Below are 72,089 nucleotides of genomic sequence, written 5' to 3' on the forward strand. Positions count from 1 at the left end.
TTCTGTGCATTCTTAACTGTTCTTGTTTCGCTATGATAAAAGTATCATCTACAGTACTGTAGACTGACCATTAACTAAGAATCAAAGTATATGTTATTTTAACAGCATAAGGAAGCAGCTACCATTTTATCTATTGGTATGTTTGTTTACTTACTATTTGGAGTTTAAGTTTTTAAGTGTAAATACTGAGCAGGGGAGTGGTTGAGATAAAAACATCTCATTAAATTCTGAACCTGGCCAAGGTGGAAGGAAGGAAGGAAGGAAGGAAGGAAGGAAGGAAGGAAGGAAGGAAGGAAGGAAGGAAGGAAGGAAGGAAGGAAGGAAGGAGCTATGCTTTTTCACTGCTATAGTTAAAAACCTATGTCTTTTAAGAAGTGAATAGTTCAACCCTAAGTTTAAATATTAGTACCTGAGACAGAGGCACATTACTTTTCTATTCCCTTTTCTTCTGCATTCTTTGTTGTTTACCATTTTTCAGATTTTACACTGTAAAGATAACTTACCCTTCTTTTGATGGCTAAAAATCCAAGAAATCTCTGGTTCTGTCAACTAGATTTCTACAGAACAGGGCAAAAAGAAAACCTCCTTCAAAGTGAGCTTAACTCCTAGTGAAGTCACATTCATGTAATTTTCTTGGCAACAATGTGGAAATTGTTACATTCTTCTAGGATTTTTTTTTTTGTTAATGTCCCAGTTTAGTCTACAGATCTGATATTCTTTGGAGGTCTCCCATACAAATATGAATTATCATATCATGATCAGGTATAATTCTCTGTAAATCTAACGGGGTCTAGGTTGACGAGGTGCCTCAGCTGGCTTCATGGAGAGTTAAGAGAATTTAAGACCTTATTATAAGCCTTTAACTGTTTTGGGAAATATGAAAGGAAACAGTGGGGAATGGGGTGAATATTTACTGCTTCAGTTGTGTTTCCTAAGCCATGCAGTCCAACTACATTGTTGTTCTTACTATTTCCAACTTTGGAATTGCAGTCCTGATTAACAAGCAGGACATCTTAATTGCATGTTCTGTTTATTTCAGATTGAACTTGCAGCTATTTCAAAAATTCTGTTGACTTAAAAAATTGGAGTGTTTTGATATTCATAATTTGTGGTAGATCTAGGCCACTTAGGATCAGACCTAGGATTCCCCCTCCCTTCTTTGCAGTGTGTAATTTGGTGTCAGCCTTGCAACGTAGTCCAGACCCCCATGCGCAATCCATCTCAAATGTTGCTCTGTGAATCTTTTTGAAAAGTGCTTGGGGCACTTCCACGCCTTCAGTATTTTTATTCTGCAAATCCTAAGAAGCTGACTGAAAGTGATCTGTGAATACCTTTATTTCTACTGTCTTGAATTGCTGAGAACAGGGAGCCAAAATCAGGGCCACAACTGAATTGTGCAAGTTCTGAATCACAAAAATCCACTTAGGGTGTGGCTAGCCACTGGAGAAGATGGTGTGCTGAGCCCATTGCTCTCTTCCTAACCCAGATTTTGGGCTGATGTTTTCTGTTTACTTTTAACTAATATCCAGTTAACTGGAAAGATTAACAATAAAAAATGCAATCCTCGAAATGTGAGAGGAATTAAGGTTTATATGGATGATTCAAAGACTGCTGAGACAAGACCCTGCACCGGGAGCAAAGAGGAGATGGCAGATGAGGAGGAAAACACCCCATCAGGGTCCCAAAATCCAACTACCACCCCCCAAAAAAAGGCTCATGGTTGACTCAATAAGAAATCTGATTAAGCGGCTTAAAAGTTAAAGGAGAAGGGGATAAATTAGCCACTTTGATTTGAAAGACTTGGCAGGTATGTTTGAACAGGTTAATAAGCACCTAAAAGATTTGTCTTCTCAAGTTCCAGAGGTTGCCCAGACTGCTAGAAAAACATATGATGTTGCTATGAAAAATGAGTTTGACACTGGAAAACTTCAAAAGGTATTTCTGACTTTTGATTGGATTGGGCTGATATACAGGATAGAAACAGAAGAAATAATTTGAGAATTAGAGGAATCAAGGAAAAAGCAGAAAATACTAATTTAATGGGATATCTTATCTCAAAACTGAACAACAATCTACCAGATGTAAAGCTTTTGGATGATGATGTGGAATGTGCCTATAGTGTCTTCTCTCCAAAGGCCAATCAAATCCAAATATCAAGATACATACTAATAAGATTTGTAAACAGTCAGGTGAAAGAAAGAATTCTGCAACAAGCTTGTGAACTAAAAGAGATAAATTGGGATGATGATAAAGTATTATTTTTTTCAAGATATCAGTCCTGCCATACTACAAAGAAGAAAGGCCTTCCAACAGAAGAATTATTAAGAAGCAAAATAAGATATAAATGGGGGGGGTCCCTTTCAAGATAAATGTATTTCCATCACAAAGAAGAGAAATCATTTTGACAATCAGAGAAATGAACAAAACAAAGGTTTGAGGATTTTTAAAAAAACTGATACAACTTTAGGAGAAGAAAATATGTCAATGGGATTCTTCAGCTTATGAAATACATATGTTGGTTATTGTTTGATATTGTTTATATTAGTTGGAAAATAAGAGAAACATAGAGAATGGCAAAGTATTATTGGAAATTAATTCAAAGACAAGGTGAGCTAAGAGGGGGGAGCTAGAACTCAATGTAGCACTCCCCTAAACTAGACCGGTTAGAGGATTTTACCTATCCTCTGTGGATTCTGTTCACATCTGGTCTAAATGGGATGGGAGGGTAAGAGATGGGGGTAATAATTGGAGAAGAGATCTGGGGGAGGGCTGGAGGAAAAGGGAATGGGGTAAAAAAGAATACAGTAAGAAAGTTGGGATTTCACTATTGATAATTTCATTTTGTAGGAATGATAAGTAAGACAAGAATAGCAGAAATGTAATGTAGGATAGGTTCTTTAAATGTTAGGGGATTATGTGATCCAATAAAAGAAACCAGAATTAGCAGATACTTAAAATCCTTAATTTCATCTGAGGTTATGTCATAAGAACCATATAAATCAGAAAAAAATTAAGGATAAATATTTTGGAAGGCTTTTTTTTTTTTTTTTTGTAGAAGGAACCTGCAAGTTAAGAGGGGTAGGCATCTTCTCTAAAGTTAATATAGACTTTATGGTAGGAAAAAAGGCAGAGAGGGAAGATATATCTTTGTTAAAGGGAAGATTTAAGAATATACTATATTTGGGTCTCAAAAATATTTTTGAATCGATTAACACAAATAAGAGATTACATTCATCTATATTTTGGACCATGCTCCAGTGATTTTTGGCTTTAATTTTGATGACAAATCCCCATTTGCTCATTCTGATGTTTTAGCTCTAGACTGCTATTTAATTTGCAAATGAAAAACCATTTAGCTCAGAATTTGATTTTTTTTTTTCAAGAAAAGAGAGAACAAGCATCACAAGATGGGATGCCATGAAGGCAGTTATAAGAGGTGAATGCCTGAGTCAAATAAAGATTTAAAAGGGTTCTACCCAAATGATGAACACATTATCTTTAGAAATTAAGGATTTATGGATAAAATATAATAAAACAGGCTCAATATATATAAGCAATGAAAAGAAAAGAGCTCAACCCAGATTTTATTATTAAAGCAAATATACTGTGAATTTGACAATAAAAATACTAAAAATATTAGTAAACTTTTTGTAGATTTCTTTGGTGGGGGGGAACTGTGCACTACTAAAAACTTTGCAATAGTAAAAAATCAATAAGTACCTAGATGAACTGAACTTCCCAGAATTATCATTAATGGTTGCTCAATACTTGGATACTCCATTTTCACATTCAGAAGTTGAAGAGATTTTTTAAAACATTAAACATGGAAAATCTCCAGGTTTGGATGGGCTAACAGGAGAGTTTTACAAGGCATTTAAAGATATTCTTATACCAGAATTTTTGTCGTTAAGCAATGCACTGCATCAGGGACATTTTATTCCCTTATCTTGGCACAAATCAAAAATAACTTTAATTCCTAAACAGAAGTATCTTCTTACAGACTTATCTCTCTTCTCACCCAGAGTTGCTGGGATTTGGGCAGCATATACATTTAATAAATGATATTATTATTATTATTATTATTATTATTATTATTATTGATATAAATCATCAATAATAAATTTTAGCCAATCATATATTAAATATATAATATTACCAGTGCTTGGATTAGAATTAATAATTATAATTCTGGGCAATTCCCAATCTCAAGAGGTACCAAGCAGGGCTGTCCATTACTCCCCCCCCCCCCCCCATTATTTAGCCTTGCTATAGAATCATTAGCAATAGGTCTTTAGAGCAATAAAGAAATTAAAGGAATACAAATAAGTGATAAAATGCATTAATTTTATTTGCCGATGATATATTAACTTTTGTAAATTCTAGTAATACAGCTAAGTACATTAAGATGGATTTGGAAGAGTTTTCAGAAGTATCAGAGTTAACAGTAAACTTTCCAAAATCACAACTGATGTTCTTGAATACCCTTCTTAAAGTACAAAGTGAGATTGCTAACATTTTAAATACACCCATGGAAAGGAACTGTTCAAATATCAAGGGATTAATATCACTAAAAACATTAACAAACCATTTAGAATAATTTCACCCCAATGTGAAAAAATAAAAAAGAAGTGAAAAACTGCGGTAAAAAATATTTAAATATTCTGGGTTGAATTGCAGCAGTTGAAATGCTGGCTCTTTCAATCTTTTTGAAAAATTAATTATTAATTACCTTTCCCAACCCAACAAAACAATCTCAAAATTTTATAGATTTTCATTAGAATTGGAGGTGAGTGACCCCCTTATAGATTTAAAGGAAGCTTGGGAACAGACTTAGGAAAACAAATAGTAAATGGAGACGAAGTGGTTCAGCTTCCATACAAGAGATGCAGTGGAAGATATTGCATTGCTGGCATTTCACTCCAATTGAACTCACACAAATAGCCCATAGTTATTCATCAGAATGTTGGGTGGGGTTGCGATCAGATGGGAACCTTTTTTTCATGTGGTGGACTTGTTAAAAGGTGGTGCCTTACGGGAAAACAAAATTCAAAGAAGTTAGAGTAATAAATAAACAAAAAAGGAGGATGTGTTCTACATATTTTTTAGGATGATATAAACAAAAAGGAGCTTACTCTTGGCTGCAAAAACAGAATTTCTCAAGAAATTTCCAGATAACCTATCACTGAATAATTGGCATGCAAAAGTATGGTCAATTACTCTTATGGAAAAAGTGACTGATAAAATTCGAATATTGACTTCTCAAAGGAATGAATCAGATTTTTATTGGATCTGGAAAGTTTATATAAGTTATGCTAATAATAATAACAACAACTCTTCTATCGATAAATTAAGTATTATATGTAACCTATGCTAGAAACCAGGAGATGGTGAGTACTAGTCCTACCTTAGACATGAAAGCCAGCTGGGTGACTCTGGGCCAGTCCCTCTCTCTCAGCCCAACTCACCTCACAGGGTTGTTGTTGTGGGGAAAATAGGAGGAGGAAGGAATATTAGATATGTTTGCCACCTTGAGTTATTTATAAAAATAAAAAAGGCAGGATAATTTTTTTTAAAAAAAAAATCTAATTGTTATATGTAACCTATGACTGAATTTTGAGATATTTTGTTCTGGGCTGTTATTTTGTATTCTTGTTTCTGCTTGCCTTACGGAATATTAAAAACAGGAAAGATTGGGGGGGAAATCCACTTGTACACACAAGAAGGAGAGAAATGGGGAAATGTAAGCCAAGGGAAAGGTCCTTTGTGTACCAGCTGGTTAGGTGCTGAAGAAAGGGGAAAACTGACGAAACACCTCTCAGGGTTATGTCTCTCTCTTCCTCTGGGTTGCTGTCATTTCCTTGACAGGCCCTGAAGCTCAGGAACCAGGAGGAAAGACGGGACGAGCAATCCCACTGATGGTAAAACAGAATCAGAACGTTTATCTAAAAAATGATCTCCCACAAGCCACATGGCTTCATGGGGATTTCAGCTATACTACAGCTGAGCTGGAAATAAATCAGCTCAGCTCCCCAAAATTACCATTGTCATGGGAACATAGAAGTCCGGAGCTGCTTTCAGACTGGCTAAGAAGTCCATATGGAAATGACCTCAGTGCCTTCCAGCTTTATAATTCTACAGTCATATCTTAAATTAGAGAAGAGAGACTCAAAGCAGGGGAAAAAATATGAATTCAATCTGCCAAATGGCCACTTTCATAAATTAGGAACATTTCTTATCCATAACAATTGGTATGTTATTTAAAAATGAAAAGAAGTCTCATAAAAAATGGTACTCCATTTCTATTTATTTTAAGGCCTCAAGAAGAAATTCAATAAGCATAGAAGAAATCAATCATCATGCATCATTATTTTTTTTAAAAACCTCCCTACAAGTGAGATGCTTCTGACAAAGAAGCATGTTTTACCCCCTCATATTATTACAGAAAAAGAGTTTAAATAACACAGCTGAATACAGAGGAAAAAGAACGGATGGAAGTTCTGTGAAAGCACCACTGCTTAGATCATGAAGATTGTGATGTTCTTCTACTCCAGTATGTTTATACAGCACAGCAGCTGGATTCATATCACTTAGTAACCCAGAACCAAACCAACCACATTAGGGGTTAACAATATTACAAACTAGGGCTTGGCATGGGCACTAAAGTCCTTCAGCAGCTGGTGGGTCACTGAAGAGTCATGAACTATCCAAGCCTATCTGACTCTTCCCTGTAACAGAGAGGAAAGAAAGGAGAAGGTTACGTTTACCCTCTTCTCTTAAAGCAATTGCCCTTATTACTCTTAAGAGTAGAGGAGGGAAACTATTTCCAGAGGGGGAGTAACTTATGGCTACTTCCTGTCTGCAAAGAACTGTGCTCATTCTGCTATTTAATTAATACTTAAATTTAATATTTGGACTGGAGGAAGCTAGCCAAGAATTTTTCATTGGGAAGCACTAATCTCCATCCGCCCGCCATGAAGTACTGAATGCCCTGGGACACTCATTGACAGTAAAGATGGTGGGTGCCTGAAGGTCAGCAGTTTGCTTCCAAACAATTCAGGCCACCTGCAAAAAGGGGACACAAGTGACAGAATCCAGAGCCACCACACTGCTCATTCCGAGTGATGATTCTTATTTTGGCTGCCTTTGTTAATGACTGTATATTGAATTGATTTTAATATTGATTTTGAAGTGCCAAATTGGTATAAGATCATTTTTATATGCACTACTAACCTAATGCTATTCTGAAAAATCTAATTCAAATTTAGGTAGGCTTTTTTTTTTTTTTAATGTCCTATATATTCAGAACAGCATGGAGCTCTCTGCAGGAGCTGCTCCTCCTTTTCAGCAATTCTTGAAATTACCATATGATCCATTCCTGCCTTAAATGGACCACACATAAAACTGTCAAAGATCAATTGCACCCTTCAAGTTGGATCTGACTGACATCAGTGTGCACCTCCCTGTTCAGAAACCAGACAGTTCCATCCAAAAAAATGTTTTATGTATAACTGCTATAGATGAGATTAAAATGTAAGAAAAGCATAGACACTATAAGGTACAACAGTACTCATTTAGTTCTCTAGATATATCTGAGGATCAGGCTGGCCTCACAGTTTGAAAGAAGGCATTTCCCCTTTATTTTTATGGCTAATATATGGTTACATATTCAGGAAAAACAGAAATACCCTTTCTCATCTTATGTCCCAATGAGAATTCAAATCCATATACTTCCGTCTAAGGGAATCTACCATCCCTTCGTACAGTGCATTGTGTTTGAACACATTGTGGCCTTTCATTGAATTTGCTTCAGGTTGTTTGCATTTGTTGTAGACTCCTGAATAGGAAGTAGGCTTTGGGTAATCGCCTGGATTCACAACTGATTAAAAGGATATTTCTGAAATGTCATCACACAGAAGGAAAAATTCTACAGTTAAATTACTTGCTTAAATTACTGTCACCATTTATGAGCATCAATAAGTGAGGATTAAATTGTTTTCTCTTTCCCCCTTATGTCATAAAATTATTTCTTTCAGCTTTATATACATCTATCCCATTGATTTCCTCTTCTCCTTGTACCTCTAAGTGGCTTCTGCTCTCAGGCCTGAAGAGCAAATGAATTGCTTTTCCATCCTAGTTTTTTTGCTTGTCGAAGAAGCAAATACCTCTGGTGACAGACTCCATTAGCCACCATAGCTGTTCAGCGCATCACCTTAGCGACCTGCTCCATTTCCACTGCTTGTGACTGAGAAATGCACGGGCCCTTTACCCAAATGTGGCTCAGCCACACAAATCTGACTATAATTTGCTTCCATAAAACTTTTGAACAGTAAGTTAATCAGCTTTTCCAGGAAAGGTCTGAAAAGGAATTAACTTGCCATTCAAAGTGCTTGTTAATTAAATCATGTGGTTGCTTTACTGTATGGAATTTTATGAGAGCCCCAGGTGGTTAACCAGAGCAAGGAGTCAATTCTTTTAAGAAGGAACAGAACAACCGTAAAGACAACCTGCTCATCAGGTTTGTGTATGAAATCAAATTCATAAATTGAAGCCTCATCAGGGTCTGCCCTGTCATGAAGCTTAAAGTGACACCATAAAAAAAGGAACAGAAAAAGGGACGGAGTAGAGATGCATGATTTATTACTGCACAGGAATGCAATCTTTTGGGGATGAAGATTTGAACCTGGTTTTCTGTTCTCACAAAATGACCTCATGTGTGCCTAGGCATCCTTTCCTGAACACAATGACACCAAAATGACAAAATGCGCTGCGTGGCACAATGATACTGGCTCCACCCTATCATATCTGTGCTGTGATGTTGCATGCATGTACCTAAGACACTGAGTTTGAATCATGATGTTGCAACACTCATTTAATAACTCCCCCCCCCCAGAAAGTAGGCTTTTGGTAATTGACTGGATTCATAACTGATTAAAAGGATATTAATTCCTTTTAATTCTGTGCTGTGCTGGGATTGAAATTGAAACACTCATTTCTCAGATGACAAACAACATTGCTCACCATCCTCTTCTGTAGCCTGCCCCACTCAGGATGCTCTGTATCACCCAGGCTTGTCTTTGGTTTTAATCTGAACAGTTGGCACACTCCCAGACAAAACCCAGGGCTATAGCCACTCATTTTTTTCAATTTTCTAAGCATACTTACGATGGGCCAGAGATGTTCTTGGAAACTAAAGCAGCCCTTCCCAACATGGGCACGCTCCAGATATATGGACATCGACTCCCAATGTTTTCAGCAACTGGACTACAGCTCTGAGAATTGAAATCAACTTAACTGGAGGGTACTCAGGGTGGGGTAAGACTGTGTTAGAGGCAGGTGCTTTGCTTTGTAACATGCCAGCTTCAGCTTCCCATTTATTTATTTTTTATTAGAATAATATCAGTTCTTTTAAACATGTTCAGGAAGGCAGGGATCCCAAGGACATCAAGGGAAATGATCATAGGTACAAGGGTGCCTTTTACAGTACTGACCACCGTGGGAGACAGGGGTTTTATTTCAGCTCTTACTTCCTGAATATCTTAGTTTAGTTCTTCAGAAGCCCACAGTAAATAAATAAGAGCCTCAACAATAGGACTAAAGGGGGGATGGAAAATCAGCTGAAAGCCAGGAGTTGTCAGGACAGAGATGTCAGTTAGGCCAACAACCAACAACCAGTCAACTTCAAGGGCATAAAATAGAGAGCAAAGAATCCCTTGAAATGTGGCAAAGATGAGAAGAAGAAGCAAAATACTGAAAATGTCACGGGTATAAGGGGGAACTGCACCTTCATGTTGTAGAGGGCATTCAACTGCTTAATATTATTTTATTCTAGTGTACAATAGATTCTTATCTAGCTGTATCCTGTCAAGGGTCTGAGAAGCTTCTGCTCAGTTCACCCCTAGCAGCCAAAAGTGAAAAGTCAGGAAGTTGAGATTTACTGCTAAGTTCGGCTCCAGAGAGCCAAAGAGAGGGCATCTCTGAAAGCTATTAAAACACATAACCCTCAGGGTTCTTAAATTCTTGTCAAAAGCTCAAGCACAGAAATTCTTAAACCATGTTCCTTTTAAAACATTTGATCCTTCCCAGCTGTAATCAGCATATAGCAGGAAGATACTTCATGGCATTCATTCCTGTCCAGATGATTAAAGTTTAATAACAGCATTAGCAGGCTGGGGTAGAGCATTCCATAAGTTCCAGGCAGCCCAACCAAAGTTGATTGAATTCCAACCCTTCACACATTAGATTGGAGATAGCTTCAGATACCCAGTGATTCAATGCATCAATCACCTTCACACAACAGCACTAGCTGTTTATTTGTCACAACTGATCTGACCAAATATAATTTGCACAATAAATAGATTAACTGGGTTCATAATAACTGTTGTTATGAAGTAGCTCAGATTCTTCCTGTCAAAATTCCGGTTTCCCGCTGTGAGAATCCTGGCTGCATTTTACCACAGTTCGGTACAGCTATTTGCCTATGCAATATCCATATAAGGCATTTCTGGCCAGTGATATTGATGTGAGATTTTATGCTTTGGAGAATTGAATTCTCAACATTATCATCAGGCTGAAACCTGATCCAAAAGACCACCACATGCTTAGTGCCTGCTTTAGATCTGAATGGTTTTTCAGCAGGTGGAGTGATTTTACAAGACTGTGTCGCCAATCTGAGTTGGCTGGCTCCCCCAAAAACCAAGAATCACATGACAAATGTGAAATCATAGCACAGTGACTAATTTGGTGAGAGGGAAGGAAAATGTAACCAAGGGGGAAAAAGTGACAGGGAAGCAATGACATCACATAGTGACTCAGCTATCCTTGAGACAACTCATCATATTTGGCAAAGTGATTATGTTGCTCCTGGAACAAACTATCCCAGTGAGAGATGTGTGCATGCACATGGACACAATAAAAGGAACTTTTTCTTTCATAAGAATAAAACTCCTAGTCATCACTGCCAAAAATCATTCTAAAAGAATATTTGTTTAAATAATGTTTGTTGTGCCCTAAAATTATATTAGCATCTTTAGGGTGTAGTTCTACTGTAAGGAGTATGCTAGAGATCCCAAGCTAATTCAGGTTACTCCTCTGAGCTTAGAAAAAGTTCTACCCCCCCACACACCATCATCTTGAATGTTTTTAGTCTTTTTACATATACAGTAGGATCTTTTTATATAGTCAGACATTTTAACTAATTAATGTGGATATTTATATTTTTAACTGTTTTGGGGGTTTTACTTTAATTGTGAGCCACCCAGAGTCACCCTCTGGGGGAGATGGGCAGCGTACAAATTTAATAAACAAACAAACAGTTCTGACTTCAAACTATCCCTTATTCTTCCCCACCATCTTGTCAGAAGAAAAACATGAAATATAAGAAGAGAGTGAGCTATAGGATGTTCTGAGAAGAGAAGTGGGTCTTCTAGATCTGAAAACTTCCCAGTCCTTCAGCGTGGGACTTTGCCATTTTTGCAGCTTCACAACACTATTAGCTCATGTTCAGCTTGTGTTCAACCAAGATATTTAGACTATATAAATACAGTCTCCCATCTGAATGGGAGGGAGAAGCAAATATTTTTATTTTTTTTATATAATTTTTATTAATAATTTTGATCACAGTAGTAAAAACTAATACAAACTAAACTTAGGAAGAGAGAATAGAAAAAAGAATAAAAAGTGCAGGAAAAAAGGTAAAGAGAGAAGAAAAAGAAAAGAAATATATAAAAAGTGACTTCCAACCGTCATCACAAGTATAAACAAATTTAATAATTCTTCACCCCCTGTAAGGTTGCAAACAGATATCTCTTCATCCCGTATCCCATCCCTTACCTATAAGAAAATCCATAAAACATCAACTTTTCAATCCTGGTGTCAGCAATAAGTCCATAAAGGGTTGCCAGAATTTTGCAAAAAAAAAAAAAAAGTCTTGTTTTAACCTTGATCAAATAAACCAAGTTTATATTCCTTCCTTTTACTTCTAATGGTCTTAATTATTAATTCATTCAAATATTGTTGTAGGATTTGATTTCTCTTGAATTCTTCTTTATCCCATCACACAGATTTCTTCAAGGGTTTAACAAGCCTTTTTTGTAAATCCAATAAGAAAACATTTTCCAGGTCATTCTCTTGGTTTATCATTTGTATTTCCCTTTTAATTTTTAAAACCTCAGCCAGTTTCTTTTGTATATCTAGTAAAATGTCCTTTTCCAAATCATCCTGTTGGCCTGCCATTTGTAGTTCCACTTTCAGTACTTTCTCTGTCTTGTCAGATAAAATTTCTTCCACATCTGTCATTCCTTCATTAACATCTTTAGGACATAATCTATCCATAGAAGCAGACATCATTACTGACAGTGTTGATGTTGTAGTTACTAATTTCTGGCTCTATTCTTCAAAGATCTCCTTTAATGTTTCCAATGTTATAACGTTTTGTGTCATTTTGTAAGTCCCAGTATTAACGGACATCAAGAACAGATGTATTGTCGAAGGCTTTCACGGCTGGCATACGATGGCTGGTGTGGGTCTTCCGGGCTGTGTGGCCGTGTTCTTGAAGTTTTGTTTCCTAATGTTTCGCCAGCACCTGTGACCGGCATCTTCAGAGTGCAGGAGCACAGACAGACACAGACTGAGCCCAGGGCACAGAGAGAACTGCTCCTGTCTGTGCTCCTGCACTCTGAAGATGCCGGTCACAGGTGCTGGCGAAACGTTAGGAAACAAAACTTCAAGAACACGGCCACACAGCCCGGAAGACCCACACCAGCCATCAAGAACAGACTTGTATTTTTTTCCCTTCTGCTTAGAATCTTTAGTTCCCTCTAGCGTCCAGTTTCTAAAATCATAAAGTAACTTATCTTTGTTATGACTTACAATAGCCAGGATAGCCAAAATAAGTCTGTTTCCCACAAGAAGCTATTTATTTTTTATACTTAATTCCAAAATCTTATAGTAAATGTCAATGTTCCAGATTTATCTGGACCCTTAATCAATTTATAACTTTCTTAGATCAAAATCATATTTAGCTTTTTGCTGTTTATTTCAAATTCTTTAAGTTCTTAAGCTTATAATTTTTCTTTTATTCAGAGTTGAAGGTAAAACTCACCTGATGACTTTTCTAATTTGTCATTCTGAAGGTCTCTAATAGCTTTAAGATGGTTAATAGGCAATTTTCAAAAGTGATTAGAAACTGAGGTTTGCTAACTTAGGGCCTTTTAAAAGGTTCCGCCATGGTTGCAAGCAAGATGGCTAATCCCTTCTTCTCCCAACTCTCAAACCCATGGAAAACTGCTGTCCTGTGGTCTCCTCATGAGGAGCAGCCATCTGGAGCACATGTGGGTAATCTCACATATTCTCCTTATCCAGAAAGATTCCAAGGACCTGGTCTACTCACCGGTTCCTTGGTCTTTGCCGCAGTCATCAGCTACATTTTGCAGAGATGTCTTCAGTTCACCATACCTGCCCCAGAAGTGCAGCAGGATGAGCAGGAGAAGCAAATATTTTTCTATCCTCACTTCCATCTCCCTACTGTGTGCTGGCAGAGGGTATGAAGTTGTTTCTTAAAAAAAATTGCAGTCATAAACTGTATTTGATAGTGTGATCATACATGAGAGACAGTTCTAAATAGAACCCAACTGTTCTGATTTATTTGTAAAGTTGATAAAGAGAAAGAGTTACTTTAAAAGTATATCAGGAAAGAACAAAGTATTTGTTATTTTTTTCTCTTCCTTTCTCAACTTATTTTTACTACTATAACCTTTCCAGAAGCCCAGGGCAAAATTAATTTTTAAATACCTTGGTTGAGACATATTGTGATAGTTTTCTCTGGAGACTTCCATGAAAATCTGTTGGTGAGTGAAATACACACACATTTATTTATTTAGGCTACATCACTATTCCCACTTACATGGGAGAAGCCCCCATTAAACTCTGTGAATAAATATCCATAGGTTTGGACTGCCATCACAGTTAGAAGAATGAGTAGCATAAAAATGAATGAATGAATGAATGAATGAATGAATGAATGAATGAATGAATAAATAAATAAATAAATAAATAAATAAATAAATAAATAACCTTTATGTATCATATTTCCATCCTTATGGCTTTGCAGGAAATGTAGAACAGGCCATCCTTTTAAAAAAACATTGTCCACTGTAATAAAAACAGCAAATAGGAACAGCAGCCAGACACCTGACAAATCAGTGATTTCCAAAAACGCGTCTAGTATTAAATGGTGCTTTAGAAATCACTTGGGCAAAGAAGAAAGATCTTAGGAAAAATGGTAATGATAACCCAGGAACCTGTCAGAAATGTCTGAGGAAGAGGGATGTAAAAGAATCCCACCACAGTTTTGATTGAGACTCCAGAGGAATCTTTGGACACCCAGTTGGAGTCTAGTATTACGTGAAGGCCAGTTAAGGGGCAAAGGGAGTTGATCTTCCTTTTTTCAGTGTGTCAGGGGTCAGGGAGTGGCTCTTCCATTTCTCATGTCTTCACTGTTAAATCCCCTGCGCATGCAAGGGTTCTTTGAATAAAGGATGCACTACCTCAACCTTTTTGGAACTCCCACATACACCTGCAATATCATGAAGTCACATAGGCAGTCAAGGAAGGAAACGCTGGATTGGAAATCTGTTCAATAACATTGAAAAGTGAAGCTGAATGGATCTTCGCTGATTTGTACATCCCTGTGGAGATCTTATTACATAAATTAGATGTCACCGTAAAACTGGCCAGCCTACAATACAAAATCACACAACTGAAAGTTAGGGAAATCATATCACACTTTAACACATGGGCAGACTATGAAGCCTATTTATTTATTGATTAGATTTATATGGTCTCCCATCTCATATTCATGATTCTGGGCAGCTAACAAGTTCAAAAACACCTTAAAACACATCATAGAAATAATACATACAGAATCGGCAGCTGAGTTAAGAAAACAAAACAAAACAACCCAAACCAAATTAACCCAGCCATTGCATGGCCTCTGCCACACAACCAGATCCCCAAGCTCTGTTAACAGACCCCCCAAAACATAGCATCAATGCCCAAATGTCCTCCAGAAAAATCTGGGCTTTAAAATCTTGAACAAGCATGTTAACTTGTACCTGGACTTGGTACAAATTCAGATCTTACAACACTAGTGAGAAATAATTGTGTCTACATGTTTTAGATAATAATCAGAATTCAGTAGAGATTTCTCAGTTTTTGTGATCACCTTTGTTTGAAGTGTTTTATATCTAAATACCAAAGCTTGGAAAGATAGAACAAGGTGCTGGTGTGGCCCATAAAAGTCAGGCACTTGAGCTGGCATGGAGCTGGAAAAAAACTAGTCCCTCAATTTGAAAGAGAAACAGCTTTGCAAAGTAGGTCTTTTACTTCCCAACAATATGAACCACAAGCACTTCAGGCAAAGCAAAAAGCATTTATTTCGGTGGGTCAAGTCTTTTTATAGGGTACAGAAATAAATGATTGCATACATTTGACATGTGATGTGTCAGAAAGCAACAAATCAAGCAATAAAAGACATTGATGTGCAATAAAGACTTGTTTTGTAAGACATGAGAAAAGACAAACACCCTTAAAATATGTTGCATCTCCTCCTTTCCCATCTGGGTTTGTTTCTGTCTTTACACTTTAATCAAGGACTTCAGAATACAGCCCTATTGTTTGAGTGCTCCTGAAAGTGCTAGTTTTTGCACATCAAAGGAAATGGCTTTGGCAGAAAGGAAAAAAACCCCATGAATTTCTAAACTTGAAAAGAGGCATGGATGCCATGCTAAAATGCCACCTTTAATAAAGGTGATACCTTTATTAAGGTATCTAATAATATGTGATACCTAATAATATGTGATACCTTTATTAAAATGCTAATAATAAAGTCTAAAATTCTACATAACATTGGCTGGTGTGATACATTGTACTAAACTAGGATTTGTTTAATTGTGGTTTATTGACTAAACCACAATAGGCTGGGTTCACACAACTATGTCATAAACCATAGTTTATAAACTACAGTGATTGAAACAGATGACATGAACCTAAAATTTTTTTAAAATAGCATAGTGGGATATATGAAGTAGCTGCTTTATTCAGTGGTGATGAACTTCCAGGCTAATAGGCCATGGGCTAATTATTTGGTGCCTTGACGTTTCACCATCAACTGTGGCTGGCATCTTCAGAAGTGAAAGTGATCTGCTCTGTAGCACATCTTTTGGCAACTCACAGGAAACTGAGCAGGAACTGACTGAGCTGTGGGGTCTACATCAGAACCAATCTCTGATTAGACCATGTCATCAGAATTCTGGAAAGCCAGTTTCTGATTGGTTCTTCATCCAGGTGAATTTGTAATTGGTCTGATTTGAAGAAGTGGCTGGCTCCATGCCAGCTCAAGTGCCTGACTTTTATGGGCCACACCAGCACCTTGTTCTATCTTTCCAAGCTTTGATATTTAGATATAAAACACTTCAAACAAAGGTGATCACAAAAACTGAGAAATCTCTACTGAATTCTGCTGATTTTTTATTGGTCTGTCTTTGAAACACGCTGCTGCTATTGTTTTTCAGGTGAGGCTGCTGTAAATTATATATGGTGTTGGTTAATTAAGGGCTGTTTTGTTTTGGTGTGACATAAAACAGGAAAGCTGGCTTTGTTAATCTTCAAACTCTCTTCCTTCTTGTTAAAGTTACTGGGATGTTTATAAATCTCAGTAGCTTCTCTGTGTAGTCATGAATGAAGATTTGACATGATTGCTAGTACTTGTGTGTTTTTAAACTGAATTGTGTGCCTATTAAGTAGCAGGGCATGCTCAGCTACCACTGAATTTTCAAGTTGTCCTAGCTAACAATATCATTCATGTCCTTTTAGTCAAGTGTTGATGTTCAAAGTGGACTTCTGCCATCCTAAGATGATCAAATAATTTCTTAGATATTTCTTGTTGGTTCATAAATAGTTTTTAAGTTGTGTTTCTCCAGTAATTTTCCAAGTTGGTCTGTAACTTTCTCAATATACAGTAGTTTTATTGAGCTTGGGAATTTCTGCTCACAAAGGATGAATTTTATTCTTGGTGATTTTAATAGTCACAGTATTATTTGGGGATATGGCAAAATGAACAGAGATGGGGAAGAGGTGGAGTTGTGGTCAGAGACTAATGCCTTTACTTTAATCCATGATGCCAAACTTCCAGCCTCCTTTAATAGTGGTAGGTGGAGAAGAGGATATAACCCTGTCTTGATTTTCGTGAGTAATAATCTTAGCAATCAATGTATCAAGATGGTTTGGGACCTGATCCCCCACTCGCAGCACAGACCATTAACATGCGAGGTGCATTCTGTTATTAGGCCAAGAAATATTCCATTTCAATGTCGCTTTAATTTTAAAAAAGTGAACTGGAGGGACTTTTCTGATGTACTTGATTCTGAATTGCAAAACATTAAACCAATACCAGAAAATTATGACCTTTTCATTAAAGCTGTAAGTTATGCGTCCAGAAAATCTATTCCGAGAGGGTGCCAAACTCACTTTGTACCAGGGCTCTCTCCAGATATTATGCCTCATCTTAATAACTATGTCAGAATGTTTGAAGAAAACCCATTCTCTGAAGAAACGATTGAAACTGGCGATAATATAATGTCACTCCTTGCAGAATCCCAGAGGGAGAAATGGAAGGCCACCCTGGAGTCAATTGATTTGACAAAGAACAACCAGAAGGGTTGGAAACTTTTAAAACATCTGAATAATGATCCAACAAACCCGTGCCAATATAAGAATGTCACAGCAAATCAAATAGCCCATCAGCTGTTGCTAAATGGCAGGGTTACGGAGAGACTTAGGAAATGCAGGCTCTCAAGGGCAATGGAAGGGAAGGCCAGTGTACTGACCTCACCCTTTGATAGAGAAGAACTGGAAACAGCAATTCATGATATGAAGAATGGTAAAGCCATGGGACTGGACGATATTCATGTTGAGCAAATAAAAAATTTTGGAGATTTTGCCAAGCAATGGTTATTATTACTTTTTAACGCACGCGTGGCCTCAAATTGTATTCTGAAAATTTGGAGGAAAGCCTGGGTTATTGCACTTTTGAAACCAGGAAAAGAACCAAATGACCCAAAGAATTTTCACCCAATTTCTCTCCTTTGCCATTCCTTTAAACTCTATGAGAGAGTTCTATTAAATAGAATGTTTCCTGTTATTGAACCAACTCTTATTCCCCAACAAGCTAGTTTCCAACCAGGGAAGTCCTGCACAGGCCAGTTACTTAAACTCGTTCAGCATATAGAGGATGGCTTTCAATTAGGTCTAATTACAGGAGCTGCTTTCGTGGATTTATCTGCGGCCTATGACACAGTTAATTACAGAAGTCTAGAACTAAAGACCGTATGGAAAAATGGGGGTTTCTCCCTGAGGACAAGGATATTTACTGCAAATGTGGCACTATTCAAACAACTATCCATCTTTTATAGTGTCCCTTGGGACTGAACACAAGTGCACACAAGTGCACACAAAATGACTTGCTGGTTGGAAATACTTTTGCCATCATTGTGGCCCGGCATTGGGCAAGATTTATATAAATCTATACTTTTATTATTATTTTTCAATTTTTAAAAATTTAGATCAATAATTTTCCCTTTTCTAATTCCTGCATTTCTGACCTGAGATGAGATGAGACCATAACTCTAGATCGTGAAGATGTTGTCCACATACCCAAACCAAATAGATTATTTTAAAGGTGTAGCGTCTAGTGCCTGTGTTCACATTTGTCCATGTAGGAATTGGCTGTAACTGGACTCAGTGGGCTGCCCGTGGCAACCCTTTCAATTTATTCATAGAATTAATTGTTCCATTGGAAATAACTGGTAGGGAGGCAATGATGGAGTAAGTTGGTAATGTCTTTGGAAAATATTTCCTTAATATATGACAGTATTTCCTTAATTAGCACTTTGGTAAAAAGGGGAATCACATAAAAACTAATAATCTATCACTCTAAGTTTGAGCCTGTGGAGTTTTTCAGTGAAGTAGACTGAATCCTTAATATAGGTTGGCAGAAGTCCAGTGTAAGATTGTGAAAGTACAGCTGGGTGTTTGGCAATATGATATGTAGGAGAACCAATGGCACTCATGATTGAACATAATGGAACAGACTCTTTTAGGATCTTTGGTAACCAACATAGACGTGTTGGCAAGGCTTCCATCTTGCAAAGACTTGTGTGCATCTCAGATGAAACTGATGATGTCTTGATGAGATGATTGGTTTTTTGTAAGACAGCAGTTGTTGGGTCATGTTTACGTTTCTTATAAGTTGGTTGTTATAAGCCAGTCTAAGAGGTCCTGGATCTTGTTCTGATAGTCTTTCCTATTCACTATAGCATTTCCCTTATCTTCTGGCAAATAATGATATTCTCTTCTGCATTACAATTCTTAAGTCCCGTGTTTCTCCCATTGTCAAACTACTGGCAGGGTGACGAGATCTTTTTAAAATTCTGGCCATCTCATGTCTAATTTCTTTGGCAGCGTCATTAGGAAGATTATGAATAGCTGCTTCAATATTTGAAATGATGTCCTCTGTAGGCACCACTGATGGCACAACTGCAAAATTCCCTCCTTTGGGTAAAAGTAATGTCTCATGACTGCTGAGTAAGCTGCTTTGTTGTCTGCTCTACAGACAGTAATGAGAGTATCTAGCCTGCAAGAACAATTTTCATTAATCTGGAAAGCAAAACAATTTTTTGGGAATCTGTTACTGAATCTGTTGTTTTGCCTTTTCTTCCCAAAGCATTAATGTAATGAGTCAAACAAGCAGAACTACAATGAGGTCTGTGAGTGGAAAAAACTCCCCAAATTCTGCTTGCTTCATTTCTCTTGGGAATTTAATTACATCAAAGAGACAACCACCTACTGTAAATAGAGGACATACTATACTCTAAAAGGCATATACAAAGAAGAATATGTCAACCTGGAGCAACATATGTTGGCCCCAGCAGCTGATGGGCCTGGCAATCAATTTTAGAAATGTGGAGAATGCGCAGCATGTCTCATCAAATTGCTCTCCTAGGAAACAGAGGACTAGTGGGAGACCAAACATCAGCAAACAAGGTGCTTGTTATCTAAGAGCTTAAAATAAAATTGTCCCTGGGAGGGATTAGAAAAATGGACTGGAATGTAAGCTTAATATTGAAAAGATCTAACAGGACTTGTAATATCTAATTAAACATACATTTAACATACTGTAGCTGGGTTTTCAATTAATTTTGTATTCCAGGAACACTGAAATTCTTAAAGAAAGGATCAATAACTTGTTGTAATAGTAAGAGTTTAGGGAAGAGGAAGAATCTAAACCAACATATCAACAACACAATAGGAGAAACTCCCTATTTTAAATGTTATTTTTAGGGTGTTATTTTATGGAGAAATTAAGATCAACTTCTTTTGCTCATTTTAAATATGTATGGGAATTGAATCATGGAGAACTATGAAACTTTGGTTTAAAAGATGCTAGGCTTCTTACCTTAAAAAAGAAGTTTAACTATAAACTATTTTACTCTGTTTTTACTTTCTAAGATTTCCCATCTCCCTCTTATTTCTTATAAGAACATAAGCATTGGATTGTGTGAAAAATGAGGTCTGGCATTTGGTTTCCAGGTAAATCCCATTAGCAAGCTACAAGTTAAGCTACAAAAATGACCTTGAGGTGGCTGTGTTTCATTACTGTTATCTAGTAGTCATCCCCATTTCTGTAGCCATAACACTCAAATAGTAATGGCTGTATAAACAGTACTTCTGGTTAGCTACTGTGGTTTAGTGTATTACCCAAATATTAGATTCTAATATTTGATTAAAGCTTCTAACCTAGGAACTACTTCTACTGCATATCATGGTGGTTTCTAAATGAATAATATGTGTTATATACAGAAACAATTTCTTTTGGTACTAGAAGAATTAGTGATGTTTTCCTTTGCTGTCCCCTAGAATAAAGATAAGGCTGAATTTGCACTAGATTAGATTATCATGGAGTTGGATGGCTTGTGGTGTTTCTTTAACTGTCCACTGTTTATAACTTTGTTGTTTTAACCAGAATTTGCTGTTAAGTGATGAAACGAGCCAAAATTAATAAAATCAGTACAGGAGGTTTTCAATTTACATTTCTTTACATTTCAATGTTAATTTTAAAAGTGTCCATAGTGCATTTGGTATAAGACAAACACCACTCCTACACTGGCCTTTACCCTGCTTCAGGATCAGCTCTTGACCTTTGTTTTTCCTTATGCTATCCTGTTGAGTGGCTGAGCTGATTTATTTCAAAATTATTTTTGAATTCCGATCTTTCTATATACAACCCAGCACAGAGCTTTTGCCTCACTACTCTTGAACTTCAGCCAATGTAGCATTCCATTCACTGGTCCTTAAAGGGGAAAGGTGGTTTGATGGCTTCACAGATCCCACTTCAAAGCAAATGCTTAGATTTCTTTGCACTGAAACAGACAAATATATACCACCCTGCAAATTCTGATTTAAAATATAGCCTGATTTAAAACGTAGCCAGAATTCATTTGGGCTGCTTTGAGTGCTTGTAAATTCTTGCAATTATTCCCATGACCTATTACCCCAGGCAAAGAGTTCTGTTTTGTCCTTCCACCCCACACCTGACCATTTTCTTTGGTAGTAGATTATTATTGTAATAGGTTGATTACATATACGAGATCCTTATGATCTCGTATTTTTACTCAGTTACCCCAGCCTGCCTGTATGTGTTATAATTCATGCAGACTCTCTGAAGAAGTTTCAGTAAACCAAGTACCAGAAAAATCTTCTAATGTTAGTGTCTTTTTTTGATTGGTAGAAAAGACACAACAAGGGATACCAAGCTGGGGGGGGGGGAGTTGCTAGCAAATTCTTTTATTTCTCCCTTGTGTGGAAGGGGGGATTTTATTGTTTCCAGGGACTTGGAGTTGAGCACTAGCTGAATTACATTTCTGTCTCCCCTACTGGTCAGCTAAAGGAAGATGAATAATTGGCTTGCAGGGTTCCCTCTCAATTTTTAGTGTCCTAAAAAGTGACAGAAGTGAAGACAATCTCAGGTTGGCTTCAGACTGGTTACTGAGCAAATGGAGAGTGAAAACAGCGTGGTGCAAAAATACCCACAATGTAAAGAAATAGATTCTATGATGAGGAATATCTGTGGCCAATTGAAGAGGTGGGGGTGGGGTTACAAAGAAAAAGGATAATTATATCTTTTCATGAATGGTTTGAGACTAGCATGGGGCAAAAAGAAATATAAGAGATCAGTTCACTCATAAAAGAAAATGTATTTCTTGAAACAGTCAGGGCAGCCCAAAAAAAATGGCAAAGACTGTTCTGAACTGAAGGCAGATCTTTCAGTCACAAAATCCAGTATTCTGATTCACTTTCTTCCCCACTAAGGCATTTCAGTACCAGCAAAATCCAAAATACAGGGTTTTTTTAAAATCAGTGTTGCTACCACATGTCCAACCTACTGAGCTCCTGAACTATGTAGTAAAAGCAGAATTCCATGGAAGATTTTGAATGGAGACCATGGTAGGTTAACCACCTCTCTTCCACCCTGAAAAAATTAAACCCCTCCCAAATTGCCCAAGTCCACTTTGAGTTTGGGGGTTGAATCAAATTTTCCTACGTCCCTTCAGACTGGCCAGCAAGGAAACCTTTTGTTGCATTAACAGAAAAGATATCAAAACAATACTTGCAGTGGGTTATCAAACATTGGTACATAGTTTAGCGTGCATGTATCAGCTCCCATTGCTTTACTTTAAAAGCAAAACAAATCATAAGGCACCAAGCATTGTTCTACTGTGCATTCCCACCCCACTGGTGTGATGGCAACACAACACTGATCATCATATTGTCCCTGCAAAACAGTTCAATTACTATGATGAAAACAGGCCTATCTTTTAACATATAGCAGAAATTATTTCAGAAGAAAAAAAAACCTGTCCTCCAAACAATTTTTTTTTTTTTTTTATCCGCACTCAGTCGTTACCGACTCTACGGTGAATGCTTGGACAAGTCCTTGCAGTTTTCAAGGCAAGGTGTTTTTTTGGAAGTGGTTTGCCATGGCCGCCTTCCTAGAGCAGAGCCCAGCTGGTGAGCGCAGGAGGCGGGGTTTCCATTGCTTTGCACCTTTTTCGGGCGTGCGCGGTTTCTGTGCTACCGGCAACTGCTCCCGACTCCTTTTGCAAGGAACTGACAGCATTTTTCCTCCCACTGGAGTGAGAGTCCCCATTTATCTACTCACATAAGTTTTCAATCTGTTGGGTTGACAGGAGCTGGGGAGGAAAACAGGAACTCACTCTGCTGCGCGAAAGCTGGGCTCGAACCGCTGAACCGCTCGAACCGTTGTTGACCATTTCTGGCTGGCAACTTTCAGCGTCATTAAGCTGCTGCGCCACCGCGTCCCTCCAAACAAATTACATGATCCAATAATTTTCATCACACTTTAGAAAGTCTGTTGAGTCCTAAAAATGCTGAATGACCGGGTTGGATCAGTTAATGTTAAGAAATTATTTAGAGCTGTTTTGAAAGAGTTAAAATCATATTTCTCAGAGATTTAAAATCTACCGCATTGTCATCATGGAGTGATCTCTTAACCTTCCATATTAATGGAAAAAATAATACACTACTAATCTTGGGAAGTGAATGAAGATATCTGACCTGATCAAAATGTGAAAGTACTGAACTTCAGTTTTCTGCATGTTTGTCCATAGCGCTTCTTGCTTTTGTTTACTAGTTTAATTATCTTTTTAAGGATGCATTTTTCATTATTAACTGAGTGCTCACTTGTGGAATGCCCTCTCTAGAGAGGTTTGCCTGGAAACTACACTGATGTATTTTCAGTGCCAGACTAAGACAATCTTCTTTTTGACAGTTTTCTAGTTCCCCAAGTAAGGTCCCTATCAGCTTCATTTCTAATTGTGTGTAATATGTAAACACTTTCACCAAGCCTGTGGCCAGGTTTCCTGTTCTCAACTTAGAAAGGGACTCTAAGTTTGCTCTCTAAGCTAACAACTTCCTTTCTTTTCCTTTCCTTTAACTGTTGCTTCCAGATTTGGTCTCTGGGTCAAATTTCTGATGTCAAGTGGAATGCCCAGGACTGCTTCTTGCCTCTACATTGGTTCTCCACACTTCCATTCCACACCTTTTCCCAAATTCTTTTCCTTCCTCTCAATTCTAGGAGACAACCTCCCCTTCCACAGTTGTGATTTTCCTTGTGGGATCCACCATTGTAATGCTAGCTAAGGGCTACATTCAGAATGCAATTACATATAACAAGGAATCAATCTAGGACTTCCTCTTCCAAGGCTGAAGACATGGCTCTGATCTCAGACATTTAGCATCAAATTCCTCCTCCTGCCTCTCCTGCCAGCCCCTGAGAATGTCTTTTTCCAACTCTAGGAAACACTCAGAGGGACACATACAGAGGGTGATCAGGGAGCTAATGGGAGATGCTTTGGATCAGAGGAATCCTTCACAGCCCCAGTCCAGGAGAACACTTAGAGCAATGCGAGGGTTTTAAAAAAAACAAACATGAAAACTGGCTTATATCCACCATGTTAATCTGATGTCAGAAAAGTATAAGATTTTTCAGAGTGCTTTGAGGATCAAAACTCAGTTATTATGACTTTTATCAGAGTTTTTATCAAGTTGTGGTTTCATAATAGTGATCTTTGAGAGAACAGATAGGGTTTAGCCCGGAATGGTAGCTTTTACAGAGTCACAATCCTATGAGAACCACATTGAAGGTACATTTTTTTATATGTGGACTAGGATATTTTTAGGAGCAATTTGTTTAATTTTTTTTTAAGAAATCCATATATTCAAAATCCAAAAAGTACTTATTTCTATTTTTTTTTTTAAATTATGTACCCTGGATATTTACACACTGTAAAGGTTATATCACACCATCTTCCAGAAGGCATTCTCTTTGATAGACAGGAGAAACTGGCCTATCACAGAAAAATCTCTTCATGAACATAACTACATTCCATTGCATGAATATATTCATGTGAATAGAGCAACCATCTGTGTACGATATCTCTGGTTTATATGTATGCTGAATATTTCATATGGGCAGACCTTTGTTCCCACATGGACCAATTCTGTGAGAACTGGATACAATTTTCTATTCTGTCACAATTGTCTTTCTCTGAGTATCTTTTGATGCAAGTTTTATACTATACCTCATTTTTTTACTGGGATTCTTAACAATGAATGCATGCTGTTATTAATATTGTACAGATGTTTCTTCTGTAAAACAGAATACATGTTTGAAGGAACATAAGTGGATCAGGATCTTGCCTATAGATTCCAAGCTGGCTACCTACATGCATTTTGCAAATCAAGAAAAGCTTATATGCACACAAACAATATGTGCACAGGCTTGGGTCCTGCTATTAAAAATCCTAATTAGGCAGTCTCCATGCACATACTTTTAGCACACATAGAATCCTTCAGACTTTCTGCAGAATAGCAAGCATCCTGTGTTATCCTATGTGGACTAAATTCAGACAAACATCAGGAGGACATTATCTCCATGACATAATGGTAACAGGAGAGTTCTGCTGATGATATTATTGTTTGCCCCATTATGAACAAATACGGTGTGTGTGGTGCCTGTGTTTATTTTCAAGTGCATTAAAAATGCTGTTTACTGTTCTACCTATATTTACCGTGACATGAGCAGCAAAAACTAAAAATAGGATTCATGTTGTCAGCTGTATTATATCTCCACATGTCCTCTCCTCAGCAAAATAAGTATTAGGGGTTTTGGCGTCCTTGTAGGTCTCTCTGATATCAGGATGTCAAGTTAAAACTCATGACTCATTCATATCTCTCACATAAAACAAGAACAAATTGTATTTTTGGGGTTCTGTTTTTATCTATCTATCTATCTATCTATCTATCTATCTATCTATCTATCTATCTATCTATCTATCTTCAAGATGCATTGCCCTTCACTCAGAAATGTAACTTCCAGGGAAGGAAAGGAATTGAATTTGTAGGCTATGTGGCATTTCCAGGAGAGTTGAGAACATTTGCCATTTGTATGCTATGTTTTGATTTATTTTTTGTCTGGTATGTTTTCCTCCGTCCTGCCACTCAAAATGAGCAGATTTAGCATGCAGCACTCTCTCTGCTGGCATACAATCCCAACTCCTGTTGTAATTAGGATATAGGATTGCTTTATGTGACAATAATATGAATGTACGCAGTGACCAAACTACCTAAACATTTTACTGTTTCTTCTGCTAATTAAAAAAAAAGGCCAGTAATACTTGAAGATATCGCTTCTGACAAGTACATTAGGTAACTATTAGTGATTTATTTAATTTACGAGGCCATTTGTTCTCTAGTAAATCCATCCCACTAGAAGTACAGCCCACTCTGTTGGATTTCCTATCCCTCTGCTGCATTTCATCCAAGGCTTTTCGATATTAGGTCATACAGATCTTTAAAAGTTGGCTTTGTCTCCCAGCAAACTAATTATCTCCAAGCAATAGCATGGATTTTGTCTTAAACCAGAAAAGTACCAAGGATGCATGCAGGCACTTGAAAGGAAATTGGTACTTCTGGATGTGTTGAATAGATGGAACATTTCTATGAATCACAGCACAGTTGGCTTTAAAAAGTCAGCCTGTATGCCATTTATATCAAAGACTTGGAAATGGACTAATTCACAGGTTTTACATTTTTCTGGTTTGGAATACTCCAGAGCAGGAGTGTCTGTGTGGGTGAATGGGGGGTGACAACAAGGTCAAGATGTTGGCCATGATCAAGCAATCAAAACATTGTCCCTTTTCTACATGTATCACATACAGTGGCACAAATGTTGTATATATCATGTTAATAAGAAATACAATATGCAATTCTGTAAAGTATATTGTAAACTAAATCCTCTTACCTGTAGTAATAGTTCTTCCTAGATATAGTATTTATATTGTTTTTTCTACGAAGATTCTTGCAAAGTCTTGTGTAGTCCACTTAGCACTTCATGTGCACATGGTGCCTTGGCACCAACTTTTCCGAGAATAGAGGATCATGTTCAGATCACAGATTCATTAGAATTAGCCAGCATTTGCTATTTTTTATTGTTAACCTACCCCTGCACAATCATAAGCTTTATCACTAAATATCTAAGGCTTCCATGGAATGAATGGCAATTGAACATAGTAAGTGTTACCTTCAAGTAGGAATCTTTGCTCTGTAACTGATCCATTTCAAGAGCACAAGCATAGGGGAATCACATCAAGCTTTTTCTAATCAAAGCCAATAGACATATAATGACAATTTTCTTAATGTCAAGTTCATATCATATAGCATGTTCATGTCTGGTCGCTGACAATGATAATAAAAATACAGTAAACTAGAATCAAACAAGCATAACATACAAAATAGAAAAAGGCATGCTAGCATCCATAAAATAATGAAAACAATGCAAAATTAATTGCACTGCATTTTATAAGGCAATCAAGGGCTTGCCTGGGGAAAGCGTTTAGAGATGAGCCAGTTGGCTTTCCCTGATAAAGTTGTTCCAGAAGCAAGCTGTTGTTTTGGCTCTGTGCTGTCCTAGCACTGTTCCTGCCTGTAATGGAGCTAATGCCATCAGAGGAAAACGCTCATCTTTTAGGTGTAGTGTTTTGGATACTGTTGTCCTAGTTCCCTCCTTTATGGGTGATGTCAGGATGCTCCAGACATTTGGTTCTTTGCAAACTTTCTTCCTTCCCTTTGAAGGATCCACATCTGCAACTAACTGAATGAATAAAAAATAGGTGATATCAGCTAACAATTTGCATAGTAAGTGATTGTGTGACTTTGTCCACATTTTTAGTATGTTAACAGATAAATTCTTCATTATAACATTTTTAAAAATGGCCATGGAAATCCTGTGTTCATATTATTTTTTCTTGTCTGTGTTGTGTGACCTTCATTTAGGAAAAATTCTCCTCACCATCATGGTATAACCTGCAGATGGTAGCTTCATAGATCCTCATATGATGGCTGGGGAAAAACTAGCCATATTTCAGCTTGGACCCTAATTATTGCAAGAGTTGGAGTACTCTTTAAAATAGGGATGGATAATTTCTAGTCCATAAATATAGTCCAGCCTCCACCCTGATCATCAAACATCATGCTGGGTGGCTTGTAGCTGAGATCATTGGTCCAGCCCCCATTTGAGAAAACAAACTACTGACAAAGCCCTGCAGTGGAATCTTCCAGCTCCAGGTTAAATCTTTGGCCAAATCTAATATCTCGGCTCTGCTTTAAAATTAACCAATCAATCAACCAGTAAATCAGCCAGTCATTCTTGAAATCCTTGACGAACGTTTGTGCACATATGATTCGTTATGTTTGTTGTGAAATGGAACACATGTCTAATGATACCCAGTTTTTCCTCTAAAACGAGGTGTATGAAAGCTGATAAAAATTAGCCCAGGAAATACTGGGAATGATGACAGTACAATGACTGATGATTCAGTTCAACAGTATTTTCTTCACATAGCCATTTTTAGCTACTAACTAATTGGCTTCTCTTCAAACACTGGTAAAAGACCATTTAGTATAAAGAAGGCCTTTTTCTCCTCCAAAATATTTTTAAAGGTTGAGTGAACAATGGCAAAAAAGTAAAGAAGATGAAGTAAGTTGGAGTGTGCAGAAAAAATGAGCAAATGTTAAAGAATAATGAAGGGTGGAGCAAAGAATTTACTACAAGTAAAAGCATACAGGTATCAATGGCTTGCATTTTAAATATAGTTAATAGAATTAAATTCACTAAATATTTGATTTGCTTTATTACTTTTAATTGATCAGCCTTCAACAAATATGCTTTAGAAATCAAGAAAAAGAATAGGAAATATTAAAATTGCAATATAGAATAATGAAACATGGCAACTTAAATGCAGCATGAAAATCCTTTCAGTGCAGTTCTTCCCAAGGGATTACCAACTTGACATGTTCAAAGACTAATAAAATTTAAAGTTCAAAATGTATCCTGCTGTGGTGGGAAAGTTCAGTAGCTTCAGTGACCTTGAGAGTCATATCAGTAGGAGCACCTCTTAGAGTCTTTCTTGCTGGTAATGTCAAAGGAGACAGTGATGAGCTAAAAGTAATTGTGGTGAGGATGAGGGTAGGTGGGGCTTTGCTGACATGCAGGAAGCCACCCCCACCTCCACCCCCCAGAATCCAACATCAAACCCAGAAGAAGGCAATGGAAAATCACTTCTATTTTGTTGCCAAAAAAACTGTAGAGATGGGACTGACACAAACCTGAGGGCCAGATGATCCCCCTGCCCAGGTCAAAAAGACACTACTCACATTACTGGAGAAGAACATCAGATTTTCAAGTGATGATGTAGCCAGACGAAACCCAAGAAAATCTGGCCACTCATAGTGCCAGTGCTGAAATAGGAGTTCCTTGATTGATAAAGAAATTTAACATGGAATATGAAAGGCATGACCCAAGGAAAACTTGAAAAAATCAAAGCAGAAATGAAGCACATTAAATAAGATGTTTTAGGAATAAGTGAACTAAGATGGACACATTTTAAAATTTATTATTACATACGAAGTGGGGGCAGTGATACTCAAAATGGACATCTTCAAGCAGCACAAATACCAGGATTTTATACATGCACACACTATTGAAGCTTACCAACTGCATTCCTAGGTGATATCCAAACTTCATTGTTTACTGAACCAAACTATAATTTTATGCTGGCTTCCTCAGGACTAAGCCCCATTGAAATCCATTCAATGAGCCAAAGAAAAATTCGCAGTCTGGCTGTATGTTTGGTCATGTTACCATACATCTAAGCCACAATCCTGCACTTTTTCAAACTGATTTTGCAACCCAAAACATAGAACAGGCTTACCTGGAGTTTCTGCTTCTCTCGTTGCCCACCCATCCATCCCCGTAAAAAGTTGTTCTTGGCACTTTCCTCTCCCCAAAGAACTGGAGTGGTCATTGCCATGTGTGTGAATGCAAATCTAAAGATTGTTCCAAGCTCCCTGGGGAAGTTTTGTTGCTTTCTAATTTCTCCTCCTTCTGAGGCTGCCTACAACTGGTTCAGAGCAAAGCAAGAGCACTGCCAGAAGAGATGAGTCTGCTGTGAGCAGAGAAGGGGGTTACTAGGGCAACTTTCAGGTGGGGGGATATGTATCAAACTATACTTGCTTGTCTTCAGTCCAAGAAGAGCAGCACCATTCTTATTCCAAACTGCTGGAATTTGGACCTCTAGATGGCAGCATGCATGAAATCATTTCATAGTATTATAGATCTCCTGAGAGACCAATAGTCTTGTCAAAAGAAGCATGCAGTAAATAATAAAAATCAAGGCTATGTAAATAATAAAAATTAATGCTTAAACCTCTGTTTAAGCAGATCCCACTGTTAAGTTCTGAAGGGAATTTCCTATATTTCATGTTCTGGAGTATATTCTTTGAATTCTACATTATAATTGTATGATTTGCACCATCAGTTAATTGAGTACTGTTTATTAATTTAGGAGTTGGGCTTGCTTAGTTGGGCCTGCTGTTTACTTGTTTGTAAATCTCTGTGTGGAATGCTGTTCATCATCTACAAATGGAGAACCAAGATATGGGGTTACTCAAATAAAAAACATTGATAATTAAGCATTGATGAGCCTTCAGTCAGCCTGAAAGCTTGTCCCTGTTTGATTGACACTAGCCATGCAAGCCTACACCAACATCTCAAAAAAATCTCTGAGATCTGGTTGCTAACAATATATGGTGAAATGAGGTGAGATGGGGCAGCACCATGAGGTAGACAGACTTCAAGGGCCTGATAAGCAGATGTTGAAGACTTCATCCAGAATTGGTTGTTACTTGGTTGCATAACTTGTCTGGGCCAATCCAGAGATGAGGGAATCAGCTGGCTGTGGCTGAGCATCAGTCAAAAGACCTGCAGCCTAGACCCCAAGATAATTATAAAAGTGTTTGATTTGGGTATACAATCCAGAAGACTGCATGATGTTGTTGCTCACTGATGTATATCCAGTCTTCTCAACTATCTGTTTCCCTGCCTCTTCCTCCACCTCCTATCTGTTGCTGGATCTTCAGTAGAGCTGGCCATTCTACTGAGATCTGCACCTTGATAATGTCCTTCTGGGTTTTAATGTTTACATAGAACAAATGCAAGAGCTCATGTTTTGTTTTTCTTACTCGCTTTATTATTGTTTGGAAGTTCATCCTAAATAAAGCATTCAGAACTGCATTTTACTTCTTTCTGATTCTTCCTGGTTTGTTGTTATTGCCTTTCTGCCATAAAAGAGGAACTTTGTTGGGGAATTCTTAGCATTTGTGTGAGAGAATGAAAGATGTATGTTTGCAGCTGATAACAGACTTCTTAGTTATTGCCATAGTAACTAACTGTGCTAAAGGCTGAGGTCAGAAATCGTGGCAACAGCTATTGCTCTGAGCTCCAGAACGTTGCTCAGGAGAAAGGACTACCACTCAGGCTGTAGTACAGAAGCTGGCTGCCCAATCCAGGCATAGGAGCTACAATCATAATAAGGTAAATAGATTCTTATCAGTCTATTAGGCTGCCCTGTATAAGCATGATTAAATGAACGAAAAGCTGAATATTGGGAAATGACTCCGGTACTTAACACATGTTCAGGAATTCACCAATTGATGAAAACACACAATTGTGTGAGGGCAGCAACATTACCTGGCTTTGTTGCTGAGGCACAGCAAAGGCAGGCTGGATGGGGAGGGCAATTCAGTTTATGTCAGTCTACTTTCCTCCTGACTCAAGAATAGCAGGAAAGCACATTAATGTCTTCCTGCCCATAAGGAAGAGCCCTCAGTATGCTTAATTCATGCAAAATAGAAGCTAAGGAGCTATGGAAGACATAAGAGAATTGTGGGGAAAAAGTGGAAAAAGATCTAAATGACTTTTAGAACTAGTTGTATGATATGCACAGAAAGACAGAGGATGAAAACCTGTCAGACACGGAAGTATCAGACACAGATGAAATGTCTACTGAACTGTTTAAAGCTGCTGGAGAAGATGCAGTGAAAGTGCAAACAGCTCTGTGTCAACAAATATGGAACAAAATTGTGTGGCCTAGAGATTACAAAAGATTAGTGGATCTATACCAAAGAATGGAAATGTGCAAATTGAAAAAAAAAAGCAGTGATTCCTCATACAAAGTTTTGCTTCGGTACTTATGAAGAAAAAAAGGTGCGTATGTGGAGAGAAAAATGCTAAATGAACAGAGAAGTTTCATAAAAGGTAGTGGAACATGAGAGAAAACAGATAATATGAGGTGGGTAATGAGTAGGGCAAGATAATATAATAAAGAGATTTACCTTCATTTTATTCACTACAGGAAGTGTGAGGGTTGCATATTATGTAGAATGTTCTGAAATGGGGAAAAGATTAAGATTTAATGGACATGCAGAACACTTGATTATTCTTCTGAATACTTCTAATGAATAAAAACATATTAAGAACTTAATTTAGAGAAACAGGGTGGTTCAAAATAGGAAGAGAACCAAGACAAAAATAAAGATTGCCCCTGTATCTGCTTAAGCAGTGAATATGTTTTTAAAATGGCAGGATTAGAGGAGTTGAAAGTTGGAATCAAACTAGGAAACTGAAACACTAATAATTTTAAATATTCAGATGACACTACTTTAGTAGCCAAAAGTAAGGAAGATGTATTTGGACTGCCACTCCCAAAATTTCTAGCTAACATGGTCTTTGCCATAGGGCTTGTAGCTGAAGGTGGGTTTCTTTTCTCTCTGTCTTTTAACCTCCTTGCAACACAGAAGCATTGCTGCCACCCACCTTGGGTGCTGGAAGCCTCTCTTCCAGAATATGAGATGAGTAAGGTGCCTGGAAGCAGGGATCAATCCAGCCTACTTCCACCCATCTCACTTTATGCAGTTATATGAACAAGCAGTCTAGGCACATAGATGGATTGAGCTCTTAAAGGTAAAGAATCCATCTCATTCCACAAGTCCAATTAGAAGTAAAGATTTATTTGGGGAAAGATTAAAGAGGACAGTGGAGGTATACAAGGATAAAGGTAAATGCAACCCAGATTATAAAGCTGATTTAGCTACATCCATATGCTGAGATAAAACACTTCTGACTAGCAAAGTTATTGAGATTCCTAATTCAACAGTATCTAGTGTATTGGTCTTAGATGGTCCACTGAAATAGTTAGAGACTCCAGAAACAAGCATCAAACGAACATACCTATCAGGAAAATGTAGGAAGCTAGGTTTTACAGTGTTGAAAGTAAGTGACTTTGACAGTTGTTTCTCTTCTGGCCAGTGAGCAACAATACATGCAGCACAAGAAGAATCATTGGTGTGTGTGTGGGGGGGGTCTCATTGCTAGTTGAGAATGAGCAAGGAATCAGTGGCCCTCCTGTCACACAAGCTGGTGTATTTGCAAAGAGATACTGGCTGGGTTGTGACTAGAAGTAGGTACAAAATGCAATAGCTATCTTAGCATCCAGTGATTTCAAACATGGCAAGTAGCCAGGGCTGGCCTTTTTCACAGAGCTATAATGGATCCCTGTAGCAGAGCATCATCCAAAGCAAAATTTATTAAACTGGTTGAGATTTTAAAATGATGAAATGATGTAGGGATGAGAAGTTTGTGGCCTTCCAGATATTACTGACCTACAACTCTCAGCAACTCTTGCGATTGGCCATGCAGCAATATCCTGAGGACACAGGTTCTGCACCCTGGTTTGAGGGTGTTAGACGGCCAAAGAATGTGAGTTACATTATTGACATTTCTTGATACAAACTTTTCTGTGCATTCATCATATTCAGTGGAATTATTCATAAAGCAAGGTATTGTCTTGGTGAATGAAGGGGAAAAATAAAGCTTAAGTGTGAACAATTGTCAATAAGATTTATAGAGGGGATAAAAAAATATCCTCCTCGCAGCAACATCATAATGGAATTTCTGTCTGATTTAAAATAGCATAGAGACTTATCTGAGGAGACAGGCTCTACTGATGGGAGGAATTCAGTCTGAGTGCATGAAAATTGTCTTTTAAAAAGTTCTAATTCCCCAAGGCCCTATCAAAAGACCATTGGCTTTATTGGAAATTGTTATTTTGAGTGCTGATGGTTTTGAATCTAGATCTGTGTTGTCAGCACCTCTATATACTACAGTGCCATCAAATTTATTGTATCATCTGATGCAGTGATGAAATAGCTCCATTGCTTTTCCTTTCTCCTGTCATATACAGTAGGACTGGGCTTCTCAAACTTACAATGCCATCCACTGTTAAAATGATAATGCATTTGTATGACCACTCCATGAATAAAATTAATGATCGGGGGATTAGGTTGGAGATTAAATGCATATACAATTTATATTTAATAACTGACTTTTAATCTTTATATCAAATAAAACAACCAACATCTTTTAATTGGAAATAAGCAATAGAATAATCACATTTAAGATCATATTTCTAAAGGGAAAAATGAGTTGTCTTAGTTTTGCATATATCCTGAACTCTAGATTTTAATTTTGGGACACCCAGTGTCATTCCTCATTCCATATTGATTTTTGCTGGATATTGCAGTAACTGTAGAAAATACTGACTTCGCTTTTGGCTTATCTAGGCAGAATAGGAGTGAATTCTGGTAGTGCTCCCACTGTGGGTGTGCAACCCCCCAAATTTGCAACCTTCCTCTATTTTGCACACCTTTTAACTCCCTTCACTTGAGGTCATGACCCACACTTTCAGAATGCCTGTTATAGGACAAAATAAACATATAAATAAATACATAAATATTTGTTTCTTATTCTGTGCCCAAGTAATGAATGAGCTTGGGTACTCTCATCCATTATTTGCACAAAGCAAATGGGGATATTATCTTTTTATTCATCTCTGCCAGCCAGAGGCAACTGCAGGGGAGTGTTAAAGCGATGGGTGGGCGTCAACTGAGGAAATCAGCATTGCACCATCATACTTGTAGGCAGTAAGAAAGATGACCTTGACAGAGATGCACGATCCATTGCCTAGGCGAAAGGGGCTAAAGTATTTTTTAAGCCCATAACAAGATAATGTTTGGAAGCAGCTCAGGCAGATGCTTCCCTAATTCACCAAACAACAAGGTGGAGGAGGAGGTGCAGCATGATCAGGCTTACATTCTGTTATTGTAGCCAATCTCAATAAAAGTAGTTTTAGTCCTGTGGAATAGATTTCAAGGTCTGGCCTACCTAGTGAGGCCGACAATAACGCATGATTCGGTTCCTTTTGTAAGTACATAATGTTGTCACATGCATCTACAAAAGGTGCAGAGTTTTAACAAAGGCAGTGGATCCTGTGGATATCTGTGATAGAGATTGCTATCAAAAGTTCTTTGTTTACATCTGAAGACACTGGAAGATATTTTTGCCTTATATTGAAATGTTCCAGGTTTTTTTCCTACACAGGACTCATGCACCTTTTCTATAACTTTAAGTTGTTCCTCGTATAGCTTTCTGTAGTCAAAATACTTTCAGAAGTATACTACATGCTTTTTTACATGCTCTTTTAAAAAAGATGCATTGGATGGTTTGTTCTAGTTTTCATCCAATGTCTTCTCTTTTGTTTTTGCCTGAGACTATTGTCTTGTTCTCTCTCAATTTCTTCCTTATTTCCAATAAACAATCTCATCAATTCATTTCAATCAGGGTTTCATGTAGATCATTCCTGAGTTGGCACCGGCTCAAGTTCTGAATGAATTGCTGATGGCAAGCCATCAATCATCAGTATTGATGCCGTTGGATTTGTCTGTGGCATCTGACACTGTTGATCATCAAATTGTACAAACTTCTGGGAGTTCCTTAGGTGCTGATGATTCAGCTTTTTGTTGGCTTCAGTCCTATATTTCCTCATCATACTTTTTCAGTTATGTGGAATGGTCTTTGCTCTCAGTTCTTCCCTTTATTTCAGGATATTCCTGAGAGTTCAGTTTTAGGTCCACTTTTGTTCCCTTTGCATACATTGTCTTTGAGTCCTCTGATCTCTTCTCCTCAATTAAACCATGACATCCAGGTGTCTTTCACTGCTCCTGTCTTGGGTGATGTGGTGTCTTATCGAGTTTTCCATTAGACGCATTTGTCATCTATTTATTTATTAGATTTATGCAGCACCTTTCATTTAGGACCATAAGGCAGCATATTTAACATTCCTTTTTCCTCTTTTTCCGCATAAGAACTATCCTATGAAGTACGTTAGGCTGAGATAGAGCAGATGGCCCAAAATCTCTAAGTAAGCCTCTGTGGCAGAGGGTGGACTAAACTTTGGATCTCTCTGTTCTTAGTCCAACACCTGCACCGTTATATTACACTGGTGCCCACCCAAATTTAAACTAAATTTGGACAAGACCAAGGTGATTAACATTTTAATATTAATATATTAACAGTGTTCACTGCTCTTGTTTTGCATTTATGAGAAGCAGTTTGGAGTAGTAGTTAAGGTGCTGGCCTATAAACCAGGAGACTGAGTTCTAGGACTCCCTTAAGCATGAAAGCCAGCTGGGTGACTTTGGGCCAGTCACTCTCTCTCAGCCCAACCCACCTCACAGGGTTATTGTTGTGGGGAAAATAGGAGGCAGGAGTATTAGATGTTTTCGCTGCCTTGAGTTGACCAAATTAAAAAAAAAAGGCAGGATAAAAATGTAATAATAATCATCATTATCATTATCATTATCATTATTATTATTTATCCTCATCATCCATCTTTCTTACTTCTTCCCATTACTTTTACTTTTTAGAGTAGCCAGTTGTCAAAGCTGCTGGTGATGCAAGGCTGAAGAGTTATTATTGATGAGAAACATTCTTGAAAGCCTTTCACTGATAAAATCACAAGAATGTACAACTTCTGTCTTCTGAATATCCAGAGAATTCAGCCACTTCTTACTGTTAAGATGGCCAAGCAGTTAGTTTATGCCTTGGTCATGTCTTGTTTAGATTATTGTAGTAGTTGTTGGCAGGTCTTCTTGCCCTTCTCATCCTTTCCTTGCCCTTTGCTTCAGGTGCTGAATAGCGCAGTCTGTGTGACCCTGGACCTCTGAATTTACTCCTGTGTCACTCAAGCTCTTGGCAGTCACTTCAACAGAAAGCAAGATTCTCCTTTGGTTTCTCTTAAGATTTTTTGAGGAGAAGATCAAGTTATGGAAAGTAACTGGATAGCTTTCACCTTTAGAATCCAATTTTCCTTCAGCTAGTTAAGGCAGAGGCTTTTTCGGTTTTTTATTCACAGCTTGGTGAGGAGGCTATTCTCCTAACAGATAAAAGAGGAACACTGAGTGGCCAAGATGTCTCTTAGGCTCTGAACTCACCATTACAATTTCTTCCTTCCACAGCCTTTACAATGGCTGGGTCTTTGTGAGTGTTACCAGTTCAAACTGTAGGTCCTAGCCTTCCAGACAATATGTACAGGAACAACCAATTATTAGCATAATTTGATTGAAATTCATGTTAATACATGTTCTGTTGGAGTTTGCAATTGGGGTCACTTAGTTTTCCCATATGTTGCAGTGGTTACCTCAAGTTTTAGAAATTTTTCCCATCTAGCTCCTACTCTTTGAAATCAGCTTCCCCTTTAATTGCATTTGGAGTCTGATCTTGGCAAGATTTCGGAAGTGGTGTGCCCTTTGCCTCCTTCCTAGGGCCCAAGGTCACCCAGCTGGCTTTGTGCCTAAGGCAGGACTAGAACTCACAATGTCCTGGTTTCTAGCCTGGTGCTTTAAAACACTTTTTTCAGGACTTTCAGAAAGTTGGAAGAACCTTGTGTTTCAGCTGCAATATCCAATAACCTTTAAATCATAGTAGGATTGGAGTTATATAAAGTTTGTAAAATGTATCTCTATGTTTCTATCTTCATTTGTTTTATATTATCTTGTGATTTTTATTGTTGTCTGCTTGTACTGCAGTTAGGAATACACACATATATCAGGCAATGCCTGACCAGGATTGGATCTGCCTGCCTGGTCCATTCATTCAGGGAAGGCCTGTTGAACCTCTCCACCCCACACCCCTTCAACAATTTTGTGAAGTGCATGGATCACGGACAAGACAACAAGCCTTCTCTGTAGCAGCTCCAATCTCTAGAATATTCTCTTCCCCCAAAAGAAACATGTGGCCCCAACTTTGCTGACATTTTGAAATTAGTGACATCTGTTTTATTTCAGTGAATTTTCAGCCCCAACGGATTAATTGATTGAGAGCATCCATCTTGGGTATCCGTTTTTATTTTTATGTTGTTTTTCCTTTTATTTTTTTTATTTTTTTTACATTGCCCAGAGGCCTTTCAGATTGGGATGGATTTATAAATACTGAAAAATAACTAAATACTACATTATATTAGTCTTAATATAAGATTAATAATAATCTTATATTATTAGAAAATACTTTAATCTTAATGGCTACAATCCAGTCAAAGAAACTACATCAAAAATAGATGGACAATATTTGATTTCTGACCTTTTGTTTACTTTTTGACCTTCAGAAAAATTCATCCCCAGTGAGCCAGCAAATAAAGATAAATTGCCCTTCTGCAGCTTTCTCCCTGACTGAGCTGCTGAAGAGACTAAATAAATTTGATAAGCCAAAAATTCACATTTGGGTGCTAAAATCATGTGTATTACTTTTTTAAAAAATGAAGACAGCAAAAAAATGAATAAGTTACATTGAAAGGACCTTAGTGTGAAAATAATTGTGTGTGTGTGTGTATATAGGAGTAAATGATGTGTTGGAGGCTGCATTTTCTATAAAGTGGGGCTGGATCTTAAATTAAATGATTATCAGTATCACAAATATTTTTTTTCTGTATGTGTTTGTGCCTTCAAGTCAGTGTTAACTCCTGGCAACTGCCAGGACAAGTCCCTGCAGTTTTCTTGGCAAGATTTTGGAAGTGGTTTGCCCTTGCCTCCTTCCTAGGGCTGAGAGAAAGTGACTTGCCCAAAAACACCCAGTTGTAAGGTGGGACTAGAACTTGCTGTCTCCCAGTTTCTAGCCTGGCGCCTTAACCACTGCTGTATCTGTTTCTCCCAATGTATTATTTCTTGTAACACACTAATCTTTGGTAGATAATATAATCTTGCTCATGCTGGCTGATTTCTAATTGTGTGGTTTTCTTTTTTGCTATTATGTATGGTGTGTATAATGATGTGGATTATAATTGTGTTTTTGATATGGGATTTCTATGTGTTTGTTCTTACAACACATGTTTTAATGTCGTGGCATTGATGTTGCTTTGATTGATGCGTGGTTTCTGATGCATGGTTTATTTTTTATATTTTTATTTATACCATGAATGTCTTAATTTTGTTATAACATTCATGAGTCTGTCTATAGCTGATGGCATATGCATTCAGTAAAAAGTCTGGAAGGGGGAGGAATCTAAATTTTCATATAAATCAAAAAAGATATTGCAGATAATTTCTAAAAGGAAGAAATGTTGGTTGCCTACATGTTAAGCTCATTGCCTAGAAGTTACCGTGCTGTTATACATGTAAGAGAAATGAAACAGCAAATAAATATTAATTTCATAATAAATTGCTTGCAAGAAAAGTCCAGGACGAAGATAGGGCAATGAAGGCCAAAGCAAGTGAGCTAATAAATGGCACCTAGTTTGATTTTGCTGCAACTTTTTATTTCATCAAAGAGAGATTCATTGAACTAAATGAATATTAACCTACCATTTACTTGGTGAAAGGACCAGAGGTCACATAAGCTGGGAGACACTTTGTAGGATTGTGTTGAGCATTAGGCAAAGGAATGGTGCTCATTGTAACAATTAAAATTGCCTTCTGTCTTCCAGTGAGCAACAAATTTGAAATAGAAGTAAATAAATAAATAAGGAATCAAGTCTGCTGTCAATAAAATATATCACAGAGAAAGAATGTGGCATAAGATTTAAAAGCCATCATTGCTATGTGACTGAGAATGGAGAACTGTTAATGAAAATGAAAAGCACCATCCAAAAAATGGGCCATATGAATTAGACTGTGCAGAAGAGAAAAGAAAGGCAGAATTGCAATCACAACATTTTGTAACTAAACAGCACTAGAGACACTGGGGACAGAGACCCAGATACTGTTTAGAAATTGGAAGGCTTAGCTAAAGGACTAAGTTTGCAGCCAGGTGTAAATCAGCCCAGGTGTGCACATTGTATAAAGATCGAAAACACTCAGCTAATAAGTGTGGAGAGAAAAGAAAAAGAAACAAAGAAACCACTAGAGCTTGTACACAATGACATTTATGGGCCCATGAGTGTCATCACATCAGCTGGAAGCAAATATATCCTCACATTTATAGGTGATTTTACCAGACTCACATTTCATTATTTACTTAGTGAAGAGTCAATGGGGATGAATATACAGCAGGCAGCATGCAAAGGTCGCTGAAAGAGCCAAGGGTGGAGCTTGAAGTCATAGTGGTCTACACTCAAGACCAGAGTGGTGTGGCAGAGAGGAAAGATCATGACGTGATCAGGCGTGTGCTGCGAGATGCAGGACTGGCAGATAAATACTGGGGAGAAGCAGCTAACCAAGCCAACCCCTTTGAGGACAGGCTCCCAATGAAAGCCACAGATGCAACACCACCGGAGCCATGGCACAGAAAGAAGCCCAGTCTGGGTCGCTGGTTTTAAAGTGTCTGCATACATGCGAAAAGGAAAGAGATCCCAGCTGAACTGTAGATGGGAGAAAGGAGTGGTGATTGGACATTCACAACACTAGAAGAGATACATGATTCCAAGAATCATTTTTTTTTTTTTTATCATGTCCAGGCCCACAGCAAGCAAGCAGCACAACCTTGACTACACGATGGCGTCAGAAGGGTAAGTGAGGCACTGCAACACAGATACTCCAAAGAGCTCCAACAAAGGGGCTCCACCAGGAAGGCTGTCTTACATTGTCAAGAGGGAACAAGTGAAAAACTCCACACAAAGAAGGACATCAAAGGAATGTCAGCCACTGAAGGATACCAGTGGAGAAAGGCTGCAGAAAAGGATTCTGAAGTGCATATGTGCAAGAAATTCAAAAAGAAGGACTCGTTGAACTGAAAATTGCCCATCAGAAGAGATGATGACAGATGCACTCGCTAAACCTTTGCCCAGAATCCTCTGAGAGATTATGGTGGTTATGAATCAATACACAAGCCAATAAGAAGGTATGTTGGAAGTCCAAATCCAGTTGCGCTGTTTACCATCTCAACACCTCATGAGCTGCTGACCTCAATGGAACAATAGAGAGTTGAAGATTTGCTCTGTGTCCGTTCTCTGTCTAGCAGGCTACCTAGTCTTTGTCTGTGAGGTTGCTAATCTGAGGTCACTTCTTCTGCCTCTCTCTCCAGGTACACATGCACAGAGTGCAAGCTCTTTGACTCTTCTGCTAGGTAGGATGTATTTAATTAGGTGCTAGGCTTTGCCTATCCCTATAATGTATTTCCTATAAATAAATCTCCTTTCTGTTATAGGCATGACACCTGCTTCACTAAACATTGCTCAAATCAGATTCCTGTCCTCAGGAAGACTTATACCAGTCCCTCCCCGAATGCTACAACCTCCAACAAGAAGGATGGGTTTCTTTGAATTAATAATGGGAGTTTATATAAAGCAGGGCATGGGGAAGGGAATATGCCTCACTTCCCCAAGCTAATGCCATTCAATTTGCTCTGTTGGACACCCCTCCCCCGTCTCCTCTGAAGCTTGCAAAAGCTTCTGGCTGCACTTCCAGGTGTTGCAAAGCTTTTATAAGTGATGGAAAAGGAGACTGTAAGAGGCAATAAGAAAGCTGCAGAATGTTCTTCAAGGGAAATCATGTTGACCCTTTGTAGTGATGAAAAGAATTGCATCTTTTCTACAGCATGAAGTCCTTCATTAAGGCAAAATAAATACAATATATAAAGGTAAGCTGCTTTGCTAAGTCCGGGTCCTACCATATTGACTTATGTACTTATTGACTTCAAGGGACCAAGAAGTTGCAAATGCAGCCAACCAATTTTAAAAGCTGCTGTCTTGTATCTTTCCGAAAGAAAAGTATCCACTGTTCCTTTTGGAAAAATATTGAACTATATTTTTATGAGCATTTTTCCCCAACAGAAGTCTCTAAGCAACTCATAGCAAAAGGGAGATTAGCATAACATCATTTTGAGGTGAACATACTGTAAACAGTTATTTCCTGCCTAAGATTATATGTATGGGGGTGTAGAAAGGGGAGCACATGTAAGCCACTGTTTCTCACACTCCGGGCTTCATTTCAGAAGCACAAGGAGCCCCATTTGTGGAATCTCCTCCGACATTCCTCCCATAGTTAGTATACAATATTAATGAAATCTCACAAGATCATTAGCTATAACTGAATGGTGACATCCTCGGCCTATTGTCAAGGGGAAAGGAACCGAATGACCTAATGAAATTATAGTAGCTGTTGATGCAGGCTTTCCTGTTTCTTCCAGAGACAGCAATTAATTTAGTCTTTGATTAACAGGCATACAATGAGTGGGAAGGGTTGGGTGTTTTTTGCTTTTGTTTTTGTTTGGATACATGGTATCCTGTCTTCCTCCTGTTCCTTTCCCCAGAGGCAGGAAATTCTTTTCTAGCACAGACCAGAGGTGGCATCAAGTGCCACTGCAGGTGTCTCACACATGAGGGATACCTCTGGCTTCATTTTCAGACAGCCATTTGACCAGAGTATGAGGCTGTCTAAAGCACATCCCAAATGGTGCTACTCTTGAGAGGACCAACGCTTGAGAAAAAAAGTCTTGTGACTCGTTCATATGCTATATCGCAATTCCTGACTTCATCATTTCTCCCCTCCCAACTTATGGTGCTTCCTAAAGAGCTGCTGCAATCTAAACTAAATTAGTCTCCTTGCTTGCAAATGACTCTTTTGAAACTAAAGAAGATTGCAGAGAGAGTATCCACTATGCCTCATGCTTTTCTTTCTTTCTTTCTTTCTTTCTTTCTTTCTTTCTTTCTTTCTTTCTTTCTTTCTTTCTTTCTTTCTTTCTTTCTTTTCTTTTCTTTTCTTTTCTTTTCTTTTCTTTTCTTTTCTTTTCTTTTCTTTTCTTTTCTTTTCTTTTCTTTTCTTTTCTTTTCTTTTCTTTTCTTTTCTTTTCTTTCTTTTCTTTTCTTTTCTTTTCTTTTCTTCCTTCCTTCCTTCCTTCCTTCCTTCCTTCCTTCCTTCCTTCCTTCCTTCCTTCCTTCCTTCCTTCCTTCCTTCCTTCCTTCCTTCCTTCCTTCCTTCCTTCCTTCCTTCCTTCCTTCCTTCCTTCTATATGCCCATCATTACAAAAAGCTAGCTCACAGTTTATGCAGTTTATAGTTAATCCTAATAAAGATATTATTATGGATTAGCACAGTGGCCTACATATTCACTGTGACATACATAATCTTGTAATTTTTGTGAACTTTTTAAAAAATTAATCTTTTAAAAATAGAGGATATCAAAAGTTTTCTGGGTCAGGGTCACATTCAAATGTCCATTACCTCTTGTCTCCTGAATATTGCCATATCTTTAATCTGATCAGAATACAGAACCTCACAATTCCAAAGTCAAAGAGACTGTAAGATTCAAGGTAAAGCACACAAAAGGCTTTAACGGTATTTCAAAAAGCATATTCCAAATTCATAAATAATTGGCTGTACATATACAGTGTAAATTAAAAACTCATATATCCAGTAGCTGGATTTTCACAATGTCTCATAAACTTTTATATTTATGTCCAATGGAATGTTCTAAAATAAAGGATCAAAATATCACTCAAATAAAAATGTAAGTTTGTTCCATCTTCTGTAAAGAAGATTTAGATGAAATGGGAGAGTTTGCAGTTTCCAAAGCAGAATAATGCTTTTTCCAACACAAGATAAAAATAAGCAGCAAAAATATACCATCTCCATCTGAAATGACCTTGAATTTAAAATACTCCCCAGAGAAGAACTAGGAAAATTAGACAGAAAAAAATTACGAACAAATACAAAAATTCTCTGTATTTCCAAGTTTCTTTACTTTGTCAGCTAGAGTTTTCTACTTCTATTGAAACCAGTTCTAGAGATTTATTTTCCCCAACAACTGTGATATATTGCACACACATCATGTATACACATTGACATTGGTCACATTTCAAAAAAGGGCAGATGCAGGAGAAAAAAAATTCAATTAAATACTTATTAAAATTAAGTACCTATAAAATGAGCTTACTGCACTTCTAAAATGAATGGATCCTCTATACACCAATAATTTTCTCATACATATATACTATACTCTTACACACATGCACACATTGGACTTGGATGGCTATAATAAATTTTAACGAATGAAGGAATGAATGAACCCAGAGAGAAGGAGAGATTGTTTGCAAGAATTTAAGCTCAACAAGCATGAACCTTTTTGCTTGGTTTCTCTGCAGTAAGTTCAAGGGCTCTTATTCCCAGCTACATATGGACAAGCTGTTGCTATGCAAACGATACTTCTTATAAACTGGTGTAGAAATTGGGGTCAAGTTCCCTGTCATATAGAACTGTTTTTTCTTCTGATTGCAATGAAGAAATGGCTTTTTGTGCTGGGATGCAAGTACAGGAAAGCTACACATCCTTACTTTGGTATAAGGGTAAGTTCCATCGAGTTCTTATTTTTAGATAAGCATGCTTACAATTTCTAGTCCTGTTAAATACTGCGCTGCATGGCCTTGATCAACCAGGATCAAAGACATCAGTGTCATGCTAAACATGCAATAATAGCAAAAAAAATCACTATGCAGATGAGATTTACCGTAGCTTTTGATGGACGCAATATGGCCAGCATAAAAGATCCTTGGTAGGTATCATAGTAAATGAAATAATAACATCCCACTCTTGCTTCCTATCAAGAGAAGAAGCAAACTAAGCTTTGTTGCACAGATGTGAAATTTTACTAGGCACACGCTGGCATAAAAAGTGTGCTTCTTTGCCCATATTTTGGTCACCAGGAGGCACTCTGTGTCTGGTTTTATCCTGTTTGAGGCTCATCAGATGCACACAGCACTGATCTTTCTATGGGGTTCAAACTCTCTACCAGGAACTGAATGTATGGGTCACTGTACTTTAAATGAATATATGCAGTGGATTAGCTTTAGGAATTATCCAGACCCTGGTCCTCAGTGGTGTTGCAGGAAGAGATATACAGAGTCTATCTTTAGAATGGTATATACAGTCCAGCTTGCTTTTCTTCAGCTTTCAGACCAGAGAGATATATGGATGTTACATTGTGTGATGCTTTCACCTATGAGGTTTTATGTGAAGAGGGGTGGAAGTCAGGTACATTTCTGGCAGATACCTGACTCACAGTTCTTCATGTTGCTTTTGCAGACAGGATGCTGATGTTCATTTATGCTCATTTCTATGATAAAAAGTTACCAATAGAAGAAAAGAACTCAGGGTTGAACTGTGGAGTTCCTCGGGGTTCTCTGAGCCTGGTTGTTTTCTTGCAGACGTTTTGTTATCTGTCTACTGTAGGTATCATCTTCAGTGCTAGAAGGGAATGGGGAACTTTGCTTTACCAAGTTACCAAGACTTAGGGTTAGGTAATCAACAATTCTGGTTTGAATTCAATGTCTTAACAAGATCTCTTTTATTATGCCATGTCGTGTTGTGATATACTGCAGTCTCCCCACCATATAAAAGTAAAGATGTTAGATGTTTTGCCACAGTAAATTATGAGCTGCAGGTTTTGGGATTTGGAGGCAATGAACTCACAAATGAGAAGAAAGGAAAACATGATTTATTGAGTAAGCTGAGGCAAATAACAAATATTTAAAGGGAAAGCGTTATAGGAAGCACACATACACACAGAGCAAAAGATGGAATCGTATGTCCTTTCAAATCCCCCTTTTCCTGCTCAGAGGAGGACAATTGATGAAGCCCCATAAGGCTAGCTGAGTACAATACTCTGCTAGGATCCAGTCTGCGCTGAGATTTGGCGTCTAAGAGAGTTCTCAAACTTTTTACAGTATATCATTTCATGGTTTTAATTAGGCATTTCTATTGCTTGCATTTACTTATTAGAGATCAGAAATTATTCTTTTTACAGTGCCAGCCTTGCACAGTCACACCTTCCCTCCTTCTTCCAGGTGGCTGGCTATGTAGCATGCCTGGCTGAATTTGTGCTAGGAAATGAAAACTAGATAGTCAGCTAATAAGAAAATGGAAAATATGTGCTTGCCTTAAGCAAATCTAGGGCCTTAAAGTTTTACACAAAAAGGCACAAAGGAAAATTGGTACACACCACTACACATCTTCACCATGACACATATTGTCCACAAAAGCAACATAATATCAGAATTTTAGTTCAGGTTCAATAATAATATGTTAGTATGCTGGCATGGAATATATCTAAAAGTTGCATGGTAATAAAGTCAAAGTTACTCAAGTTGCTGTATCCAAGGAGGTCCTTCTTTTCATTGCTAACAACTGTAACTGTGGCTGTAAAGCTGTCAGAAAGTACAGATGATGTATATAATATATATTATATACAACAGTGTGCAGTTTATGTATTGGTCCTTGTAGCTGGAACAGAACATATGTGGAAGAGATGTACAATGATACACTTAAAAAATAATTTATAATATAAACATCGCTTCCTGATGAAAAGCTTATAACTGACTTCTTAAAATGAAAATGCTTATAGCATTTATTCATTTGATGAAATAAGATGTTGATTTCCCATGAAGTTACTCATACAAACTGTAAAATTATTATAGTTCAAATATTACATGCAGATGTAGCCTGAACATGAAAAGCAGATTATATTTAGGATAAAATCTGAAAGATAAACTTGACTAGACAAGTTGAAACCGTAATACTTTACCAAAACACATTAAAATCGTGGTGTAAAACTTTCATTGAGACCTGTCCTTATTCTGGAAATCGAATATTAAATTTATATGCCTCCCAGAATCACTTACATTTAAGTCACTTATGTACATTTAATAAATTATTATTAGTTTTTTGTATCCTTGCGACTGGCAAACAAAAATAATTGGCATAGATCATAAATGGTAATTTTAAAAACTCCTGGTTGTAACTCTCAGCAGCATAGGACCCATGTCATCCTCATCTTCCAAATTCATATAGTAACTTTTCTTTTTCCCAGCAACTCAGTGGGTGAACAAGCAGGAAGGAGAAACAATGATATACTGTATCACCATCTAATCCTCTGGTATACTCGAGATGGGCTTCAAAGGTATTCTTCTAGCCTTGTGACCCACTTTTTAAATTAATGTCTATCTTCAGCCTTAATTATTCAGTAGCAGAGAGATTCTTCTGGATCAGTTCCCCAGAATCCAAGGCTTTATTGCTGACCTACCCTCAGAAAGATACAGCTCTTTAAAAAGTTGTAAATAGGTGCTTTCTTGCATATAGGTACTATGGAATTAAAGCAATTCCCTCCCTCCTGGGATTTAGAAAGACCATTAAGACTTAGAAAGCCTTGGGACTGCTGTGATTGCTCCCCATCAGAGTAAGTGATTAATTATATTGTTGGGAAACAGATTGTGTTGTTTTGTATTGTATTGTGTTATATTAGAAGCAGATTATATTATTATATTATACTATACTATACTATACTATACTATACTATACTATACTATACTATACAATATTATATTATATTATTATATTGCAGTAGAATTGATGATGTTATTACATATTTTGCTATGCATTGGTTTAATCCTTCTTGCCATCGTAGAGTGTATGTGGCTTAGAGTCAGTTGTAACTGAAGCAAGCGTATAAGCCTAAGCAAATAAATAAAAAAATGTCCTCCATGTGTTACAAAGTACCTTAGAATTAAATCCAGTCTGTTACAGATATCCATTTGATTATTTTTACTCTTTCCAAATATGATTCTTTTTCACAATGAAAAGGAGCTTATTTCCCAAGTCAAACGGGAAGGACAATTATATCATTTAGTCCAGGATCTTAGATAACCTAGATGGGCCTCTGGTCAAAAAGATTAAACAATACTTTTTGCTCAGGAAGTAGAAGCACTCTGATTCTGTGAAAACAGCAAGTTATCTGTACTCTAGTGAATCACTAATTAATTTCCTCAGTGAGAAATGTAATGAGTTTTAAGGGAATATGTTTGCTGAGCTATTTTAACCCTTATTATAAAGTTTTAATTCAGGTATCTACAGCAGCATAATTGTCATGGTCTTATTATGTTACTTCCCCTAAAAATATTTTATATTCATTATGACAAATCTGTGATATTGTCCATCAATCTCTAGATTAATCTGATGGGTGGAGTAGATACAGTATGTATAACTGTAAAACTTGGGAGTCAAAATTCAAGGACTATTCTTTTTAAAAGAAATGAGTGTACAAGATTTCTGTGCAAATATAAATTGCCTGAAACAAGAGTTTTAAGGAACAGATGGTTGCCAACTCCCATAAATATTCATGAATACATTTATTTCATTATGCCTCCCACTGGGGAATACCACGTTCCAGCTTTTATAAGTTTGTATGGCCATCAAATGGAGCAGTCAGGAGCCCTCTGTCAAAAGCTGTATTGCAGTAGAAATTGGAGGAAAATATTGAAAAAGCCTTTCCTACTTTTGTTTTGATATTTATTACCCAACACCTGTTCTTTAAAAATCTTGGGCACAAATTTTTCAGGCCTAATGGAGGCTGTGCTTTCAAAGAAAAGTAGAATTTTTCATTCTGATGGTCCTTATCAATTTTTCATTCATGCACTCCTGTAATTAAGCATAGTTAACAATTTTGGATTGAAGGCAAAAGGAGAAGAGGACGGCAGAGGATGAGATGGTTAAATAGCATCACTGAAGCAATGAGCATGAAACTGAGCAAACTCAGGGAGGCAGTGAAGGACAGGAAGGCCTGGCGCAATATGGTTCATGGGGTCACGAAGAGTCGGACACGACTTAACGACTAAACAACAACAACAACAATTTTGGGATGCATCAAACAATTTGCCTGCATCATATGATTTTAAATGTTCAGTTCTGCTATTCAAAATGGTCAAACATACGTTTTATATATAACAAGAAGATTTTTTTTATGATAGTGTTAATACATGTGTGTACTCCTCACAAATATATAGCTCTTCCTTGAGAGAATATAAGAAAACCTTTATAAAATATCAAATACAAAAACCATTCAAAGATAAGCATAAAAATATTCAAGGAAATAATTACAAATAAAATTGAAGGCAGACTTCCATAGCAAAAGATCAACACACACATGGGCTGCTAAGCAGGAACAACATTTTTAGCACCCATATGAAATTAAATAGTCAGAAAGATACACCTGCCTCCTCCCCCCCAAAAAAGAATAACTAGATTCAGGAATCACAGAGGTGGTGTTCCAATCACAGGATGTTCCCAAGGGAGGAAGAGAAAGAGTGCTGATTTTTCTTGATTTGTCCTTCCTATTGCATTTATACCATGAAATAACAATGGTCTACCACAGAGTAAGCATTGGTAAAAATGGCTGCCTTCCTTTCTTTTAGCAGAAACCTCCTTTGAATCTCACTTCCTTCACAAATACCTTTATCTCTTAGAACAGGAAATCAATTGTCTCTCTCTTTAATCCAACCATATGTTTGGGTATTGCTACTGTCTTTTTTTTAAAAAATTAATTGATTCGATGCCATCAAGTTATTTTGACTACTAGTGACCACATAGTTTTTCTCCATGACTTAACCTGGTCTTTCAGGTCTTCCAATGGTACACTCATCACCACTGTAACTGAGTCCATCCACCTTCCTGTGGGTTTTCCTCTTCTCTTTCCTTCCACTTTCCGAGCATTAAAACCTTTTCCAGAGAGCTGGGTCTTTGAATAATGTGTCTGAAATAGGATAATTTGAGCTGTCATTTGTGCCTCAAGTGAGAACTCTGGGTTGATTTGTTCAACAATCCACCGATTTGTTTTGTTGGCTGTTCATGGTATTCTCAGGAGTTTTCTCCAACATCAAACTTGAAATGCATCAATATTGTTCCTATTCTGCTTCTTCAAAGTCGAACTTTGCTTCCATAGAGCCTCACAGGGAATACCTTAGCTTGCTGCTATCTTACATAGCCCTAAATTGATTGAGGGTCAAGTACTGGTTGGAATATTTTTCCTGGTCTTTAACAGGTTGGGTCTTGAGATCCTGGTGGGAGGGGGATGCTTACTGAAGGACCCATCAGTCCAGCAAGGGCCTTGTCATTGGTAGTGCCTTCATTCAGCAACTGCTGAATGAAGCAGTAATGGAATTCTGGAGAGTTTTATGCCATAGAAAAACATATTAGTTACAGCTATAAAGATTTCTTATGGATGTAAAATAATAAAAATATTCCCCTTGTATTTTCCAATATGTTATTCCAATAGTTGCTCCTGTCCCTCTCATTCTGGCCATCCTTGTTCAAAACAGTATTTTTGTCCACTTTTCACCTATAAACTACCTAACTATAGCAGAAAACTCTCCCTAAACAACCTAAATATGGCACATTTATGAGTACAAAACAGAAGAGATTTATGCAAGGAGGTCTACCTACAATATTCCAATAATTCTATCATGTGTTTTAATAATTTTTATCATTCCTATTATCCTGGCTCTGCCAGAAGGCTTGGGGGCCAGAGGGGGGCCCGCACCTATGGAGATGGCTGGTGGGGTGAGGGGTTGTCCCCCCCCCAGCATCTTACAGGTTTTTTAGGGCCAAATTATAGGAGGCTTTTAGGCCATTTTTATATATGTTTTTAACTATTTATAGATTATGTTTATGTCTGGAGAGTCCTGTGTTTTTTATTATTATTGTGAGCCGCCCAGAGTCACCCATTGGGGGAGATGGGCGGCATACAAATTTGAAAAATAAATAAATAAAATAAATAAAATGTATGTAAATATTTTTGTTTCCAAGAATGCTTTTACTTTTTTTTTTTAAGGCCTCAATTATATGGTTTTTTTGGATAGCTTCCACCCTTCGGAATACTTTGCCACCCAAAATTAGGAATGCCCCCAGGTTTTTAAGAAGGCTTTATGAATTTTTTTGTTCCATGGGGCATATGGGTGCTGATGGCATAAGGTCTACCTGGTTTATTAGTTAATTTACGCATGACCTTTTTTTAACAACTTTGCGGATTTCAAATGAGCTTGAATCCTTGTTGAATTGGATGGTCTTAAATACTTGTATAAATAAACAATGGCTATAGATAAACGATTTTCCAATATACTTACCCACTGCTTGCTGGTAGTTTGGAGCAGAAGGGAACATGTCAACAAATATTGAAGATGCTCAAGCCTAGATGAATTTTAGGAGTCAAAGGAGTCAAAGGATGCAATATTTGAGATAACTGCAGATTCAGGATCCCTGAATTTGGGAATTTGTGGTGCAAAGTGGTTCTTCAGATCTTCTTTTTGTATCCTAGATTTCTTGCTGATCTAATTGTTGAAAATTGATGGCACAATGTTTTGTGTTTTCACTCAGGAAGTTCATAAAAGCTATAGTAGAAATAAAACAGGTGAAATACTATCCACAACCCCATCCAGGAATACAGAACATCCCTGTAATGTTCCCCTACTTGCTTTTCATGCTCAGCTTTCCTGCAGCAATTATCAGTATTTCTAAATGTTAAGGCTTTCAGGAATTAAAAGCTTGCCATTCCTCTTCTGTATAAGACTGTATTTTCTCTGATTTATGCCATTTTTCAAGTCAATTCAGAAAACCAAACTTATTTGGTTCAAACATTTGATCTAATTTGGGAAATCAGTCTGATTTAATTGGTAGTCCAATTTTTTTCAGGCCCATTTCTCCAGTTCAGTCAGGCCAAAACATGTCAGGGTGCATGCATATAAATTATGTAAATCAGTCCAAATTGATTCAGAGATATTCATTTCAATTTAGAAATCCAGTTTGGTTTAGGGATGTAGTCAGACCTTTGTCTAATCAGAGTTATGAATCAAATCTTTGCACATTCCTATTGTATAGTGGTTTCCTGTACTATGAACAGTACTCTAGGTACAACTTTATTATTTAAAAAAATGGATAAACTATAAAACACATATTAAGTATGATTGCAACATAAATTTAATATGGTATTAATTATTATTAGCAGGGGAAGGTACCATTTCATGGTACTAAGTACTATTTAGTTCTTACAGATGAGCACAAATCACAAGCACTACAAATTAAGAAGGAAACCAATAAAATTAAATGCCCCATTTTAAATTAAATCAGGTTTTGAAGCTTTTAAGAGCTATGGATAGGAAAGCAATATGACATTAAGAAGTTATTTTCCCAAAGGCTAATGTGACATGACCTGGATAAAATACTGAATTTTTCTTTTTTGAGAGCTTTACTTAAACACAGTCTATGTAAAGTTGCAACTAAAACTGTCAGCTATCTGAACAAACACTAAATTTTACCCTTGGAAGTGAGCACATGAGGTGAAAAGGGTATTTTATTATTCAGTCCTGCTTCTTTAAATAAAGCATAACAAAATAAGGCTAACATCCCACCATCTGGTTTAATGTCAAACGTTTGTGCTTTACTTAAATAAAACATTCACAGTTACAGTGTATTTGTGATTTGTTATTATGATGAATGGGCTAAGATATGTTTAATTTTAAAATGATTGTAGACTGAGATAACTTAAAAGGGAGCAGCATGTGTATTCAACAAGAATTGCTGCTAATATGAAAAAGAGATTGCTGAAGATTTGGAGAACTTTACAAAGCCTTCAGAGAACATTAACTGTAATATATTTCTGCACCCCTCACAAAGGGAGAGGCAGTGGCATAATACATGGTAAAGGAGATGTAAGAAGGCCTGGGGCCAAACCCAGCCCAACCCAACCCACTTGGAAATGTGCATTGGGCATCTGTCTGTCTACTACATCCTTAGAAGACAATCACAATGATGAGCATCCACAATGTCTGCTGAAAAAGTCAGGATGGCAAACTTGTCCCTTTTTACTTACATTGTACATGCACCACGTGTAAAAATGGGAGGGGGAAAAGTTCAATTGCATGGCCACCATCTTTACTTCTTTGACACCTCCAGAGAGGTTCTTGGGAAAGTGGGGAGGAAACACTGACCACAGATCAAATGCAACCACAGCTTCATTTTTTTGGCCCACAGAAGCCCCAAGGACTTTGCTGCTAAACATCAATGACAAAATTTAAATTTTTACAGTGTATTTGTTTCACCTTTAAGTAGTAAAATAGATAACTTGAACTCCTGAGAGGCATAGGCCACCTATTTTCTACTAATCTATTCAATCTTTTAAGGCAATTGAAAAAAAGAAACTGACAAGTGTCACTATATCACTTCCTTGGCCACTGCAATTTTCAGCTGTTGAAAATAAGAAAGGGGTATCAAAATGTAACTTTTGGTGGAAAAACAGTTCCCCAACTTGTGCTGGAGACCTCTTCTTGGCAAGTCCCCAACTCTTTGGTTCCTGGCCTATTCCCGTTCAATTTTATCAGATGGGGGGTTTTGTCCTGGAATTCTATTTTTGCCACAGGAAAGGGAAGAAAGGGAGAGTTGATCTTCCTTTCCCTTTCTTCTTGAGTGGAAGAAAGTGCCCTTAAAAGAAAGGCAGGGGGAGAGAATCACTCGTTAGGAGGTGGGCCACCTTCTCTGCAGGTTTGGTGTTGCATTTCTGGAGTTCTATCTAGGCTTAAGTATACTTATAATGGGACTTAGGTCTGTCAACACAAACTCTAATGGCTTCAATAGGCCTGTTCTTTTATGCTTGACTTCAGATCTTAACTCTCTGATTGTTTGCTTTTTTAAAATATCAACATTTTTGAATTGCCCTTTCATCATCCATAATGTACAGGATGGCTTTACAGTAATAAATGAATTCTCACATTTACTAAAACAATGCATTGATTTTGTAAAACCTTTGTACTGTTCTATAGGACAAATTATGAGCTGTTGCATGTTACTGTTTTAAACTCCTTATCATGGTACTGTCTATTCTTTTTAAGCCTTCCATTTCCATGCTGCATATAAGTATACAGTGGGATATGAAATCTGCCTTTTTGTACCATGATGAAGACCTCACCAACAGATCTTTGATTTTTCAGACGTTCTGGAGCGATTGACTAATACCAAATCTATAAAATATTTAATTACTAAGCTTAAGCACACTTAAACCTTTCTGGCATATGCATCTGTTTAGAAAGATAATAAATGACTCGGGAGCAAAGATTTCACCCTCATAAATCAAAATATAGCAGTACAGTTGTTCTGTACAGATCAATACACTGCTGCTTGGAAGTTAAAAAGCACTGTGGGCTTGATAAAACTGAGCTGCCAGACCATGAAAAATATGCAATGGTATTTATATTTCTCTCCAGGAAAACTGCTATCAGAAATGAGTCATAGAATTTATAATTGCAAAGTTAAGATGCTATTTGCACACCTCCTTTCCAGAAAGTCTATGTAATTTTACCAACATCTCCCAAGGCATGCTGAAGATATCATCTAACGTGAATTTCATTCTAAATACATGGAGCTTTGAAGGATCATAAATAAGTCTTGCAACACCTTAAAGACGAATACATTTATTGTGTCACAAATCGTTGGAGATTTTTTTTTTTTCATCCAATCCTCTGCTGTATCAGATGGTCTATGAAAGCTTATTCTGGGAAACAAGTGAAATTGTTAATTGCCGAGGGACTACAACATCTTTTTACTTCAGCTGCAAGCTATACACATTTACCTGAGAGTAGGTTCCACTGAACTGAGAGAGTATAAATCCCTGTTAGCACAGAACACATTAACTGGGTCGATTGTAGGGTAAGCATATTCTGGGTTCAGCCCAGCTCAGGCAACTGTGGGGCAGGAAAGGTGGTTTTTATTCCAAAACAGTCTCTGGTGTGTTCTGTCTTGAATTGCCATCACCCAGTCAGTCATCTGTTGCAAATGCCTTGTTAGAAACGGGGCAGTTTTCAAATCTCCCTCAGTCAATTCTCCAAAAACAAAAAGGAAAAGACGGAAAAGACGGAAAAGGAAAAGGAAGAGGAAGAGGAAGAGAGAGAGAGAGAAAGAGAGAGAGAGAGAGAGAAAGAAAAAGAAAAAGAAAAAGAAAAAAAAGAAAAAGAAAAAGAAAAAGAAAAAGAAAGGTATAGAGCACTGAAAAAGCAAGAACTCATTGCCAAGGCCTGGAAGATGGAACACAGATTAGCTCTAGAACCCACCTCACACATTCCGCTGCCTGACTGTCAGATGAACAGGAAAGTAGCTGAAGTGCTGTAAAGGCAAAGCATTCCAATGATATCTTGAGATTGATGTGAAATGATGACAGAAAGATCAGCATTGTCAACAGCCCACTAAAATGCTGCTTCATTTCCCTCACATTGAAGAGAAGCTCTTCTTTGATTTGATTTGAGATGGGCTTTCCTTCACTGTTATTCCAGTTGTTTCTCAGCTTCTTTATTGCCATGGGTAAAGAATTGTACTAAACAGCTAAACAAGAACTTCAAAAGAGGAAAGGAAACTGAAGATGAATTGTATTAACTATCTGAATATACTCTAATTCTAAGTAGAAATGGGAATTTGACAAAAGTGCAAGCCATATTGGCTGGAAGTTCTCCAGAGCCCTTTGAAATCTAATAGGTTACCCTACCTGCCTAAACTTCAGTAGGGAACATAAGGTGGGGGGAAGTAAAAATATGCTAAATTCCTCACACCTGCCCTTACCTCCCCATGTCTCAGCCTCTCCCATCGACCCATTCTCCTCTCTCTCAGGACTGGGACCCATTCATGCCACTTCTTCACCCATTTCACATGCACCCTCCCAGCCAAAGCCATCCCCAGATGCCTCTGCACCCAAGACTCAGAAGCCAAGAGGCCCAGCCAAGAGGGACCTCAATTATACCACATCTACCTCATGACAATCACACTTCTGTTATAAATCTCCCAGTTCCCTAATCTAATCCAGAATGTGCCAAGATTGGAATCCAGGCCAGATGGCTGGAAGGTGACCCATCCACCTAAAAAGTTGAAAGAAATCCGGTGCAGAAATCACATCAGGCCCAAGACTAGCCCAGATGCTGAAGGATTATACAGCTGCAGGACTTGAATGGATACAAAAAAAGTCTCCACCCAATACTCTATATTGTATCATTTGGTGAATTTTCCAGCATTTGGTAAAAAAAATTAACTCTAAATAAATTGTATGATGCTTCTGTTGGCTTAAAGTCAGTCTTTGACACAATCCCCAGCGATTTCTATAGATGTTTATTTCTGCTGATCCAAATGTATTAAAATACACATTTCTAAATATAATGCAGGGATTTGAATAGTTCTAGTCCAAGAGCAAAAGGGGTTACAGAGGATGTACCCTTGCAATTCTCCCATTATTCAATCTATATAAAGTCAAAGGTTAAAAGTCTTATGTGCCTTGATTCTCAGCAAGCTAATGAACATTTAAAACATATCGTTATTTTTCAGTGCAGCATCGTTTTTCTGATGATTATAGTAGCATGTATAAAGGGCACTGAAGATCTAATTTCAGATCTGTGGATATCCATTCAAGCTACAAGCAAGTTCTCCATACAATCCTGCACCTGAGTAAAATATTTCAAAATGCCTATGGCAAGCCACTACTTCAAGAACTATCCTGTAAAGAATTTCCATTCACATGGTAAGTACACATGACAAGGAATAAGCTGATCTCAGATGAAAAGACATATCTACCTACCTACCTATCTCAATCTGGAGAGAATATTTGTAAAGTTGGATTTTAATTGTTAGGTCATTTAAATTGTACTCAAATTATTAAAAGAGTGGTTCAGCATTGTATCAATTATTTTAAGCAGTCAAGTAATTTCTGGCATGCATTTTAGTAAGCTCTAAGGATATGTGCTAAAAAGATGACATGTCATCCTCATTTATTGTTTGATTACCTGTTGCCTGTTAATTTGCATCATTCTTTTCCCTGCCATCAAATCAACATGTTCTGTTGTTTTTCTTCTGATGTGCATTAATGATACTGAAAGTGGAATGAGCCTATATCTGGTGAAATGGTATTCAAGAACCCCTATTTTCAGAAAATGGTTAAGTGCATATTGGATAAAACCTCATTGATGCTGCTTTTGTGCATAATTATGACAAAAGACATTTTATAGCTGCTTGAATTTCTGCTACAATATGGTCTGCTTGTATTGCTTGTACTACATTCTTGCCATCCCTTTGGATAGCCAACAGAGACATGGATATGCCAAGCCATCATTTTATCAAGGCGGGTGTTGATTGCTGCTACTGCAAAAGGCAGTTCTCAGCCACACAGCAAGAGCATCTGCATTTAACTCCCTGCAGTGCATGAAGTTAATGGTCTTCATAAAGATGTACAAATGATTTTCCTCCTCCCTTCCCTTCTCTGATCTCATGATGTCTGCGTGCACGCTGTAAATTGCTTCTGATTCTTCAGAGTCATAAAACTAGATGATATTTTCCTAATTCTTAAGTATTTGTATTTCTTCTGTTGCTCCCTTTTACTTCATTTAGACAGACAATGCTAACAAGTCACAAAACCATGATGAAAACATTACGACACTATATTTGGAATCAAAATACTGGTTCTGGCAGTAAATGTCTACTCTGTATTTTTATTTTATTTTCAATTTAATTATTTGAAAGCGTATTTCCTTGTGTATAATGCAACCTGTAACAACTTCATATGATTCATATTCTCTTTCTTGTTCAAATTTTATTTATTTATTTCTATTTCGAATTTAGATACTGCCCATCTCATGAGGAAGTGACAAGGATATATATTGATATATCCTTGTTCATACTGATAACTAGAATAAAGGATAATTTGGCCTATTTTCTCCCAACACTTTTTTTGCAGCTGAGACTAGAATTCTCAGAATTCTCTGGAAACCAAGTGAAAAAAGGCTGATTCAAAATGCGTGTCTTATGATGACTCAGATTTAAGTAAGTGTAAGGAGAAGAACGCCAAAGTTAAGTTTTCTCGTTGTGTTGCAACTTCCAGGAAAGCCCTTATTTTGAGACCCAGCAAACAGGTGGAGTTATACATATCCTCTGCCGCCTTACTGATATTCATGAGCCAGTTCTGAAATATGAATTGGAAAATTGTTTCCATTTACTGCATACCTGCTTTTTTATGTACACTGAAAGGACAAGAGTCTGCTCAAGGAACCAAAGAGGTCTTTATTCATGTAGGTTACTTCTGGCTGTAATCACCCATCCTTTACTTTTTTGCCAGGATGAACAGCCTGGTTCAGGCATTATGTTTTCCTGCACACTCACCAGCAGACACTCACCAGGACTGTCTGCTGAAAGAAAACTGATACATGCAGATATCTTATCAGGATTCTGGTTTGAGTGGAAGCCAATGTGCATATGCCTATTACACACAAACTTTTTTTTTTTCATGAAGACACGGATAGTGATGTCTCAAAAAGGCTGATGTCACTTAAATTGCTTAATTTAAGTGGTGTCATTACTTAAGTGATGGCAGGGAGAGAGCAGTATTTATATAGGGTACTACTTGATCTGAAGGATCAAGTATATACCCTATATAAATATATTTTCTAACTTGAATTCCATATTTCATGATGAATTCACAATTTGCTATGCTTTGTCACACAAGAAACTATTGAAAATATAATGCATGTATCATGAAAACAACTTCTAGCCTAATTGTTGCCTCTCATTTGTGCCAGACAGATGAATTTGTTCAACAACATCAACTTCATTTAATCTAACTTTGATCATAAATGGCTTCCATAAAACATAAAAAGATTAAAGATTTCTTTAAAATCTTCAAACTATAATGGTTGGGGATTATGTATTTATTTATTGCACTTAAAGGGTTTTTTTTTAATTACTATGCTATGTATTAGAGAAATACAAGCCTAGTATCCAAATATTCCATTATTCTGGAATATGAAAATACTATTTGTAAGGACCAGTTTATGATAAGAGCTATTGGTCTAGTTGTAGGTTTGAGAAGCAATTTGCATCTGAATACTAGACTCTGGAGAAGGGGAAATATATATGATTAGATACTACAAGAAGTAGGACACTGCATGAGTGAACTTTTGTTTTGATTTAATATAGTTCTTTATATATTTTTAATCAGAACAGTTCATAGTGGCTTTATCTCTTTCAGCTGGGAGGAAATTAGTAGAAGATGCATTGGCTCAAGCCTTCCATGATGCTCCAAGAACAAAATTATAAGACAAGCAACTTTTACAATAAGCTCTTTTGGCTGATAGGTGGGCTAATAAATTTAATCATAAACATCTCAGGTTTCATGGCTGTATGGCTGCTTGCTCTGTTCTCACCCCCTTCCCCTGTACAAGTGTATATTAATATTTTAATAACTTAATAGCATTATAAAAGCAGAATAAAATACTTAATGAATCAAAGCACATGGCTTACATGATTAGAGGTTGCCAGTTAATTAGGCTGGAAGGAAAGTAATTCAATTATAATCCAGTTGTTAAGGAGTTTCCAAGATGTTACCCTACAAAAAGGACCTTCTCAGCCATCAGAGAGGCCAAACCATGAAACACTAGCTTTGGAAAGTTTACAGTACCTTTGTATTCATGCTTTTCAGCTGTTTGTCTTCTCTGTGCTCGGTAGACGCTGGGTGCTACATCAGCTCTCCTAATGTAGGTGTCAGTAAGAGAGAATCACAGTGCAGTTTAAGCATGCAGATAGATTCAGAGGGTTGACATTCACAAGCATGGTCATGCGGTAATATAGAAAAATAAGGTCTTGGGTGTGGGGGGTTGATTACTATAAATAGCCCAATGGCACTTAAAAATAAAAGGGAAAAAAAGATATTTCAAAACCTAATTAAAACTTCAACATTCTTTATCTTATGATGAGATTAAAAGACCTCGGAGCAGACTAACATAATGTAGGTCTGCAGGATTTTAAACTCCATTTTCCATTACCATATGTAGGCTTAAAAGATGGGAGAAAATATCTGTTGCATTCATGTAAATATTATCCCAAGGTAATAGTCAGTCACAGGACAGGAAAATCACCATGAAGCTCTCCATATTTTAATACACACACACACATTTGGACCAACTGTATTGTGAGTTATAGTATAGCACCAAAACAAACATACTAACTAACCCACTAGTAAAGATAAATAACAAAAATTATACTATTTACAGTGTATGTCAGGGAATGAAGATCTCAGTGAAGTCAACCACACAGAGGCAGAGTCACCATATAATTTTGAACCCTGTATGATCTGTTGCAAATTGCATAGAAAATTTACCCAGGTAGCCGCCCAGAGTCACCTGTTGGGGGAGATGGGAGCCATACAAATTTAATAAATAAATAAATCTGTTTCTGAACTTCTCCCGACAGCACATACTTACGACAGAATAATTGAGACTGAGGCGGTCCTACTATTTTCTGTCTTGTATGAAGGTAAATGCATGAATGAGAGAGAGCAAGTGAAGCATAAACAAGGAATTTTATTCCATTGCCACAATTAATTATTTAGGCAAGTTCTTTAATAGGGAAATCTTTTCTAATTGTCAAATGGAAATTTAACCTCTGCTGATATGAACTAGTCACTGTCTAGTTTCACTTTCAACAGAAGAAAAATTCAGGGTCTTATGAAAAGCTAATCAAAACAATGTATCAATGATAGGAAGTAACCGGAGCTAGGAGTAACTGCATGGTTGTAAAGTAGATTACATATAAATGGGAGGTAGACAGGTAGACAGTGGGGCAGGTAGACAGACATCCTGCAGCCACATATACAGTACAAAGAGATTTAATTGGGTCTGCTGGCTGAATGACTTGATGCTATCACAGAAATTAACTCTGAGCTCAAATATTTCAGACCTGATCTCCTGCCATCATGTGTTCTAACTTGTACACTGACCAGCAATAGCTCTAGAATATTAGGTGAGAATCTTTCCAAGACAAGTCTCAAAATTTAGCTCTCGAGCCTAGGAGTTCTATTCTTTTGCTAAATGGGCCAAAGAAGCCAGAGAATTTATGAGACAATAGTACCTGAGTTCGCCGGAGAAGTTGGGTCTAAAAAGGAGACAGCAAAGACAGCAAGGCATTTCTGCTTTGGCCATGGTGGTTGGTGCAAAAGGTGAAAAGTCAGTATGGGGAATTGGTAGAGAAGGGAGCTGGGCACACAGATGCTTGCTGGCACTTGCTGGGGCTTCCTGGGTGCTGCAGCTTACTGGCACTTGCTGGAGCAGGCTGGGGTGGCTAAGGCTTCCAGGGTTGGCTGCAGCTTCAGCTGTGCTGCAGCTTAGGGGCTTCTTGCAGCCCCAGAGACTCAGAGTACCAAGAAGCCCCTGAGCTGCATGGTTCTGGGGCTGCTTGTTACCCTGCAAGGCAGAGTGTAGGGTGGCCAAAAGGGCATAGATGGGGGAGGGGATAGGTGGATGGGGTGAATTGAAGCACATAAGTGCTGGTGCTGGTGAGCTGTCAGGCACCTGAATTTTGATCATGTGACCGCGGAGCGCTGCAACAGCCATAACTTTGGAGACCAGTCGTAAGTCCATTTTTTCAGCACCAACATAACTTCGAATGGTCGCTGAACAAATGGTTGTAAGTCAAGGACTACCTGTAAACAACCAGGGATGCTGAGTAGTGACTGGGAAATGAAAATCTAATTTTCCATCTTTGAATAGAAGCAGGAGTGGCAAAAAGTGCATTGTGTGGTTGTTAGCTGATGAGCAGTTTCATGTAGAGATCACTGGTTGGTTGAAGTGGTCTACAGATCCATATAATTTTAACACACACAACCCAGTAGCATTCCATCTGTTTGGCCAACATGGTTGACTAGGATGAATTAGTTTAGAAAAAAGCTGCTAGATCCAGGTTGTACATTTTCAGACAATCACTAGATGGCAGCAAAGTGCTATTGTTTTCTGTATCTCTTTGCTGCCATTTAGCAGTTATCTGTATTTTTGCAGTCTAGGTCTGGTAGCCCTAGTTTAGAACTGAATAGGTCCATGGCTGCTTCTAACTCAAACCCTCTTTGAGTTCCAAGTTACATTTTACATTCTTCAACAGTATACCAAATCTTTGTTGTGGCATCAGTCTTTACTTAAAATTGTTTATACCATTGGCTAAAAGAAAGAAATATTTAACCAAGTTATAAAACTTTTTTTTTTTTTTTGCCTTTATTGGGTGGACAAAGTGGCCTGGTATCACCTCTTTGAGTTAATTTCTAGGATTAGATTACTGTTTATGGCATTTGCATGACACACTACTCCCTCCCATGTGAGATTTGTCATGGGAACAGGGGCAGAATACGATGAGAAAAAGTTGTATTTTTCTAATCCAGTGAATGAATGAATTTCCAGAATGAAAATGCATTCCCTGCATTCCCATGGCTAGATTATTTAGAAAAAGTATATGGATAATATAATGCAATATTCCATAAAATGTAACAATAGTCATTTTTTAAAGTCTTAAACTAGCAGCTGAATTAAGTGAAGTTTCTTAAACTCTTAACCAAAATAATGGGCTGCCTTTTAAAATCAGCACAAAAGTGGAAGTTTACCAAGTGAAATTTTAGAAAGCCTAACTATCCCCTTTTAAAATGGTGTATTTTTAAATAAAATAAAATGTCCAGAGATCCTCTTCTGAAGGCAAGAAAAATAATAGTGGCTTTGGTATAGTTCTAGATTACATGACTTCCCACAGCTTGGAAAGACTACAAGTCATTCTCATTTCTTTGAGGGGAAATGGTGCTTAATACTTTTGTATTACTAAAAGAAAATCCAACACTGGCTCATAAATGCAACCGAAGATTTTGATGATAAGTGAGGGTTTTTAGGAAGGACCAAAAATCTGTGAAATACCTTTTCTTATTCTGCAACTTTGTAAATTCAGTACCCAAGTTCTTTGACATCTGGAGTTCACATGAAAAGTAAAATAATGTAAGGGGGGGGGGAGCCAGTTATGATCAATCCAACCAATCAAAGCTGGTTACAATCAATTCAAAATAATGCTCACAACATTTACACTTTTTACTTCCCTCCCCTCCCTAAGATTCTCTGAAATTATGCTCTTCAGGCTGGTTCCTAAGGTTAATCACTTTATTGTATGAACCTCTTCATGTTGATGAATTTTGTTTCAGTGAATTAACTGACAGAAATGCATCTTGCGAGAGACTGAAGGGTATAGTCCTGCCTGTAGCATATTCTGCAATTGTGTTCAAATGAGACTATTCATTCAGATACATCAAATTATTCATTGAGGGTTACAATAATCTGGAAGGATGAAGATAACAGAAAATTTGGGCTGGAATCTGCAGTAGATCATTTAAAATGTAAAGCAGCCATGGGTTCCACCATTAATACCAAGAAAGTAAGGTGTCATCTCTATAGTCTAAGTCCCACGTGTCGAGCTTGCTACACACAATTTTAATTCCAAAATAACTGACTATTATTCATGTTCCCAGTCTCATTCAAAAGACTAAATGCCTACTAGGGAAACTACATGGGGCAACACACTTCTGTTACCACATACTCACCCAACTTCTCACAAGCCATGCATGTACATATATCATGACTTTGTGGTAAATTCTTAGATTTTTCACTTCATGTCATAGCTCATGTACAGTATACTGTCGGTAAACCAGCCTCATATCACTACATTCTTTTCTGGGCGTGTTCCTTACTAAGAAGCAGAGGTAGAAGACTGATCGTTAAGGAAACTTGCTGTTGCTGTATAGCTATTTTGAGTAGTTAATAAGAGCCCCTAGACTACACTACTTCTTGACTAAAGCCATGTAACTTTTATGGATGATTCTTGTGAAGATATCAATTAGGTCTCTTTAGGAAGGACACTGAATGACTTAGGCCCCACTGCTGAGAAGACTCTCCTTCACTGAGAACATGTATCTGCTAGAAGAGCTTAGTAGATAGGCTGGTAAACGTGAGGATTATTTCACACACTTATCAAAACAATGTAAGATGCAAACTTCACAAAAGATGCAGGTATTCAGCCCTCTACAGAGAAAGAGCATGAGGAAACAGGTATTTTGCACCATAATGTTGTCTTATAGGTTTCTTCTTTGAAAGTAGAGCACTTGCTGGAATGCTACTGTTGTAACTTTTATTTTCCTTCTAATAAATAATATTAACCAGATCTCCTGGATTTTTATTCCTTGGATTAACTGTTTCCAGTCCAGAATGCAAGAAATAAAGTTTGACAGTTATCTGGAAAAGATGTCCTTTCAGATAGATAGATAGATATTAGATTCAGGGTCAGTAACCCATAGCCTATGGATCCCCAGCATACATAAGTAATTCACTAAAGTGTGACAGTAAAATGACTGAATCTTGGTAGCACTATTTCTGATCATTTGAGGTGGATGGGTAGAAGACCATTAAGAGAAGGAAAAAGTGTCATTTGTTTCCCAGATGCCTTTTCACCCAGCCCTGGGGCTTCTCTTCATAGTCATAATCATATCCTAGTGTTAACACATCGTCTCCTGTGGCTGTAGAAAAAGTTGGAGGTGGTGTGAGTTGGAGTCCCCAAGCCTTCAAATGTTGCCTATTAGAGAGGACATGGACTATTCATTTTACAAGGTGAGCTCCTGACTCAAGGGAGGAAGGAAAGAAGGAAGGAAGGAATGCTAGGACTTTCCCTTTCAGAGAAAGATATGTGCCTTTTTGTAAACGATACACTACAGAAACTGAATGTGATCTTGAGTATTCCAGCAGATATATCAGTATTACAGATTTCAGTTAAGCTTAAAAACCTGCAATCATAATACATGTGGTCACTGCCTATATTTAGAAAGCTCAGAAATTCAGGATTTAGCCAACCAGTTGCTGATTCTTTATCACAGGATTAAGGCACATAAGAAAGGATGCACAAGGAATGACATGTTGCCCTTTTCATTCTACATGTAAATATTGAAATTTGAATTGTTAGCATTTCTCTGGTAAATTTCTCAAACTTTTACCTGAAGAAGGGGAAGGGGACAAAGAAAAGCTCAAAATGGTTGGCATCTGTAGAAGAATAATTTTACAGTATGAGCTCAGCTACAAACATTAAGCTTGTTAAGTAGAATTTTACCTGAACTAGAATCAGTAGTCAGAAAAAAAAAATACTTGATTAGGCAGCTTGTTCATAGATGCTTGAAACTGCAGTTTTGCCACATGTATTTGGAGAAAACATTATAGTAGGGGTGTGTAGGTCCTGTTACATGCATGGAGCAAACACATTGCAGCTTGGGAGTTCAACTAGGCAGTTCCACAAGGGGACACACTCTGACTGAACTGAAACCCAGGCAATCTGAGCTGTTCCAGGGTTCAGCCAAGACAAATCTGAAGGGGTTTTATGGGGCAAGTAGGGCAAGGCTGATGCCCCTCACCCAACTCTCCCCCCACCATCCATGTGAGTCCACCTCTTTTTCAATCTTCCCACTCCGTCTTTCCTGTTGCCCCTCCTTAGCCGAGCACCACAATTGCCAAGAGTGACGTACCCAACCACCCATCTCTCTTCATCTTTGTCTGACCTTCCTTTCTCATTAACAGCAGGTTGCTACCATCCCTGCTGCTGTGCAGATCCCTTTTTTATATTCTTACCACCCTGGAATACTTCTGCCTATATACATGGAATGTATGTATGTATGTATGTATGTATGTATGTATGTATGTATGAATGTATGAATGAATGAATGAATACATATATGAATGCATGGATGGAATGAAATACATGGAACACGTATTTCAGTCTAAACACAAGCCATTCAGAACTGCCTTTCCTGTACATTTATCAGTCCACATATGGGATGTCCTGCACATCCTTACTTTAGAGTATATCAGATTTGCTCATATTCAGCTGTCCCCTGTAAATTACCATTGATATTATGCCCTCTGGCTGTGCAAATTGTTCGTCATATGACTTTGGTTAATGTATTAAAGCCCTGCTCAGATTTGGTCAAGATTCAGTGCTGTATGGATTTTGTTGTTATTTCTTTTTCCTTTCTTAAAGTTTCATGAGAACGCCAGCACTTTGCTTATGTTGTTACTCCTGCAGAATATTTCATGTACTGTTTACCTTGGATACCAAATATAGTGAAGGTCATGTACTACAAGATATGATCAGAAAATTGATTCTCAAAATATAGTTAAATAGTACTTCAGCTGTCTTAGGATGTTTTAATGAAAAAAAACAAGATCATACAATATGACATATGACATATTTTAAGAGAAGACATTTCTTACTATGTCATAGGCCAGCCTTTCTCAACATTTTTACCCTGGAGGAACCCTTGAAATAATGTTCAAGTCTCAGGGAACCCAGCCTAAAAATCATAAAAATATGAAACCTACACAATACAGTTCACTTCTAACTTACATAATCCATGTTTTATACCATTTACAACTACAACAAAAGAGTTGCTGGAAGTCAGGCAATGTCAAAACTTAATAAATAAATAAATGAATAAAGTGGCAGGCCATTGCAGTACATAAAAATTCCCAGAACTGCAAGTGCTAGCGTTGCTCAGTGCATTAAGTTAAACAAAGTTTTGTTTTGTTTACCAGTCACAATTTCTCATAAAACCCCAGTCGAGAAAGGCTATTATAGACAACTCTTATGAACTGGGAAAATAACTTTTTTCTTCTACCTGACTGGTTAGACTTGAACTTGGGTGATTCCATTTTTCTGGATGAGACAGTTCCAGGAGATGGTACTAGGAGACTTCAATTGAACAACTTGGCCATTCTTATGGTGCCTTTCAGTGTTCTGTTTTGTCTCTTATCCTATTAAATAACTGCTATACTGAAACAGATTTAATTTTTCCATTCCTTCTGCCAAGAGGACTAAATATAGTGCACAAACTGAGTGCAAGGTTCCAGGGCCTTCTACAACATTCAAAACACTTCTCTGCATTTGTACTATGACAGCTTTCTTTACTTATCTAATAATGATGGTGTTCTTTCTTTGTTGGTGTTAGACACTTTGAGTACCATCCAATGGTGGAAAGGGAACACTGAAATATCACGATTACATAACCATGTAAATAAGTAAACAAATGAACAGGCAAGCAAATAAATAAAAATGTCCCCTGGTCATTTGAAGCAAGGCAAGTGGTGCCCATTATAGTTTTCATTTTATTTTGCTTTCATTTTAATTTGCTTCCTTCAGTGAATGGGGATGACTCAGTGGGAAGAATAGAATGCAGCATATTGGATAGGCTTGAGAAGTGACCCAATTTAGCGAGAGATAATTTAATTGCTTCCACATTCACAGGAACATGGCTTGGAAAAACTACTGAAGTGGTGACTTCTCCTCAGACAAAAGTCATTTTGAATATTCTCCCATCCCTGCTAGAGGGTAAATATTAAAATTACAACTATTATATTCTGCAGAACATAAGAGTACATGGAAACCGTAGATAAGATCTCTTCATTCATACTTGTACATGCACTTCATGGCATGTTTGCATTGCAAACTGTTACCAAGCTGTGAAATTGGAACGTAATCACTTCATTGTGAAGGAGGAACTGAACATTGTTCTACTTGCAACTTATTCTATTTTAATTAGAGGCAATTACATACACGGTTGAAATGAAGTACAGTTTGTGTAGATGGACTTGGCCTCCATCCTAAGCATACTTAATAGACTGCATTGCAAACAACAACATTAACTTGTGCATGTACTTAAACATGAGTCTTTAGCCTCATACAGTTAATTAAGATGTATATGTAAAAGATAGTAATTGAAGGACTGCAACTCACTGGTAGAGTATATTTTTGCCTGCAATATTTGGAAATACTTGTTCCAAGCATCCTAAAATGCTTGTCATATGGTATTCTCCCTGGATTTAGGAGAAATACTAAATTATCTAGTTTTGTAGAACCAATAAATTAGGAAAATTGGGTCATAGCTTAGAGATTTGACACATGCTTGGCATGTAGAATGTCCCCATTTCAATTCTAAGTAGGGCCATGAAAGGCCATTATCTAAAAATCTGGAAAGTTGCTGCTAATAAGGGTGGATAAAAATAAGCTAGATGTATAAAAAATCATACAATAAGTATATGTCTTAGGTCTTAACCAATTCCTATAAAATTATTTTGTATTATCATATACAGGAAAACACAAAACTACACAATGACACAAATGTATTAATTTGTACAGCTGCTCATCTCAACCACTGACTCTGGGCAGCGAACAATACTAAAAGTAAAAATAAAAAACAATTATAGTGACAAGTATATTAGATCCATGTCCATCCTGGTTGGCTAAGGCCTCCTGAGATGTGACATAGGGTTGGGTGCTGCTGGTGGGGAATTCTTCCTTGAGAGAGAGGCTTTTCCTCTTCCTTTTAAAGAGGCAGTGGTTTGCCCCCTCCTCAGGAAGCCATTGCTAGACCCAACTATTCTGGACAATTTTCCTCCAGTCTCCAACCTTCCCTTTTCACCACCAACAGGTGGCTGAACCCTGTCCACTTTCTCAGGCTCAACAGGATCAAACTCTTCCCAGATAACCATGCTAGAACCAGTCCCCGTAGTCTTCATTGGCCCTGCCTCAAGGCCAGAGTCCAATGCAGAGTGAACCCAAGTGATTTTATCCATCAGATGCCTAGCATATTTCTCACAGTGATTCTGTAGATGAACCCCAGAATTATTTCCTCCAAGGAGGGTCTGGAACATTACCTGAAACAGGGCCACCAGACAGCTATCAGCAGATGCAATAAGGGTGGATAAATAATTACATTTTGCTTCCCTTACTGCTCAAGGTAGGCTCTAACAGTGGCCCTAGTCCACATTTGGTCATGTTCACTCCTTGTCATCCACTAGCAGTGCTCTAGGTGTCTCTTCACCCACTTCATCTCCCTAAGCTCCTCCATAAACCAGGGGGGATCTAGGATCCATGAGCATGGAGAGGCCATTCAGGCACAATACAGTTCCTACCCTGTCATCCCAGGCAGCCAGCAGGACCATGTTCCATAACAACCTCAAATTCCCTCTGGATCCTACAGGGTCCATTAGTTGCCTGGGGCAGACTGATTTTATAGGTCCACTGCAGGCTCACCTGCAGCCTTTTACTTTAAGGCTGAAGAGATAACAGCAAGCAAAGAATGTAAATAAAACAGAAGCCTCCCTGAAGAGTTGGCTTTTAATAGGAACACACAGAAGAATAGTCTAAAATCAGCCCAAAGTTCAGAGAACCGGGTCAGGGTTGTCAGCCAGTCCAAAGGTCACAATTTCACAGGCAGAATTCACACATGAGCATCGTGCAAGAGTTGGAGGTCAGATGGTTGTTTTCAGCAAAAGGAACGTGGGTCAGGGCTGTCTCTTAAATCAGGCTGCAGCCAGTTGTCACTAATCAAGATATTTACTCCCTTGCTTGGCAAGGAGCCTCATAGACAGTCTGCTCTCTTCTCTACTTGTTGAGTGTGGGGGCTGGGAGGCCTTACATCAGTTCTCCAGCTGCTCAGGTGGTGCCTGTGTTTGATCAGCCTCATGTGATTCCTGGTTTTGTCTCTCCTGAGGCTGACATTCCACAGGCTCAGCTGGAGCAGCTTCTTCAGGATCAGATTCAGATTCAGAATCTGAGTCCTGAGCCTGGGACATGACATATGCCTATGCCCACCCACCCCCACCTATCTCATTCAACGAATAACCACTCAAAGACCCCCTAAATCCAGAGGTGCTTCTGCCAAGTTCTCAGCATCTCCAACTAACCAGGGACCCCCTAACTTCCATACACTCTCACACAATGCCTTCTGTCAGTCCCCCCTCACCAGACTGGTTAGACACCCAACTATTCACAATCCTGGTGACCCAAAGCCCCCTCTTCCTGGCTCTCACCCATGGGAAGGGTAGAACCACCCTCTACAATTCACAATCCTTTTCTTCTTGATGACCAGTCCGGTCCAGTACTTAAGTCGTCTCAGGCAAGGTCCTCTTGAGACATGATGGCTGCTACTTTCAAACAGTATGCCCTAAGATTGATGTTTCAAGATTCCCTCTAGATCCTAGCCAGGAGGGAGGCAAGATGGAAAGATGGTTACCCAACCATGTGGGAGAATGGAAACTACAGCCACAGGGTCCAGGAGGATGCCATTGCCCTGCCTTGGCCCTACCTCCACCACAGCTAACTCACCAACCTCCATGTGTCAACAATCAAACAAAACAAAACAAAAAGGCAGCCACTATCCACTTTCCTATTGTGCCTCCATCATCTTCCTTCTGTAAGCTGATAGAGGGCCTCCTTCATCATCGTCGACTCCACCATTCTCCTTCCCACTGCCATTCTTCTGAATGCGTCAAAACATGTAGAACACACCCAGTGTGAAGCAGCTGATCCACACACCCAGCAGTCCAACAATCCAGCTGCTGCCCCCATCAAATCCAGAGGAACAGTCCTCCATGCCATAATCCAGGTAAGGAAATTAGTGCTTGGCACTAGTTTGGTTCTGTCCCAAGCTGTCCCAAGGGCCAACAAGGGATATAAACCACACAGGCCCAATAGAAAGCCAATCTAGCCAGGTCTGGTAGGGAAACAACTCAGGAAGAGTCTAAAGCTCAATAGCTCCAATCATCCACAATATTCTAAAATCCTCCAATCAATGACACCCGTTCTACACATATATCCAGATTTGGTGCCATGATGAAAAAAAAAAAAAAAACAGTTAAGGAAACTGTCATTTGCTGGGATAAAGGGTCTATAAAATACAATATAATATTTCCTTTCAGCAGGAAGGAAGATTTCTAAAATGCAAAATACAGGATTAAGCAATACATCTGGAAAGAAAAATACTGTTGGAAAAGGAATCCCAGACAATATTCAGGAAGAAATTAAGTTCTGAAAAGTGGATCTAAGTATTCTCTTGAAGCTTTACTACATCATCCCTACTAGCCTGAGGAGGCTTTTGCCTAGGTGATAGAAGAATATCTGAGAATATGACACTGTGTTGTCTTAAATTCTCCAGGAGAAAAGGGACCCTCTACACCCACCTTTTTTATGTTTCTGGATTACCTCTGCATCTGTCTATCCTTATGTTGTTGGCTCAGGTAGAGGGCTGAATGGGTGTTTTTTTTGGGAGGGGGGTGTTGCTCTACCTCTTTTTTTTGCAACACTGCAGCTTGAGAGCAATCTGTTTTTCTGTTGGCTTTGTTGTCATTATGCAAATAGCTAGGTTCAAACAAACTCTTATTCAATGTCAGTTACAATCTAACTCTGCTACAAAATGAAGAAAGCAACACCATTAGAGAATCCAGCCTTAACAGTACAGTTAGTTTTGTAAACCTTGGTCTGATTTTCCCTACTTGTATAAGCAGCTCTTATCAGCAAACCCTCTTATTCTTCTCAACAAAACTGAACTGGAGTCGGCAGTCACAACCTGAAAAAGCTTGTGGCATGACCTGGCATATACTTCAGCAAGAACAAGCTTGTAGCGTTGCTTGAAGGAAAAGTCAAAGGATTGGAGCAGCGCCTATTGAAGAGGGTGAAGATTTAACTAAGTGCTACAGGAACAGCTCACAGAGGAAGCAATTTTCCAAATGAAGACAATCAAAGGCAAAAGTCCAAAGGACAAGAGGGGCATTAGAAGCAAGAGATGTAGAAGATACTTTGCACACAGGAGCTCACAAAGAGTTTTGAAGCCCTCACAGAAGGAATGGTCCCTGAGCCTTAAGGAAGAATAAAAAAGGAAACTACAGGGGCTGCAATTAGATGATGAATTGCTGGCATGAGACAGACTGCACCATTCAAGAACTAATAAAACTGTTTTCAGCCAAAGCGTTGCAAGCTTGGTCAGAAGGGCTTTAAGCTGAACTGTGTGATGGTTGGTTATAGTAGCTCTGAAGACTTGGATAAAAGCATATACTCTGTAAAAAAGTGGGAAATGTTATTGTAATTGGCCTATTAAACCACTCAGTGAAAAATCAGGAAGAATATTGGTTTACAAAGATCATTGCCTTTGTTGTGCATACATAATGCTTATGGTATGGGAAAACAACAAAATAACTAATAAGTAGTCAAGTCTCCCTAAAATCAAGTTTAGGGATTCCTAAAGTTTGACTCCTGGGAACTTCATGGACAGTATAGTGATGATTTGGTGTCTGATTT

At 37.8% G+C, this 72,089-nt stretch overlaps 1 long non-coding RNA gene across 1 annotated transcript; it reads right to left on the bottom strand.

Annotated features, from left to right (window-relative positions):
- Positions 1-45,810: 45,810 nt before the first annotated feature.
- Positions 45,811-59,618, bottom strand: LOC148216740 (uncharacterized). Its single transcript, XR_015795084.1, has 4 exons — positions 59,584-59,618; positions 55,211-55,262; positions 51,239-51,502; positions 45,811-50,278 (listed from the first exon to the last, which is right to left on the bottom strand). It is a non-coding gene; the product is annotated as an uncharacterized LOC148216740 (long non-coding RNA).
- Between the last annotated feature and the right edge of the window lie 12,471 nt (positions 59,619-72,089).

The sequence above is a fragment of the Python bivittatus genome, unplaced genomic scaffold (assembly GCF_059951505.1).
Source record: "Python bivittatus isolate LINGU-HERP-01145 unplaced genomic scaffold, Pbiv_v1 ctg000080_np1212, whole genome shotgun sequence".
In the NCBI taxonomy this organism is placed as follows: Eukaryota; Metazoa; Chordata; class Lepidosauria; order Squamata; family Pythonidae; genus Python; species Python bivittatus.